This window comes from Delphinapterus leucas, chromosome 13, assembly GCF_059928025.1.
Source record: "Delphinapterus leucas isolate spDelLeu-1000000601 "Yukka" chromosome 13, BTC_Dleu_Yukka2, whole genome shotgun sequence".
NCBI lineage: Eukaryota > Metazoa > Chordata > Mammalia > Artiodactyla > Monodontidae > Delphinapterus > Delphinapterus leucas.
Genome location: NC_143141.1, coordinates 67,574,305 through 67,646,393, shown reverse-complemented (window position 1 = coordinate 67,646,393; position 72,089 = coordinate 67,574,305). Strand labels below are relative to the sequence as shown.

General features: G+C 39.0%; 1 protein-coding gene and 1 pseudogene across 3 annotated transcripts; one reads left to right on the top strand and one right to left on the bottom strand.

Annotated features, from left to right (window-relative positions):
* Positions 1 to 11,636: 11,636 nt before the first annotated feature.
* On the bottom strand, positions 11,637 to 26,736 carry TSLIG3A (tRNA splicing ligase complex subunit 3A). 3 transcript variants are annotated; one of them, XM_022574104.3, is made up of 8 exons: positions 26,617 to 26,736; positions 23,530 to 23,678; positions 21,233 to 21,367; positions 17,556 to 17,740; positions 16,445 to 16,525; positions 15,781 to 15,897; positions 13,538 to 13,705; positions 11,637 to 13,442 (listed from the first exon to the last, which is right to left on the bottom strand). In XM_022574104.3, exons 1-8 carry the CDS (start codon positions 26,667 to 26,669, stop codon positions 12,777 to 12,779), a joined length of 1,554 nt encoding a protein of 517 aa, XP_022429812.1. In that variant the 5' UTR covers positions 26,670 to 26,736; the 3' UTR covers positions 11,637 to 12,776. The 3 variants fall into 3 exon arrangements, with proteins under 3 accessions (XP_022429812.1, XP_089779420.1, XP_089779421.1); XM_089923294.1 differs by lacking the exon at positions 26,617 to 26,736 and adding an exon at positions 23,264 to 23,371 and having other exon boundaries at positions 23,530 to 23,626; XM_089923295.1 differs by lacking the exons at positions 21,233 to 21,367; positions 23,530 to 23,678; positions 26,617 to 26,736 and adding an exon at positions 17,887 to 21,215.
* Positions 26,737 to 70,574: 43,838 nt separating this feature from the next.
* Positions 70,575 to 72,089, top strand: part of LOC149747780 (large ribosomal subunit protein eL21 pseudogene) — a 12,880-nt pseudogene continuing 11,365 nt past the window's right edge.

Genomic DNA, 72,089 nt, shown 5'->3' with positions numbered 1-72,089 from the left:
GTTCATTGCAGCTCTATTTACAAAAGCCAGGATATGGAAGCAACCTAAGTGTCCATCGAGAGGTGAATGGATAAAGAAAATGTGTCACATATATACAATGGAATATTACTGAGCCATAAAAGGAAACGAAATTGAGTTGTTTGTAGTGAGGTGGATGGACCTAGAGTCTGTTATACAGAGTGAAGTAAGTCAGAAAGAGAAAAACAAATACCGTATGCTAACACATATATATGGAATCTAAAAAAAACAAAAAAGAAAAAAAATTATCATGAAGAACCTAGGGGCAAGATGGGAATAAAGACGCAGACCTACTAGAGAATGGACTTGAGGACACAGGGAGGGGGAAGGGTAAGCTGGGACAAAGTGAGAGAGTGGCATGGACATATATACACTACCAAACGTAAAATAGATAGCTAGTGGGAAGCAGCTACATGGCACAGGGAGATCAGCTCGGTGCTTTGTGACCACCTAGAAGGGTGCAATAGGGAGGGTGGAGGGAGGGAGATGCAAGAGGCAAGAGATATGGGGACATATGTATATGTATAACTCATTCACTTTGTTATAATGCAGAAACTAACACACCATTGTAAAGCAATTATACTCCAATAAAGATGTTTAAAAAAAGAAAAGAAAAAATCATGCTTTCTCACTTTTATTGAAAATAAGTATATTGGAAAAAAAATTGATATATATACATATTAACTCTGTCTTCTGAAAACAGACTACATCTCCAGTTCTATCTTCTTCAATGAAACTATCACAAAAATTGACCATATGTTAGGTCACAAGGAAAACATCAGTAAATTTCCAAAATTTGGAAATAATAGAGATAAAACTTTATCATAATACTATAAAATTAGAACTTAATGGCAAAACCAGAAAAATAAAATCTCTAAAATCCAGAAATTAAAATAAAACAAAACCCACCTCTTCCACATTTTTCAAACAACTCTTAAATCAAAGAGGAAATTGAAATTTAAGAATTTATAAGAAATGATCATGAAAACACTATACATACTTCCTATAGGTTCCACATAAGCACTACTCAGAGGAAAAGATAAAGTCTTAAATATATGAATACATTAATAGACAAGAAAGGATAAAAATAAACCACTACTTTGCTCAAATCTAGACCCAAAAAAGAAAGAAATGAAAACCTAGTTAAAATGGCTAATTTCTAGGAAAATACAATCTGCAAAAACTGACTTAAGAATAAAAAAGTGGAGTCGTTGAAAAGCTGCTTTTCAAGGTTATCATCAGACTCAAATAGTTCTACTAGAAAATTTTATCAAACTTTTAAAGTATAGATTAATTCAGTGTAACTTACATTGTTCTAGAACACAACAAAGAGTTCTAAAAACTTTAAAATAAACATAATATTGGGCTTCCCTGGTGGCGCAGTGGTTGAGAGTCCGCCTGCCGATGCAGGGGACACGGGTTCGTGCCCCGGTCCGGGAAGATCCCACATGCTGCGGAGCAGCTGGGCCCGTGAGCCATGGCCGCTGAGCCTGCGCGTCTGGAGCCTGTGCTCCGCAACGGGAGAGGCCACAACAGTGAGAGGCCCGCGTACCGCAAAAACAAAACAAAACATAATATTGACACCAAAACCCAATAAGAATTGCCCCAAATAAGAAAACTGGAATAATCTCATTTATGAATATCAGGGCAAACCTGAAATATTTTAAGCACAGTGCAAAATATGAAGGTTCATACCAGGAATTTAAGAATGGTTCAGTATTCACTTATCTATGAATATGTGATTATGTTAATAAAATATAAACAGGAAAATTATATGACCATCTTAATAAATGCTAAATAAACATTTGACAAAACTCGACACATATTTTGATTTTAAAACTTTTGAAAATAAAAATAGATTAAAAAAATAGATGAAAACTTCTAAATGTGTTTAAAATTTATCTATCTCAACCACAAACCAGCAAGATACTTAGAAAACACTGTAAGCATTGTTACTAAAGACTCATCTAAGATAAGAAGGCCTATCATCATTATTATCTAACATTTATTGCCTTTGAGAGGTGTTAGGTAATACAGAAGATAAAAAAGAAAACAGGAGTATAAATATTTTAAAGTTGGCAAAATAATCACTTTGAAGTGACCATATTGAGAAACTCAAGAGAATCAACTGAAAACTTACTACAAACAAAAAGAAAAACCAATAAGATAGTTGGGCATTAAATTAATAGACAGAAATAACTGTCATAAATACAGACAGTAATCAGAAGATAAAATAAAAGACCTCATATACAAGTGACAAAAATAGTTATGATATCAAGGAATAAACTGAATAAGAAACAAGCAAGCTAAACTTTAAAATGCTCCCAAGAAACATAAAAGAAGATTGAAATGAATGGAAAGGTACCAAGTTCTTGGAGAGGAAGAAAACATTGTGAAGATCTCAGTTTTCTTCCAAGTGAACCTTTGAATTTCTTACTTTGAACCCCAAAAAACACAGGGAATTTTTTTTGCGTTAGCAAGTTGATTTAAAGTTCATAGGAAGAGAAACAAACATGAATAGCTAGGAAATATCTGAAAAAGAGCAATGAGGGAATACTAATTAGCCCTGTCAGATATTAAAACATAAAGTAAAACAGTTTATTACAAGGGTATGAATCGATAGAAATAGAATAACAAGTCCAGAAATATCAATAGAAGTAATATGGTAATTAAGTATGTGCTAAAGTGGCCATCTCATATCATTTCAGAAAAAAATATTACTCAAAATAATTTAAGACAACTGGGTAACAACCTTAACATAAACTTGGATTTATTGCTCAAAACTGATACCACAATAATTTCCAAATGAATGAAAGATTTAAATGGAAAAAATTATACCATATTATAAACTATGGAATAACTATTTAAAATTATTATCTTGGATTGGGAATGCCTTTCTAAATAGGACACAGTACCCAGAAGCCTTAAAAGAGAAGATTGATAAAACAGCTGTGTAAAAAAATAAATAAATAAAAAGTCTGAGTGGCTTATCCCACCAAAATCTAGGTCCAAAGATAAACAAAAAATGTTTTAGAATGTATGAAGTCATATCACTAACAGAGCTAGTTAATATATAAAGAGCTACAAATGCATAAAACAAATTCAACATCCTTGTTTCAAATAAAATGGGCAAAGGAATTGAACAGATACTTCACACCAAAAGAAATCCAAAGGACTCATGAAACCACGTTACAAAATGAAATGTAACTTAAAACTACTCTGTGATAACAGTTTTCACTCATCAGATTCAAAAATTTCAAATACTTTCTTCACATGAATGTGGGGAAATAGACATTCTATTCACACATCACTGCTGGCAATGTTAATTTGTGGAATCTTGATTGAAGACCATTTTGGCAATATTCATCAAAACTAGAATTGTATTTTCTTTTTGACTTAGTAATTCCATGTCTGGGAATTTATCCTAAAGATAATAGTGATAAGAATACCAGTAAGAGTAGTAGCAGCAACTAATACTTACAGCATTTACTGTATGTCAGGCACTTTTCCAAGTAGTCTGCATAGGCTGATTCACTGAATCTTCACAATAACCTGAGTTCTTACTGGTAAGAAACCTGAGGCACAGAGAAGTTGAGTAACAGGCTCAAGGACACACAGCTGCTGGGGTTTGAAGCCTGGTGGAGCCAGGCTTCAAACCCCAGCAGTATATCTCCAGAATCCAGGCACTTGCTTGTGACTTCTCAAGATATGCTTGGACGTAAGAGAAATACAAAGTGAACTAGGCTTTTCAAAACAGTATTGTTTGGGATAGGAAACAACTGGAAATAATCCAGTATCCATTAATAAAGCCTTGGTTAAATAAATGATTACATCCACATAATGTAATACCATTCAGATGTTAAAAAAAAAAGAAACTCTATGAATTGATATGGAAAGGTCTCCAAAATAAATATTAAATAAAAATCAAGGTGAAAAACAGTATGTATTGCATGCCATCATTTGTGTACAAATGGGGAAAAGAATGAATATATTTAATCTCTTTGTATGTTTAAAATATCTCTGAAAGAAGACACATGAACACACACACACATCCCCCTAACAAATTAGATGTCTGTGACAGTAGAACTGTGTGGCTGAGGGGCAAGAGTGAGGAGATTTCTTTGAATAACTCTTTTCTACATTTTGAATTTTGATCCATGTGTTACCTATTCAAAAATTAAATAATAATAATAATAAAAATGGTATGGACCCTCCTCAGGGTCTGTGTCACAGAGGAACAAATTGTGGCAAGGTTGAACAAGGGTGACAAATGCCTCCTTGCAGCAAATTCCTAAGAACGACTACAGAAGAATGCATACAACACATTTAATAAACACTTAAAGAAATAGAAAAATCATAGAATTGGTTATTAGCAGAATGGAGATAAGAACAAATTTTTTCAGCTCCTAATATAGTCCCCTTTCCAGTACATCACCCATCAGTCTTATTTTTCCCATAGCTAAAATGACTTCAAAGGTGGTGTTCTATATACTCCAAAGATAGTAGAGATTATATTTTCAAAAAGGGGCTGGTATGGCGTATAACACACAGGGAGAGATCTCTCTGGTCCAGGATGATGCCCTAGTAATGAAGTATTCCTCAAAGCACACATGAAGACATTTATCAGTTAGTGGTCTTTAAGCCTTTCTGCTCACCTGCACATTTTAAAGTTTATATACAAAATGTTTTATCATAAATTTAAATGTTTGTTTTTGGTAAAATGAAATGAGTTTTGACTGTGATCAGAATGCACACCTCATGACATGATTTGGTAAAATCGGTTCTAACTATCTTATTTAAGACATAAGGACCCCTGAATCTGAAAGAAGTCATTTAACATTTTATCCATGAGTTTTAATCCAATGTGTCTTAATAGATTGGTTTTTGTAAAATAGTCTATATATTTAAAAGAATTCGTATAATTAACCAATACTCTTTTGGGTGTTCTGAACTCAGAGTGTCCCTAGACAGGCCAGTTTGATCCTTAAGGGAAAATAAGTAAAAAGGGATTTAAATGACTAGAATGCTTTGAATAGATTTTAAAGGAGGCCTCCTTGACCCAGTATTTTGAATGATCTCTGTGATTGGTATCCAGAAGGTTTTATACTCTGGGGCAGTTCATAAGAGGAAGATGTAGGGTGTATTTTGGGATTTTTTATTTTTATTTTTGCAAAGTGGGAAGGCTTATTTTCTCAGCTAGTTTTGAGAAAGAGTACTTGTGGAAGATGAGGATAGAAAATGTATTCCTTTGCTAAAAGCAGTCAATTCAAGCAGCATATCCCTTGCAATGACTGTGTATTCTTGCTTATACCATTTTGGAAAAACATGCCAAACCACAGACATCAACCTACCTTCTTATTTTAGCTTGACTTTGATGAAAACAAACTAAAAAAGATGCTCACCTAGAGGGAACATTCAAAAGAGATATAAGAATTCTGTAACATGAGCCCACGAGTGATGAGTCTCCTAATCTTCAACTCACTCCCTTGGTTGTCCTTGATGATGCTGCTACAAGGCTGCTCTGTTCTACAGACACTAAATACATCGGAAAAGATTCTCATGTTAGACCAAAAAAAAAAAAAAAAACCTAAAAAGCAAAAGACTGTCCATCATAGATTCTGTATGTGCGGGCAGTTGCGATATTTTAGGCTGTTTTGAAGTTGTAGAAAAGAGAACTGAATGCTATGCACTTCTTTACAACATTTGCTCCAAACTTGAACCAGGAAGGGAAAAGAGATATTCTCCCTTAGGTTCTGTTTAAGTTGTTCCTGAGTACTAATTACCTCTGTATTGATAATTGCTAAATACTGAGTGCACATTACGTATCATACAATGTGGTAGGCACTTTACACAGATCATCACACTTAATCTGCACAGCCATTCTTTGAAGGTGGGAATTGCTATCCAGATTTTCCCGATTGTAAGATTACTTATGGTTTAGCTGGTTAAGTAACTTGCTCAAGGGCACAGAGCTAGTGCACCAGAGTTCTGAATCCAGATCACCTGCCTCCATGTGCTCTAAATGAATTGTTAGGCAAGTATTTCTTGCAATCACCCACTGCTTTTGGATTTTAATACAGGTACACATTTCCTTGCCCTAATTTGTTACAGAGCAAGTGCCTCTAGGGGAGTCTTTCCATTACTTTTGTTTTTCCATAGTGAGCACTTCAATAACTGGGTAAGAAGTTAATTGATAGCAGCCCTACAAGATTTTAAACGGTTATAGGTCATCATCATTGTTAATAAGATTATAAAATAGCCCTCGCTCATCCCTTTAGGTTAGGGTTTACTTTCTACTTGTTTCATTCAAATTTTTTCATTAATTACTTTTTAAAAAAGATCTATTTATTTTTATGGCTGCATTGGGTCTTAGTTGCAGCACATGGAATCTTTGTTGAGGCATGTGGGATCTTTCATTGTGGCGTGCAGGCTCTTTTTTGTGGCACACGGGCTTCTCTAGTTGTGGCGTGTGGGTTTTCTCTTCTCTAGTTGTGGCGCACAGGCTCCAGGGTGCATGGGCTCTGTAGTTGTGGTGCAGGCTCTCTAGTTGAGGTGTGCCAGCTCAGTAGTAGTTGTGGTGTGCAGGTTTAGTTGCTCTGTGGCATGTGGGATCTTAGTTTCCTGACCAGGGATCGAACCTGCATCCTCTGCATTGTAAGGCGGATTCTTTACCACTGGAACACCAGGGAAGTCCCTTCATTAATTTCTGATAATTAGTTAGAATGAAACAAGTTTCTCTGTACTTTCACATTAGTGTAGTTGACCTGTGATTGGTCTTCTATACCACACAACTGGTCTCTATTGAGAGAGAAAGGATTCTGAAGCAGGTAAGCCTTAGGAGACATTAGAGATGGTGTTGGCTAAGGCCTAAGTAAGTGCTGGAAGCTACGTATAACGATGAGTAAACCTATCTGCTCTGAGGATCTGATGGCACTTTCAGACTTTTCCCTAAGAAAACCTGATAAATCCAAACCATCTTGTAAATGCCTCATAAAAAATAGCATTAAGTTACAGTGAAACCTAGTTTTACTTTGAATTCCTAAAGAATTCTGCAGTTGACACTTTTGGGTTTTTAAGGATATTCAATCAGTGTATTTTCTTGAAAACTTCCTTGGCTTTTTGTAACCTTTCAGAATACATTTCACCCAGCCAAGTTTTATATTGTTATTTTACCGTGTCCTTCCCGTCTCAGTGAAACTTCCAGAGCTAGTCTCAACTTACTTTCTCGCCTCTCATTCTTTCCTCAAACTCCAGGAAACTGGCTTCAGCATTTATTCTGAATGTGCTCTTGAAAAGGTCAGGAGATGTGGATATTTTAAAGACCAGGTTCGTTGAATCCCTGTAGCGTCTGGAATTGTTGGTTACTGAGCTCTGGAGCCTGATAGCCTGTGTTTGATTCCAGCTCCCCTGCTTACCAGCTACATGGATGTGGGCCATCTACTCAACCATCCTGGGCTTCACTCTCCTTATGTGTGGAATGGGGGTAACAGTAGTACCACATTGCTCTTGATGAAGAACACACCAACTGCTCTGGTTTCCTTTTACTTCTGTGACCCTTCTCCATCACCCCTTAAATGATTATTCTCCAAGATTCCTTCCTTGGTCCAATGCTCTTTTCCCCCTCTTGAGTGATCTAATACAGAATCATTATTCTATTGAATGTTCCAATGCAAAAGTCACTGGCTGCTGATCATTCCCAAATCTCCATCTCCAGGCATCTTCTTGAGTTTCAGATTGAAATCATCACCACCTCTCCCACTCTGCATATACCTTTCCCACTTATTATATTCTGATTACAATTAATGGTATTGTCATCCAGTCACACACCCACACAAAACTAGAGTCATACTAAATTTCTCATTCTCACTCTAACCAATAAAGCACTATAATTTTACCTCCTAAATATTTCCTGAATTTGTCCTTTCTCCATCCCTATTATTATACTATATTAGTTTAAGCTTTAAGCTTGTTTCCAATCTTTGCCCCCCCCACCCCTTAAATCTACTCTCTACTTTTTAGCCAGTGATTTATATAGAACCCCAAACTGACCACACTACAAGCCTCAGCATACTAAGGAACATAAATTAAGTCCAAGTTACTTAGGAAAGTATGTAGTGCCCTCTATTACCTGGCTCCTGCAACCTTTCCAACTTTTCCTGCCAACTTCCACCTCATATGAGCAATTCTGAACACCGAGCTAGGCTAGTACCCTGGTATAATGTTCAGTTTTTATTATGCCATGCTACAATGACCTATTTCTGACTCTGCCACTGGTCATTTTCCAAGGCAGGGACTTTCTCACTTATCTTTGTGCTTCAAATGCCCAACAGTGCCTGGAGTAGAGCAGGCACTCAAGTGTTTACTGAACTGCAGACTTTTCTTCTTCTTGAGGAAAGTATAACAACATAATTTAATAAGTACTGGTCATTTTCATAGATTTTCCCCACAAATTTTCCCTCAAATTCCTAGGGAACGTTAAATTTTTTTTTTTTTTTCTATTTCCACCCTAGGTTTCTTCATTTACATTTACTGGGCAGTGAATGATTTAGTATGGAAGTTCTCACGCCAACAGTTATGTTTATGCAACGTCTTTAGCAACATAATTTTGCAGGTGACTCAAAGCACCCAAGGTGAATGAATGAGTTCAAACACTGACATGCATACCTGCTTCCATCAGTGATTTGAACCCTAGGAATACACTAACATACACAAATGTGGAAATGTAGCACTGAATAACACATAGCAGCATTTCTAGTGACTATAATCATGTTAGTGACGATTGAGAAAAACAAGAAAAGCAGGGGAAAAAAGTTTTACATAACGTTAGATACCCTGTGACAAATTTATTTTTTAATTTAGGTAAACATAATAGTCCTTTCTGTTAAAAAAACAATTGAATCAAATATTATCCAAATTACCTAAGGGGGAGATGATTAAATAATACGCACACATTTAAAATTTATTTTCAAAAGGATATAACATAGGCAAATAAAGTATCCAAAAAAGGTAGGATGGCCACAACCTAAAAACATCTAAGTGTAAGAATGTAAGCAATTTGGGCAGTGGAAAAATTGATCCTTGTACAACAGAGGTTTGAACGGCAAAGGTCCTCTTAAATGTGGATTTTTTTCAATAAATATAGTACTACACAATCTGCAGTTGGTTGAATGCACGATGCAGAACTGTGGATACTGAGGGCCAACTATGGGACTTGAGCATCCTTGGATTTTGGTAACCACACAGGTCCTGGAACCAACCCTCTGCGGATACCAATGCACGACTGTAGATGAACTTCCAACTGCAAAGAGGTTCAGAAATCCTAACCCCCACATTGTTCAAAGGTCAACTGTATATAGAAATTATTTTAAATGCTTTCCCTCAGCACGAATTTATTTAACTCTATTCCAGTTGGACATGATGAGAAGGAATAAATTTCTACCTCTACCCCTCTTGAAGTTCTTGTGGCTGGACTAATAATAAAATTAACATAAGACAGATTAACAGGAGAAAAAGAAATTAAGATTTTAATTTGTACACACTGAGGTTTCACAGAAATGGAACCTAGCCAAAGTAGGCAGCTTTTATACTTTTTAGACAAAATAAAAAAAAAATTGTGAGGAATTAACAGGATAAAGAAACTTAGGATTTGGGCACTTAATTAGTGAAAACCCTAAATAGAGTTTGGGCTTGGGGTAGTAAATTAAAGAAGTTACAAGGTTTGTTTATACAGACTTCTCAACCCGAATTCCGTATCTCCAGCAATAAGGGTGTCCTTCTATCGCCAGGTGCAGGGAGTGTACCTTTCACATGAGAGACTTCTTGCTTTCAGTGAGAAGGAAAGGAGGGTCAGAGTGTCCCTCTTGCATTGGCCATTTCTTAAGTAACTTTAATTCAAAAATAGTCAGTATGCCATTGTGGTGTATTTTGGGGGTGGCCTGTCTGGAGCCCCAACAGACACTAGCTCAGCTTGGATCCAGAACAAGAAATGAAAATGATAGTGGCATACCTCTGATAATTTTCATAGAGACTGTTGACATCCTGTTCTAGTTACTGAGAGAGGAGGAAACAAAGCACTAACGAAAGGTACTGTCTCAGTCTATCTGTTTAAGAAATAATATTTTAAGAGTCCATATGTCAAAAATTCCCTCCTAAAAATTTTGTTTGTTTCTCCAAGAAATTCCCACATTCCCTATGCCAGTAAGTCATTATTTTCCACAAGTAAAGTTATGACTGTGTATAAAATCAACACTCTATGGGCTTCCCTGGTGGCGCAGTGATTGAGAGTTCGCCTGCCGATGCAGGGGACGCGGGTTCGTGCCCCGGTCCAGGAAGATCCCACATGCCGCGGAGCGGCTGGGCCCTTGAGCCATGGCCGCTGAGCCTGCGCATCCGGAGCCTGTGCTCCGCAACGGGAGAGGCCACAACAGTGAGAGGCCCGCATACCACAAAAAAAAAAAAAAAAAAATCAACACTCTATACAAACCTAAGAAGTTTATTTTAGTATAACAAAACTAACCGGTGACTTGAAATATCCTCTTTCTAGAGAACTTAATATATGTCAAAGAAAAGAAACTAAAAGACAATTCTTTTACGGGTTTATAATGTGAAAAAAAAGTTCTCATTTGAAGCAGAAAATAAAGTGCATTGTGAAGAAATGTATATTTGTTTTCTTATACATGCTCATGTATGAAAAGTAATCACATGAAAATCACATATGAAAAGTAATTCACTAACCATAAAAATAAATCAAAATTATGTGTCAAAAGAATGAAACATTAAGTATATTGTGGAGTCTGAGGCTAGAAAACAGATTAAAGCAAATGCTAAGGTATGTGTTAAAACATTCTAAGATATCATTTTAAGGTATGAAAACTTGACAATTTTATTTCTAACAGAAAACTCCTATACATACTAAACACATTTAACAGCATAAAGCAAAGAGACGAATACTTAACAACTTTCAAGACAGCACTTAAAATCTTTAATTAAGTAAAAGTATGTTAAATTGTCTTCAAGTTTGAACATTTTAGAATGGTAAATGCCAATCAAAAAATCTAATAAACAGGTAAAAGTAACAAAATGATCAAGGCTTTTTTCAGCAATCAAAAGAATGTGTTTATCTCAACAGCAAACAGAATTATTTTTAATGGTAAGCCATGAGTTGATTCTTTACTCTAAAAAGCCCAATTTAGTAGGAAAAGGAAATACTATTTCTTTTTACAAACATATATTTATATTTTCAATTCACTTCATTCAAAATGTCGCTCATTCTTAGGAAGAATGGAGAAACAAATAAATAAAAAAGCCCCCTAAAAGATCAGGGCCATTAATGGATCTTTGCCTAACACAACTGTGCAGCAACAGCTACACCTAGGGGCCAGGGATAAGTAGTGAAGTTTTCCAGCTATAAAGTTATAGTAAAAGGTAAATTTGGAAATAGCTATTTTTCAACTTACTTAAGGTTCTAGAGTAAGAGTTATCTTTCACTACAAATTATGTTTCAAGGAAACACTTGAGAATCTTTGGGGAACAAAGGCCTTAGTTCAGAAGCTTGAAGCAAGCGTCCTGAATAATTCAGTTTAAAAAAGTGGCTAAAATAAAACTCAAACCAAAGAGAGAACATACAAATACTTTATTGCTCACCTTTCACACAAAGCACACCTCCAGCCATTTTCTTTCACAGCTTGACAATATTTACGTGTACAAAAACCCAGCAAGAAGCGTCATGTAGATTTCAGTCAAGGTGAGTGTCAAACATCAACGCAGCCAGGCTTTTGTTTTCTGCAGCAATAATAAAGGGCCTCCTGCTCTAAGCAAAAATCTGTCCTCTTACTCGGTAGTGCATTTTTTCCATTACAAAAAAAGTCTCCTGCCCAAAGCAAACTAACTTGTATTTGCTGAGCCAGTGGTATTAACTCGTGCATAAAACAAATTTCAGTTTGCTGTTTCTTCTAGCAGATTTCAAGTAAAAATAAGGTTGAAGGAGGAACTTGTTTTGAATGGATGCAGGTCAGTTTGAATTGCTATACTTAACTAAATGCCTACGTGTACTATAGGTTCACAACTTAGTTTGCTTTTATAATCTTTATGGATTTTGGCCGTGTTCAAGATTTTCAGAGTTGAGCATATGGTACAGTATTCCATCGAAAGGATAAGGCTACTGAATGTGCTATCTGCAGAAGAGCTCATTTAATAGGAACTGACCTCGAAGTTCTATCATGAAGCAAATGTTGCATAACCTCTCAGAATAAAAAGCCAATCAGGGCAGAACTGTGCTTGGAAAATAGGCATTAGAATACTTTAAGGAAAATACATATAAATGGATTGTTAATATGAGGAAGGTTTCCTAGTTGTAAATCTAAAAAAATCTAGGAGAATCCTCATTTTTCAAAACTGCATACTGAAAACATGAAAACTACTTACTCAAGTAATTTTGTTCAGAAAAATATGCATGTTCTGACTGTGGAATTAGTCTACTGGTCAATTAAAGGCAATTTTAATTACCTTTTAAGAAATTCTTCATACAAAGGAGAGATACTGTATGTGTTTCTCAAATAAACAGCATTATGTAAGTCCATTAAAAAAAAAACAAAACCCAAAACGAACAGTATTGTATGAAGACCTACAAATGCTTATGCCAAGCAGGAATCTGCCTGTCACCTGTGGTCTCACATTAACTCAAAAACATTGCTGGATTCAGGATTCTGAAACTAAGTTTCTATTACTTGAGCTCTAGCAAAATGTAAGGTTCTGTAGCCTCAACTAGTATAATGTCTGCCCTGTCCAAATCCAGAATGATTATACTGATAACCTCCATGCTGGAAGTGCTGTTCAAACTGTCCCCCCTGGTGATAATTCTGGCTCCCTCTTCCTCCCCAACCTCCTCCCTGGCCTGCGCGTCCACCACCTCGGCCTCCACGACCACCTCTCCCTCCGCGACCACTGCCTCGATCACCATGATGCCCTCCATCTTGGTATCTACTGTCCTGCTGATATCCACCACCCTGGTATCCACTTCCTGTATATGTAGATGTTTGGAAGCCACCATAACCACCACCCTGGTAGCCACCACTGTGGCCACCGTGATAGCCACCCGGCTGGAAACTGGAATCTCGGTAACTACCATCTTGGTAGCCACCGCCCCCTCCACTCCCTCCGTCTGTCCAGCCTCCTTGATGCTTATTTCCTCTTCCTCCCCCTCGGCCACCGTGGTCGTAACCACCACGTCCGCCCCTCCCCCCTCCTTGTTCGTGACCTCCTCGCCCTCCGTATGAGGCATGTTCATAACCACCTCTCCCTGCTCCGCGGCCTCCTGCTGGCTGCTGGGTGCCATCCTGCCTCTTCTGCCATGGTGGCATCTCCGGGGGTGGAGGTTCAATTTCATTGGGCCTACCTCCTCTGTCAGGAACCCTGCCCATCAACACCTATGGGATAAGAAAGACATTTAAAATTTTGAATTACTTTATTTTATAAACAGAAATAAATGTATTTGAAAGAAAATTAAAGGTACTCTCATCACCTTATTGATGGCACAGGCAGTCTTTTCTCTTATAGAGCCACTGCTTGTCCTTAAAATCTTTGACAAGTCTTGTCTTGCAGCCAAAAGGTGGGCAACAGAAATAGTACTTTTAGGAGATAAGACTGAGCGTTTTGGCTGGTAAACCTTTGCTAATTTTTCTGTCTGACTCTGTGAAAGAAAGTGTTCAAAGACAAATGTCAATTTTCAAGATGACACAGAAACATTGATATTAAATAAGATTTCCAAAATGTCTGATGATAATATTTACTAGGCTCCAGATGACAGAAGTTACATACTCACCATTGCTCCTATCTAGTGAAGAACTAACTTAAGAGTACAGCTTAGATAAAGCCCCTTTACCCCCGTATCCCCAAGGAATGATGGGGGGAGGGGGATATGGGGGTAAAGGGCTTCCCTTTTAAAAGGACTGTGGGACAAAAAGGTTCCCCATGCCATTGGTCTCAGATCAAACACCTTCATTTTATCTATTTAAATATAAGAATGGAAGCCCATTTCAACAATTTTGCTTTAATTTTCTCATCTGCTTACTATGAGATAAAAAAAGTTACCCGTGACTAATTTGAACTAATTATGTTAACATCATACATATTTCTTGCAAAAGTGATCCCCCCATGTAATACTTTCCTCTATTATAAATAATAATTAAGAAAAAGAGTCTACTTTAACCACTTAGTAGAAGTACATTTAATGCATGTGTAACATAAGACCACAAAAGATGAATGAACAAAGGATATAAAGAGCAAGTTAGGGCTTTCCTGGTGGCACAGTGGTTAAGAATCTGCCTGCTAATGCAGGGTACACGGGCTCGAGCCCTGGTCTGGGAAGATCCCACATGCCACGGAGCAACTAAGCCTGTGCGCCACAACTACTGAGCCTGCGCTCTACAGCCCGCGAGCCACAACTCCTGAGCCCGCGTGCCTACAGACCACGCTCTGCAACAAGAGAAGCCACCGCAATGAGAAGCCCCTGCACTGAAACGAAGAGCAGCCCCCACTTTGCCGCAACTAGAGAAAAGCCCGTGTGCAGCAACAAAGACCCAACACAGCCAAAAACAAATAAATAAATAAATTTATTAAAAAACAAACAAATAAAACCCCAGAACTGTAGTGTTAATGCCTTGGGTCAATGCACACCCATCAATCATTACATGCTTTTCTAGCTGAGAGTTGCAGGTTTTTGTTTTTGAAGTATATGTATTATGCCGAGAGTAAAATGATTGTTTTTATCAAAGACAACTTTAAGAAAGTATTGGTATTTCCTCAACAGTCCCAGGAGAGAACAGTTTATTCCTCATGTTACTACTGACTCACTGTGAGATCTTAGGCAAAACCTTCCATGTACCTGGCTCTCCATGTTTTTAGTTGCAAAATAAGGGGAGTTAAGACTGATCTCTAAAACCCCTTTCCAACACTAAGATACTGTTAACTCAATAAATATCTACCCCATAAATTTAGCAGCTAAATAGGATTATGCTATGGTTTAAAGATTTTAGGTGAAACTAATGTATTAGGAAGATAATTGGAGAACTAAAGAAAAACATTTTCTCAGTCAATTAAAATTCAGAGAAAAATCTACTTTTAAAAACGAATGCACTATTAAGGGAACATCAAATACTAACATATTTGGACCAACCTCCACATAAATTCAATAATTAGCTCCATTTCAGGGTTCTAAGAAGGTCAAATTAATCAACTGCGCCTATTAATTAACACTTACTGATAAAATAGTAGATATTTAATAAATACCTGAATGACCAAGACAACGGATTATTTTATTGAAGCTGAAATAAAAAAAAGTCTTACCAGATTCTCCAATTCCCTATAAATGGATCATAATATTTGGTCCTCCAAAACAGTATTTCTAATTTAATTAATTTATTTAATTAGCAAGTTAAATTGCTAGCTTAAAGTACAGTAAACAAATAATTGTAAAATTTATTATTTTTAGTAATTTTCAGATATTCTCCTTTTCTCTCACAAATGGGAACTCCCAGTAGGGTTTATAACATATAGCTTTGTTGGAAAATATTAAAAAATTGAAAAATAAACGTTTTTATTATTGCTGAATGGCTGAAAGAATTGCTACTCAGTAACTCACTAAAAAAAACTCCTATGTGTGTCTCCTATGTATTTCTCTTATAGTCTCCACTGTATCTAAACTGGGCTAGGAATGTTTAAGGATCATGTCTATAAATACTTTGCTCTTTTAAGTGATATGTGTACCTTAGCTCTGTCAGACCAGCCAAAAGACTGGACAGTGACATCCAAACGTTTTATTAGCAGCTTTCTCCGAACTTCATATTCATTGGCTACGGCTTGGTTAATTGCTTCTATCTTTTCCTGAAACAAAATTAAAAAGACCAGTTAGAATTTAAATCTGCTTGACCCCCTATTCCAAAAGGGCAGAAACTGTATCTGTTTTATTCACAACTGAATCCCCAGCACTCAGCACAAAATGAATTAGGTTATTTAATAAATAGAACAAGAAGTTATAATAAGCTAATGAAATGATAGGCTGTCTCAAAACATAATAAAGAATATGTAAAGTACAAAATTCTTATTTAGTTTTCCTATAATTCACTGTGTGAAGCTCAGCCCAGTGAAGTTTTTGGCTTGAAGGCAACCCATTTGGCAATTAGAAACATGCATCATACTGAACTTCAATTTAATCAGCTGTGTGAAATATTTACAAATTATGAAAGAAGCGCTTCTAATCTTACATAAATAAAATTATTTTGGATAAATCTTAAGATTAACAAAAATGATTCTAAGGATGTCCACCTAGGAAACTACATATTAGAAAATACAACTTCAAAAACAAAAACATAAATATCGTGAGATAGGTAGATGGCTCCTTACAAAGTTTACTCAGATGATTACTACTCACCCAGTGGGCCGGTCCCATTGGCTTCTTCAATAAAGGCTTTCCCACATGATTAGGTGGAACTTTTGCTAATGTTTCCTTTAACTGACACAAAAACATAAATGAATGAATAAACAAATCTAAAAGTAAAACACATCCTCCTCATCTTCCCAATTCCCATCATATCTTGCCATCAAAAGAAGATTCCTGACAGAGGCAAAGGAGGAGGATGTTTTGAAATGTACAAGACCCACACGATAAAGACACTCACTTGACCCACTCCTCACGTGTCTATGGAAGCATGAGTCCTTCACTGCACCTAGAACAGTGCCTGACAACAGTGGGCATTCAATGTGTATTTGCTGAATGAATGAATGAACACACAGAAAAATATGGACTATGGATACACTGCTGCTCCCCTGTAGAGTTCAGCCAAATTTGTGCATCATGGCATCCATCTACCCCACAATGCAAATGTACCAATTCTTAGAGTCCAGCAGATATGCATACAGAGAATAACTCCGCTATAACAAATATCATTCTCTTCTGTTCACTAATTTTTAATTAAAATTGCTTGTTCCTAATCAATTATATAAAAACTCTTAACTGTTGATAACATGTGGTATAAAATAATTCTGACTTATTTTCACATACTAGATTGTATTAGCAGTCAACATATCTAGTTTGCCAGTTGAAACATGTAAGGCTCAAAGTGACTGGATTAAAATCCCAAAATATTTACATCCTTTTCTGTCCAGTCAATGGGGAGAATGGTGGTAACATTTAATGATAAGGACCTTAAAATTAATTGCATCAAAGTTCAATGATAAAATAACTTTTAAATGGATGCAAATCCTAATAGTTTTTACATTATTTCTAGCTTACTTCAGTTTATAAATCAAAGTGCAAAGTTTCCTTTTTGAAAAAGAAACATGCTAATATGTTAAAAAAAGAAAACAGTAAAATACCAATTTCTCTTGAAGGTATCTAGGACTTAAAACCCAAAACTTATTTAGTAACAATTACTTAATAATATGCACATTAGGTTCCCATTAAGAGAAATTAACTTGCTTCATTTCAAACAACTGTAGGACTATGCCTTTAATACACTACAATCTGGTACTAAAGGTCTTACTTTTTTTTCAATCCCGCTGAAGAATTGGAACATAGTTATATTGGCTGGAGGTTTGGACATTCCTAGAGCAATACATATGCCTTTCAACTCTTGAAAGACCTCACTACCGCCTCCTTCTTGAGCTTTTTTTGGAAGAGTATTCACACAGAGCATTCTGGCAGCTTCTAGTTCTGAGATGAGGTATGCTGAAGTAAACAAAATAAGATTTCAAAATGAGATACAGCTACAATTAATAGTCATAAGTCTGGAGTCACAACTCTATAGACCTAATGATATGTAACTTTTAAAGCTGCAAGAATGGATAAAAACAAGAAAGGAAAACCATTTTTACCTGCAAATGACGTAACATATAAACTGGTTCTGTAATTCAGTATTTAACCAATATATGTTTAAAGCCTGATTTAAAAGCAAGCAATTCTTCTTTGAAATCAAAGGATCAAGGTAGATCACATCTTAAAATGTGGATTCTTGCATTTCACTATTAAGGAACCTCCAGAACAGGGGCTGGCATCTGTTAACAAATTTGCAAAAGGTGGCAGGCGGCCAATTTTTAGCAACAGTTAAAAAGTTATTATTATTATTATTTTTTTACTTCTCACAACTGATACACACCAGTGATGCAACTATCCTGCCCTCTTACCTTCCAAAACTCAGGTAGTCTGTTTAAGACCAGAGTGAAAGAACATTTTTTAGTAGTCAAAGCTTCACTTACAAGAGAAGGGGGAAAGGACTAAATTTCCAAACATTCCTTTTTCATGGTCTCCAGTAGCCTAAGGTCACCCTCCAGCTGTTCACAGAAAACCCTCTTCCATCTATATTCTTCTCAATATTCCCTTTCCTCCTGTGTTCCTCATTCTCACCCCCGCCCCTGGGGAAAAAAAAAAACAAACCCAAAACTTTCTCATCATTTCTGGACAGAGTCCTTTTGTATCAATATCATCACCTTGTGTGTTGATTTCAGGCAGGTATTCTGAGGGCTGCAATCTGCTTCAAGTAATTCAGTTGAAGGTATAAATATTCAATGTTATTACGTTAACCTTCCCAAGGACATTTAACTTGTTATAAAAGATGTTTAATAATCATTTGGATCTCAGGAGTTCAGGTTATGTGACAAAGTGAGAACCTTCTGACAATGTTAGGAAGATAGTTTTGGAAAAAGACATTTTCTGGGCTCTTAAGCCTTATTATAAGTATAAAAGAATGATCAGCTTGAATATCTCATTTCCTACACCCCAGGTGTAATGTGAGAAGTACAGGGGTCATAATTTTGGCAGATCATTTCTGAAAAGCTGCCAAATCCTATTCTAGAATAAACACAGCTAAGTTTCTGGAAAGGTCTTCTAAATGGGTTTGATAAAATCTTAACATGTTCCATATAGCAAACTGTATGAGTTAAAAGATCGAAACAGTAAAACCCCAATGTCATGAAAATAATCATGTTTTTGCAAATAAGGTTTTATTGGAACACTGCCACACTGATTCATTTACATATCATCTATGGCCACTTACATGCTACAACAGCAGGGTTAAGTAGCTGTGACAGAGACCTTATGGCCCACGAAGCTGAAAATATTTACTATCTGGCCATTTAAGAAAAAGTTTGCCAACCGTTGCTCTAGAAAATCATATATTATATGATTTAATAAATTGGTCTCTAAATTTGGAACATAGCTCAGGCATTCACAAAATTAGTTTACCAACACAATTACCATTGAAAAACATTAACTGTAACTGATGTGTTCAAAGTACCAGGAAAGGCACTATAAGTATTATACATAACAAACAAAAAAGATCTCTACAGACAATCTAGTTAGGAATAAAGAATATATGCATCAAAGACATCTGACTAATTATACCTAAGGGAAATATCCTAACAACCGCAAAGGCCAATGAAGAGCCACAACAGTTCTTAACCTGATACATGACAGTTTTTCAGACACTACAGACTATTAGAGAATAGACTATTCTATTTTACTAACAATTCTAATGAGGTTGGTTTATTTTCCCCCTCAGAATGCAATATATTAAAAGATTCAAATCAGTAAGGTAAGGGTGCTGGAAGAAGCAAGTAAAATTATAGCATCGAGATGTGACAACTGATGCTTGGAAAGATGAGAAATATTTATACAGCACGAAAAGAGAATGAGTATATGTACATAAATGCATACTAGCATGAGAGAGAATACAAACTAGGGAATATTTTCAAAAGGGGAAAGAGCAGAAGCAAAGATAAAGAGGAGGAAGGGAGCAGTGTGTATGTATGTACAAAGAATTCGAAGAGCAGAGTAACCTTTTGTTGATTTAGTCATATAGTTGAGGAGCAAACAGTTGTATATTCTTGAAAAGCTTTTGAGGGGTGACAGCACATTAAAATACAATTATGACCCTGAGTCCAAAATAATAATGTCGAGGACACTCGCTTAAGAAACAGGAAAGAGTTAAAGGCATTTTTATAAATATTTATATTCCAAGTGGTTTTTATAAGTATCAGTACCAAAAAGACCAAACTCTGAGCTCTTTGGAAGAATTACGTATTCAGGGTCATTACTGAGGTTTCCACACAGCTGTTGTCTTCCTATGTAAGATAACATATTCTAAGTGCCAAATATCAGGTATTGGAAAGGAAAAGCAGTGCTACAAAGGAAGATTCAGTGAGTATACTGTGGCTGAGCCAGTTATTGAAATTATACAATTTGAAGGATAATGAATGCATGCATAAGAACTATATGCAGCGATATCAATATCTAAAGCAATAACTAACGTTTTGTGTCTATCCCCTGCCCCCATACCCACCCAGTAACAATCATTTGACGAAGGGGAAAATAAGAAAGTGATTTTGGAATACCTTAGTTCCTAAGTAATAGCTGTGAACACACTTTTTTTCTTTTTTTGACTGAACCTTCAAAATTGGAGTTGCATCATTTTTCAGAAGCCAAAGTTCAGTTGTATCAGTTAACCAAAGTTTACTCTAAGCGCATCTCAGAATGCGACAAAAATTCTGAGTTTAAGACTACTGGTGGTGTTTATTGGAGAGTTTATATAAGGCAATAAAATTTGTGAGTCTACTTATTGTTTCTCAGGGTGAAGAGAGAAATAGTAGTTAGTATATTTAAAAAACATGGAAGGAGAGAATTTTTCATAAAAATTTACTTCCCAGAATGATCAGTAGTACAGGAACAATCCAAATAGTATTCCAGAAATGCTTACATTGTAATTTGATATCTTTACAAACAAAACCAAAATCCCCAAACAATTACCCAGCCACAAAGAAATATCAACAAAATACTTTAAATAATTACATTTACCATTTACTGCACTAGAATGGTTACTGTCCTCAAATAAATTAATTTTAAAAAATCTTCATTATTCCCACAGTATCTTCCTAGTTTATTTTAAAATGTGTTTCTAGTCTAGAACACTGAGGTGTGGTGATCACACACTTGTATAACCCTCCAGCACTACCTTTGGTCATGTTAGGTGAAGCACAGCACGCTGAGCACCACACCAAATTTAAACCATAAAAGAGTAGCAATTACAAAACAACACTGCTACCAGCGCATGGACCCATCGTTAGCTTCTTAGTTAGAAGTTTAACAAAGTTTTCTTTACACCCATTTATTAGCCATGGAAAACATAAATAAAAAATAATGACTACATTCTAGTAGCCATGAACTTACTGAGCAAAAGGAGGCAGTTCTTCTGAATGAGAAGGCGCTTGGTCACATCCCCAGATGTCAGTGAAAGATATGGACAGTTCATCTCCCCTAGTAGCCCACTCACCTCAAGCTGGAATTCTTCAGCTTCACTTGGGCCTTTTAAGAATTAAAATAATCTTATTTAATAAAAATTATTGTTTTCCCCATTGGCATAGTAATTATATATAAATTGAAAATTTTAATAGTATTTTCCTAATACAACTTCCTGTCTCTTCTAATTCATCCTTTCTCACACCACTGCCAATTTGCCTTCTTAAACAGTTTTCATTAGGTTATTGCCTTGTTTGAGAACCTTTCATGGCTTCCTAATTTCTACCTCATCCAATCTGATTTTTTCTGTTTGCCTTTAAAGATTCTTCATAGCCTCTCTGCTTGCCCTTCCCAGTATATTGTTAGGAGTAGTTCCTACTACATGTATATAGTAGTTACCTACAACCTCCACAAACATTCCCTCTATTTGTGCCAGGCCAGTCTCCTCACTGTCCCAGGAATGGTCAGTCTCATTTCTACTTGCGTGCCTTCACTTAAGTGACTCCTGGTGATTGATATGCCCTCTACTCTCTCCTGCTCTATCAAACCTCACCTATCCATCAAAGCCCAGTGGTCTTGCTCCTTGATGAAACCTTCCCCAGGGACTGCTACACTCACTGATTTCCTTCCCCTGTGAACCACAAAGTGAAGTATTTAACTACTGTTCTAATCTCCAGTTGTTTCAGTTGTGCCTAAAATTCCCAGTTAGACTATATTTGAAGATGGCGAACATGATTCGTGTTTCTGTTTTCTCATAACGTGTCAAGTATAGCGTTTACTGGGTGAACCAAGGAAAAGCAATGCTCGTTCTTCTTTACTATTTTGATAGTTCTCTAACCAATATCACAAAGGGGTAAAATTTAACTAACAAACTTTGAGAGTCACTTGATTTGAGTCCATTTTCTCACCTATAAAATGGGAAGAATGTATAATCAATGTTTTGCAAACTGTGTTCCGTGAACTTCAGTTCCAAAGAACTCCGTTAGAGGCAGCCGGGGAGGAGAGAGCTGTGTTCAAACTAGTCCCTCTCAACTTCAACTAAAACAGCCACACTTTTTACCTGTTTTATATTGACTTCTATAAGATGTTTTCATTTGAACAACAGGGCTCCTGGTTATAAACAGTTAACACCGTATAGGTGTTTTCAAGGGCACCTACAACCTCTGAAATGTTAGGTCAAGAGGCAGCATGAAGAACACTGTCTCCCAAACTTGACTGCTGGGGACTGAAGCACTTACTGGTTGTGTGACCTCAGGCAATGTACTTAACCTCTGTGCTTGCTTGTTTAACGTATAAAAGAGTAATAAAGGCTGCCTGGTAGGGTTGCCCTGAGGTTTAAATGAGTTAACACTAGTAAAGTGCTTAGAATATGGCTAGTGCTCAGTAAGTAAAAGCTGCTGCTACTACTGTTACACTATACTCTCCTTAATAATTAGAATTGGATGCCACTGATGTATACACATTAAATATACTAAATATGCAAGAGTGAGCTCTTCGAAATGGGATTCTGTGGGGGAAAAAAATGGGATTATGTGTATAGTTCTCCATAAGGGTGGATTAGCAGGTGGGCATTTTTCCTTATCTCCTGTTATGGGTTTACCTGTGATAGGAGGGAACCAGGTTGTTGAGTATCAGATTCCAAGCTTTTGCCTCTTTCTCAGCATCAAAACTAGCGCTCAAGCAGATAACAAAATTGGCAAATGTAAAACAGCTCTCAACACCATAAATCTGATGGTGCTGGATCTAGTTTTGATGCATCTAGTGATACATTCCTATGACACGGAAAGCTTCTTAATAAAGTATTCTTTCTCCCTATGTATAACAGAATTAGAATGCATTTACTTTACATGCTATATGTACTGGAATTTGGTAGTCCTCAGAGAAAAACGCCCCAATTTCTAGTTCTAGCCACCAATTTAAGATCTCACAACTTTTTACAAAGAATGAAAAGTTCATATATACTTGTCTCCATTTTTCTGTGTCTCAGTAATAGGGTCTTTTCAACTTCCACAAATTTTTAACAGTTGTATGACTACATTCCAGTTTTTCAACTTCAGAATCACCTTATCTCTAAAAACAATGGAGGAGAAAAAAGCATTCGGTTTCTTTATAAAATTTTTTTTACATTTACAAAGAACTTGAAATTTCAGCTGTAATGCTGATAATGTTCACTTGACAATACAAACTTTATTTTTACATTTTGCACCTAAAACTGAATGTTTACTTACTGTTAGTTGCTTGCACATTTTCGTCTAGTTTACAGAGCACTCTTAATTCAGACACCAACCAAGCACAGAGTTTGGTAAACTCAGGGGAACTGGCTCCAGCAGAGACTGCCTGAGACAGAGCGCCATCTTCTAACAATGGACCCTTGTAACTGGTGAGTAAGAAATTATACTTCAGAAGAATATAAAATCACATCTAATACATTACAGATACAATGTATTTACATTTTTATTTGTATAATTAAGCAAAGGTTTAACAAAGATAAATTACAATGACCAGTCTCTAAACTTGCAAATATAAATAAACTAAACCATTAGAAAAAACAAGCTAATCCCCTCAAAATATGTGAATATTGAATAGAATCACATGTACTAAATTATGTCAACCTCTGTACATTTACTGAGAGCTCTTATGTACAAAGGTTTACTTTCTTACTTTAATTGAATTAGTATTAAAACTAGATTATAAGTGATAACTAGTTATACTATAGTTTACTATTTCAGAAATAAAACTTAGGTTATATTTTCTAGAAATTTTTCCAGAAATTAATTAGATTTGGTTTTTAATGATTTTCTTTAAAAGCAAAAGCTTTCCAATTATTCATTTATTTCCTCCTTCTATATTTAATGATAGTTAAGATTAGTAAGACTTACTAGTACCAGAGAAATGTTAAGATTAATTTAATGATTGCTGGTGAGTTGATGTTTGAGTGAACTGGTGCAACTGAATCCCAATTCTTTGTAAGTGATTCAAATGTAATTTTAAAAAATTATTAAATGTTCAAACATTCATAAAAGACAATAGTAACAATGAACCTCAATCTAGAAAGTAGCTAGAATTAAAGATTTTATCATTCTCAAGATAATTTTAAAATACATATTCTTCAGGTTATTTTATCTTCTTTTAAATGTAATATTGATAAAAGCACTTATTAAATATGATACATTATATGCTTAAGATAATTCGATATTTAGAGGTATAGCGATGTTAGAGAAATGATAACAGTCAATCCTTCTAAAATATAATTATGTTTATATATTTAATGGGACAGAAGAAATCTCACACAAAAAATGAGATTATATATAGCCTGGCATCTAGATTCAAAAGCACATATTATTAGACAGTGAAATAAAAAAACTAGGCCTAGAAACTTCTCCTTGTGTTACACATTTAAACTTTATTAATATATTCTACAAGTAATTACTGAATTCCTACTGTGTACCAGGTTAAAAATGAATGGTCATTTATTTCTAATATTTCACAGTAAATCCTTGAAAACTACACATCATTCAATTAAGGCTAAATTTTAATGACTGAATGCCACCAAACTAGGCAGTTATGGGTTAAAATGTATAGTCAAGTTTTCAGACTATCCAGGGTTTACATTACAACCCATCTCCATGATTTATTTAACTAGAGTTATTATAGTAACAATGACTTTTATAGTACCCAAAAGAAGAAAAACATAGTTAACAGAAGATAAAAGAATGGGAAGAAATGGCATCCATCACCAATTGTTAAGGGACCTCTATCCAAGCAGAATGACTACATTTAAATACAGTTTACCTCCATCCTCTCTCTACTCCTCCTTCAAGATTAATCTTAAGTGTCACTTCTTCTAGGAAGCTTAGGACTTGTTTCCTTTCTCAGTTTTCCTTCCCCATTTCCTGTCCTTTTCCTGGCCCTCCTCAGTTCTCCTCACAGCATATTTTCACAGTGTGAACTTCTCTTCTACCTCACTCTGTACCCTTAAGTGCTCAGATCAACACTGTCAACAGAAAAAGTGTTCATCAAAAATGTTTACTGAATGGTTTCATGTGTGAAATTTAGGAATTTAGTCTGAGAGGTCCACCAAAAAGACACCATTTTGCTGAATGTGACTTTTACTTAGGCTCTTTGGGCTCTCATCAAAGAAATAAGCCGCCTAAAGTCCAGAATAGTCATGACAATTCAGAGCAAGTTCCAAAGAAAAGAACAATGATAATTCATGTTGACAAAAAAAGATGATAAGCACTACCATTTCCTTTCATAAAAATCTGTTCCAGGACAAGTTACTTAAATGGGCAGATTTTGGGAACCCAAGGTATCCTTTCCTGAAGAAGAAAGGTTTCCCCCAAAGGTTTCCATGGCATGAAAGAACCTCGGGGAAGGTTTTGATAAGGGACTTGTTACTTTATAAATATGGTTACCTAAATCTGTTTTTCTTTTCTTTCTTTCTTTTTTTTTTGATACCGTACCTGTAGGCAAATATATAATCATACAGTTTCTTTCCGGAACCACATTTAGCCCAAGAAATTCTAAGTTCTCAAATTTTAACAGAGTACACTGATCTGGGTGACCCAGTGAGATAAGAATCCCTATTTCCAGCTTCTAGATACTGATAAATTATGGTTGAGTTAACTGTCACGAGGAGAGACAAAATGCACAACAAATATGCAGAGACTTGGTGGGTGAAGATGCCCCTAAGGGTAAGGGCTAACGGTGGCTCAACGAAGGAGTGTCGGAGTCAAGGGAAACTGCCAGTGGTTCCCAGGAAGGTGGTGACAGGTTAGGTGCACAAGTGAGCTAGCGGGCGGAACGTATGCAGCGCACGGACTTGTGGCTGAGGGCAGCCTGGGCACATGCATACATGACTGGGCAAACCAGATTTTTTTGAGAGTAGGGGGGTGGGGTAGGAGTAGGGGCTCAAAACAGGAGCAGGAAGTTTGGAGAACAAATAGGAAAACAGATAATCAACTTTGGCAACCTCCAGAGTGAGGGAGTAGGGCAGGAGAATGAGGCGCAAGGAGAAGACCTCGGGGAGCGTGGTGGCGAGAACCAAAACCCAGACAATGACACGCATGACTGACAAACGCTGCGGGTAACTCGGCTGCAGGAAGCACAGGGGAGGCCTAAGGTGTCGCAGCTGGAGGGCCCCGACCCGGCAGGGCAGGCAGTGGACGTGGCATTGGGGTCCCGGAGCTACAGGGAGGCGACAGTTAGGAGCCACGGGGTGCGGCGTGAAGAGGCAGGTGTCTCTGGGGCGGAGGAGGAGTTCCCGGGGCGCCGGTAGCGTGGGGTTTGGGAGACCCGTGCCCAGGCAGTCTTACCCGAGATCTTCCAACGACTCCAAGATGTCAGTCTCCATGAGGTCACACTCCATGCTACTGTGGTATTCAAATTTCCGAGTCGTCAGGCTCCCCTCTTCGCCGGTTACTCGTAAACTCGCGCATGCGCTGCCTCCCCGGAACTTCCAAATCGGCAGCGGGCGCCTCAACCGCTGCACTGCGCATGTCTGGAGCGTGCGCAAGAAATGTGGTTCCGCCTGCCGTCCCGCCCCGGCCGGCTAATGGGTGGCCCGGAAACACCGTTTGCACATGCGTATTACTGAATAGTGAAGCTAGCGGCCCCAAGAAGGGCAGGAGGACTGGCTGCGTGGCAGCTGGGCGTGGGGACTAGGCGAGTCGGGGAATGTTCTAACTTCTCCTAATTGGGTGTACGCATGTGCGAATCTTGGGGCAAGGCGGGCGGGGTAGGATCGTCGTGCGTGGGGAGGGTCGTAAGACTTGGGTGGGTGCTGGCTGTGAGTCTCAGGAGCTCAGTCACCCGAGTGGGTGTCTGCAGCCTGCTGGCATGTTCTACCTTTAGCTGTGGGTTATGGAGAAACGGGAAGCTCGTGCGCTCCGGTCTAATTCTTTAGCACAGGGGTAGACGGGCCAAATGCGGAAAATGGCCGATAACATGCCATTGTATTTCCTTGTGGCTGTAGTAGCTGTATTTCAGGGTTAGGGAAGAGTCAACTTTCCCTTGACACGAATGTACTCATGAAGTTGTTTCATTCCTTCCCTTTACATTCTTTACTTTGCACCTTAAGCCCTTCCCAGACACTAAGCATCTTATTTTAAAGGGGGAACGGAGGTAAGAGGAGGTTTTAACTCCGTATCAATCTCAAATAGAATAGATTTAAATTCACACAGTTTAAAGGGTAAATAAATTTTTGTTGTACCGTTATTGATTTGGCAATATTTGGCAGGGTGTGACACTTGGTTCACGATGGGTTGTGGTTTCTTTGCAGTTACTGGCTGGGTATGTGCTTAGAAATTATTGAAAAAATGAGAAAATTTGTTTTCAAAGTGATGGCATATTTAGAAAATTATATTTAACTATAAATTGGTATACGCTGCACTATGTAGGCATTTTTTAAAGAGTTTTCACATTGATACCAGTAGATTTAATTTTGTAGTTCTCATTTTCGTGTCTAATGGATAAATGCTCCCTATCCTTAATAGTACCTTTTAAAATTCCTTATTTTGCGCCATCTGGAGTGGGGGGAAGGAATTAATATTTATTATGTACCTAGTGTGTGCTTGACATAGTATTACTTCCTTGATCGACATTATTTTATGCAAGCACCATAAGGCTGTGTAAGTATTACTCCCATTTTGCAGATGAGGACACTAAGGGCTCAGTGGCTTAATGGTCTGTAAAAATGGTAAGGCCAATAAGGACCTGGCTCTTGACACGGAGGTATCTCTAAATCCGTATTTCTTCTTATCTGACTAGTCAAATAAGGATTTATAAGCAGGATATGAAAAGATAGGAATATCTAGCTAGTTGAATAAACAACTTATTCAACTTATGTATGCTTGTATATCTTGTGTATAATTACCTTACAATAAAAATGGAATAATTATTCTCATAGGGTTGTTGAAGGTGCTAAACAAAAAGTAATTCTTAGTGCAAAACCAATTTGGGGGGGGAGTTTTCATTCTTGACTCACTTTTCATTGTAAGTTATAACATAGTATTTGTGAGTGAACAAATGATGACTCCCCTAAATATATTATTCTTCTCTACCTAATGCAAATTGTTAGAGTAAATGGAGCGTAGCCAACACAAAGGTTTTTTTTATTATTTAAAATAATTCTATAAAGGACTACTGCAATGAAATCAATGCTTTTAAAAGTAAATATTGCCATCATTTCTATAGGATCTACTAGGAATCACTTGCATTTTGTTTTGAAATTTTTTTTTTTTTTTGTATTGTAACCTGGATATCTAAAGACCTTATTCAAGCTGAATTATATGAAAAAAACTCTGATCTGGGAGTTAGGAACCCTGGTTTTTGCCTCAGTTCAATATAAGAAAGAGTTTTCTAACACTTAGAGTTGTCTAAAGTCCATCAGATTATCTTTGAGAGATGAGTTTTCTGTTTAGAAGGTGTTCAACTAGAAATAATGAATAATCTTAGTTTACAGTCCAGCCTTTCCAAATATTCTTGTAAAGAGTAAAGAGAAAACGTTTTATACTTGTGAAAAAAATGTAATCGAGAAAATTGAAATGAAAATGACTTTAGTTTTCAGAGGAACATCTTTTTATGTCATAACCTTAAAGAGGATTATAGGCAAAGTTTTGAATTATGTAGTAGTTAAATTTTTATGCAGCTGAGATTCTTAAGAAAGTTACTTCTAAAGTTCATAGAAGGGTAATTTTTATAATGGCAAGTAAGTTGATACAAACTTGAATATAAGATTTGTCATTTGTCATAGAATGGTTTCTCAAAGTTGATTAAACAGGCACCTAAAATAAATAATTTTTTCCTCAATTAAAAGTCTGAAAAAATATATCGGGACTTCCCTGGTGGCGCAGTGGTTAAGACTCCATGCTCCCAATGCAGGGGGCCTGGGTTCGATCCCTGGTCAGGGAACTAGATCCCACATGCATGCAGCAACTAAGAGTTCGCATGCCACAACTAAGGAGCCTGCAACTAAGACCCAGTGCAACCAAAATAAATAAATAAATATTAAAAATATATATATATAGCACTTTCCAGTTTTAATGAATTTGCCCTTAGAATGACTCTCCAACAAGGAGAAAGTAAGAAAGACCCTAGATTTGCTCATGTTGCTCATGAAATTAAAGTTTGTGTATGCTACTAAAGTCCTTTTCAGCTTGCATAGTGAAAACAGTACTTTTTCCTCCCTAAATATTAGCATGTAGAATTAATCTTGTAGGGTCTCAAATACTCTTATAGGCATGCCTCGGAGACGTTGCAGGTTTGGTTCCAGACCATGGCAATAAAGTGGATATTACAATAAAGAGAGTCACATGAATCTTTTGGTTTCCCAGTGCATATAAAATGTATGTTTACACTATACTGTAGGCTATTAAGTGTGCAATAGCATTATACCTTAATTTTAAAATACTTTATTGCTAAAAAATGTTAACCATCATCTGAGCATTCAGCAAGTCATAATCTTTTTGTTGGTGGAGGGTCTTGCCTTGATGTTGATGGCTGCTGACTAATCAGAGTGGTGGTTGCTGAAGGTTGGAGACTGTGGCAATTTCTTAAAATAAGACAACAAAAAAGTTTGCCACATCAATTGAATCTTCCTTTCACAAATGATTTCTCTGTAGCATGTAATGCTGTTTGATAGCATTTTACCCACGGCAGAACTTCTTTCAAACCTGAAGTATATTGTTTCAAACCTTGTCATTGCTTTATAAACTAAGTTTATGTAATATTCTAAATCATTTGTTGTCATTTCAGCTATCTTCACAGTCTTTACCAGGAGTAGATTCCATCTCAAGAAACACTTTACTCATCCATAAGAAGCAACTCCTCATCTGTTAAAGTTTTATCATGAGATTGTAGCAATTCAGTCACATCTTTGGGCATCATTTCGAATTCTAGTTCTCTTGCTGTTTCCACCACATCTGCAATTACTTCCTCCACTGAAGTCTCGAACCCCTCGAAAGTCATCCATGAGGGTTGGAATCAACTTCTTCCAAACTCCTATTCATGTTGATATTTTGACCTCTTGCCATGAACCACAAATGTTCTTCATGGCATCTAGAAGGGTGAATCCTTTTCAGGATGTTTTCACTGTACTTTGCTCAGATCCACCAGAGGACTTACTACCTAAGGCAGCTACAGCCTTACAAAAATGTATTTCTTCAATAATAAGACTTGAAAGTTGAAATTACTCCTTGATCTATGGGCTGCAGAATGGATGTTGTGTTTGCAGGTATGAAAACAACATTCATCTTATTGTACATCTCCATCAGAGTTCTTGGGTGACCAAGTTCATGATCAATGAGCAGTAATATTTGGAAAGGAATCTTTTTTTTTTTTTTCTGAGCAGTAAGTCTCAACAGTGGGCTTAAAATATTTAGTAAACCATGTTGTAAAGAAATGTATTGACATCCAGGCTTTATAATTCCATTGATAGAGCACAGGCAAAGTAGATTTAGCAAAATACTTAAGGACCCTAGGATTTTTAGAATCGTAAAAGAGCACTGGCTTCATTTTAAGTCACCAGCTACCTTAATCACTAACCAGAGAGTCAGCCTGTCCTTTGAAGCCTTAAAGCCAGGCATTGACTTCTCCCTAGCTATAAAAGTCTTCTGGCATCTTCCAGTAGAAGGCTGTTTCCTCTACATTGAAAATCTGTTGTTTATGGTAGCTACCTTCATGAATTATCTTACCTAGATCTCTGGATAACTTGCTGCAGCTTCTACATCATCACTTGCTGCTTCACCTTGCACTTGAACATCATGGAGATGGCTTTTTTCCTTAAAACTCATGAACCAACCTCTGCTCGCTTCAAACTTTTCTTATGTCCCTTCCTCACAGAATTGAAGAGAGTTAGGGCCTTGCTCTGCATTAGGCTTTAATTTAAGGGAGTGTTGTGGCTGGTGTGATCTAACCAGATCACTAAAACTTTCTCCATATCAGCAATAAGGCTGTCTTACTTTCTTATCGTTCGTGTGTTCACTGAAGTAGCACTTTTAATTTCCTTCAAGAACTTTCCCTTTGCATTCACAACTGGGCTAACTGTTTGACAAACGCGGCCTAACTTATGGCCTCTCTCAGCTTTAGACAAGCCTTCCTCACTAAATTTAATCATTTCTAGCTTTTGATTTAAAGTGAGAGGTGTGTGACTCTTCCTTTCATTTGAACACTTAGAGGCCACTGAAGGATTATTAACTGGCCTAATTTAAATATAGTTGTGTTTCAGGGAATAGGGAGGCCTGAGGAGGGAGAGAGACAGGGAGGAGCTGGTCAGTGGGGCAGTCAGAACATACACAACATTTACTAAGTTACCCATCTCATATGAGCACAGTTTGTGGTTAACTCAAAACAATTACAATCAAAGATCACTGATCACAGATCACCTTAACAAATACAATAATAATGAAAAATTTGAAATATTGCAGCAATTACCAAAATGTGACACAGAGACACAAAGTAAGCAAATGCTGTTGGAAAAATGGTGCTGGTAGACTTGCTTGAGGCAGGGTTGCCACAAACCTTCAATTTATAAAAACGCAAAGTGCAATAAAGTGAAGCACAATAGAATGAGGTATGCCTGTTCACTAATAAAGAATGCTTTTTTTCAAATCATGCCTCTGGCTGTGATAGTATACTTTCTAAGCCCTGGCAATTTTTGAAAAATATCACAAAGTTTGAGAATAATATCTTGCCTATATTTAAATTGAGGAAGATATAGATATCTATATATACATAGATATAAATCATATAGATGTGGTTATAGATATATACAGACATAAACAGGTCTTTCCAGAATAAAAGCTCCAAACTTGATTTTTGTTCTTTCCCAAAATGTCTTCAGCCTAGCTGCCATGTTCTGCCAACCCATGAATTAGGCACATAGTGAATTACACAGACACTGGTCTAATTTGGATGCAGTAAGAGTTTATTAAACTCTAGCCCAGAAGTGATAAACTAGCATCCATATCAGGCCAGGAGTTGTGTGGGGTTTTGGCCTAAATAATAACTTGAAGAATTTGGAGTCATTATTTAAAAGTTTGGAGATATTATCTAAAAATCTGAATTTCTGGGTTTTCTTAAAAACATAAATCAGATGACTTGGCAGCACCAGGTCCTTCATGCCCAACAAGGCAGCTGTTGGCTTGGGTTGAGAAGGCTGCCCCTTTTAGATGGGACATGAATCTACTCATTCTTTGTGGTTTCTGGACCCTATCACTCGCACAATATATCATATGCACGTACACCCAGCAATTTACTTTCCCCCCTGAGGGTTTTGAGAAGTTCAGTTTTATTCTTTTACTTCTTAATCATGTTGACCACTTCTCTTACCCTATCTCTCATAGGGCTCTCCTCTTCCTCCTCTGCCCATTCTAGTATAGGGGAAGAAAATTTTTTCCTCTACCCTCTTAGGTTCATGAATGGGGCCTACAAATTAAACTGACAAAGACAGATTAACAGGAGAAAAGGCACAAAAATTTTTATTGATGTTGTTATTATTATATACACATATTTTTAAAATTTATTCATTTATTTATTTATTTTTGGCTGCATTGTCTTCGTTGCCGCACACGGGCTTTCTCTAGTTGCGGCGAGTGGGGGCTACTCTTGGTTGCGGTGCGTGGGCTTCTCATTGCGGTGGCTTCTCTTGTTGCGTAGCATGGGCTCTAGGTACGTGGGCTCAGTAGTTGTGGCTCACAGACTTAGTTGCTCCATGGCATGTGGGATCTTCCTGGACCAGGGCTTGAACCCGTGTGCCCTGCATTGGCAGGTGGATTCTTAACCACTGCACCACCAAGGAAGTCCCTGTTGTTACTATTATTAATGCTCGTGGTGCTTCAGAGAAATAAAGTGAAAACCCCAAAGAGATGGTTAGATTTCAGAGTTTATATACCACTTTAGTGAAGAGCGATACATAGTGAAGAAGTGACTAAACAAAGGGAAAGGAGGTTGAGTTTCTAGGGAGGATAAATTGTGGGAAGGTACATGTATGGGGAAAGTAATGGAAGATCAGCATTATTTTAGTAAGGTTTATTTGTGTAGATTCATTCCACAACTTTCTTTCTTCTTCATGGTCATAAAACTTCCCCAGAGTGGAGATTTATGACACTCCTAGTTTCTTAGAAGTTTCTGCTTTTAATCATTTAATGGAAGCTCTACAAAGACTTCTTTCTGCATCTGTTGATTCTCAATTGACTTCAGCTCAAAATAATCTATATGCCTGTCAACTGAAAAAATTGCACAACCTAAAAGTTGAGACCTATGTTTTATTCAGCGGACTTGCTGAGGACTTAAGCCCTGGAGACAGCCTCTTGGAAAGCTCTGAGGGACTGCTCTAAAGAAGAAAGGGAGGAGCCAGGGTATATAGGAGTTTTTGCAATAGAAACCAGGTAGTTAGCACATCAAAAGATTACTGTTAATTAAAGAAAAAACACACATCTCAACTTAATGAATTTAGTGCTTTTCCCTGTATGAGAAGATGCAAGAGTCTGGGCTTGATGAAATTACTCCTTTGATATGCACCTCAACTATCTAGAGCCAGTATCCTGTTCTTTTCTATCCTGAATCCCCTCGGGGTGTAACACTGGGGGGCAGCTGTAGGGGCTGATGGTCACTACATCCTTTGTTTGCTGATATGGCAGGTGGCATTCTTTGTCTACACGCCACACTCATTATTTTGCGGTGGCACATTCTGATCTCCTTCACTGGTCATATGCAACGTCTGCTCTTCACTTAACACATCTTGCCATGCTACATCTCTATACTGTGTATAAGTTGTTTCCTCTGCCTGAAATCCCCTTTCCCTCATTCTCTGTTTGACAGATTCTTCCTGCCAATCTTTAAGACTCAGTTTGGGGGAAGCCTCTGACTGCTTTAGGCACTCATTCTTTACCTTCCAAAGCTTCTTTAGCACTTTGTCCCAGGTAACATTCCTGCTCCAGGCAAGTGCACAGATGCTCTTTGGTCTCTCTGTTGCTTTGTTTACTTTCTACCCTGTCCTCAAGGCTGAGCTCAGCTTCACTGTGCCACAGAGGTGTTCCTTGACTGTACCAGTTAAAATTAATTTTCCTCTTCTGGATTTCTAAGGTAGTGTGCCTAGCTTGACTATCATAACCATCTGGAGGACTTAAATGGGCCCTGGGCCTCATCCTGAGCCCTGCCTCTGATAAGTCTTATGTCAGTATTTCTGGGGTTAGGTGTAGGAATCCATTTTTCTTGAAACCACATCAGATGGTTTCATAATTAGTCCTTGATAATTTAACATTTCTTAATGTTATATTTTAATGTTGCTTATTTAATATGTTCTGATCTTTTCTATCCAGTTGCTATACAGCCATGCACATCCTACATATTTCTTAGTACACCGATGCATACACAATAGGCATGAAAAATGTAGATTCGTTGATTGACAAGAAAATTCTCCCTTTCTCATGACCAGATTTCGCTTTCTTCTGAAAGAATAAAGTGATTCTTTGCAGGGAATAAATAAGTATACAACAATGAATTATGCTCTGAGCTCTTGGATCATCCTGGAACTCAGTCAATGCCTATTTAAAACTAGGCTATTCTGGTAGGACGATTTGTTCTCTACTGACTTAGATTGTTATTAGCAACTTTGTCTTTCATCCTAGTGTAGTGATCCATTATCATGTGGGGGGTTAGAATCCTCAAGGAGACTTTTCAAGCTCTCCCCTCCCTGCATAAGAGTTCCCATGAGAACAGCAGCATTGTGATGAGAAATACTAGTGATTGGGAGTGTGCTGTGAACAAAACAGGGCGAAAGCAGGAAAATGGCTATAAATCACTGTCCTAGGGAGAGCTTGTCAATATGGCATTATGATTAGATTAGTGAACTTGAGGCTGATTTTGAATGTCCTCAACAAATCTTAGTTTCCAGTTCTTTAATAACAGTTATATACTTAATTTCTTTATCACAATAGGATCATTGTTTATAAACACAGTAGAGATAAGAAGAAACTATATTTTAAGCAGAAGCATTTATATTCAAATCCCTGTGTTGGATTACTTTATGTTTTGGAGAATTTAGGTAAAGTCACATAAATTTGACTCTGAAGAGAAACTTTGGGCATCATTCTAGACCAGCCCTTCTAGACCAGCACTTCTCAACCACCTGCAAGAGAGAATTAAGCCCTAATGCTTAAGGCATCCATTGTGTGTGATAATTTGCTTCTCTCCTATCTGTCTACAATGCCAGCTATCTATGTAATCATACTGGGAGAAAAGAGAAAAGGCTCTAGGGCTCAAGTCTCTCCTTTGCTTGAGAAAGGCTAAATTATCTAGATCCCAGTGGTTGTCAAATTTGTGTGTTTATCAGAATTGACTGGAGGCTTTTTAAAACACAGATTGTCAGGCCCCACCCCTAAAGGTTCTGATTCAGTAGGTCTGGGATGAGGCTCAAGAATTTGCATTTCTAATGAATCTCCAGGTAATAGCTGATGCTACTGGTGCAGAGACCATAATTTGAGAAACACAGATCTAGAACAACTCTTACATTGTTTAAAAAGACTGATGCTAGTCAGTAGGAAACCCACACATACACAGCTGAAACCCACACATACACAGCTGAAACAGTTTAGTGAAACAAGACATAACCTTTGCTAGCACCGTTTTGTTTTTTCTTTCCTTTTTTTAAAAAAAGGAAACTCTATTCCCTTTATTTAAAAATGCTGGTTGGGAGCCAGTAAATTGATCTTTCAGGTCACTAATAAACAGTGTGAAAAGCAGTGGATGAGAAGTCTGTCTTTTCCAGCTTTAGCATTTCACTCTATGGCTTAACCACCCTCATTTTACAGCTAAGTACAAGAGGCTCCAATCACAAGAGCCTGAGATGGCTACTCACTAAGGATTCAGACACATCTGGTGAGCCTAAGGGGGAGGTGTTTGGGACTCAATTAGCAAATACCTGAAGCTGAAGTCTTGCCTTCGGCATCCTTTAGCAGTGAAAAACCAACATCCAGGCATTCAGCCAGACTGGGTAAAGAACTCACCCTAAGCAGAGGGCATGGCTCTGTAGAAACTTAGTCAGAGACACTGACCAGCATTTGTCCAGGAAGAATGGTTCTGAACATGTTATAGGGCAGTAACACCTACATGGACTTTTGACTTGGCTCAAAGGAAAACTGGGCCTAATTCATAGAGTAGGAAACGAGAGATAAAGAAGAACTATACGGAATTTTTTTTTTAAACCATTATAGGGGTATGACAGACATTTAGACTACAAGGAAGCTTTGTTAAATGACCTGAAGACATGATGGGGTTGGGGGAGAGGAATGGTATTTGTTCTTTTCTTTGCTCACTTTATTAGTCAGAACTTGGACACAGGAAAATTATGGACGACAACATCAGTAGTATGGGAACAACATCTCCATCAGAAGTGATGCCAGGAGCTATGTTAAGAGAGGAACGGATTGCTACCTGGATTTCACTAACGAGGACTCTCTTTAGACTGAGGATTTTTCTTGAGATTCAGAGCCTGTGATTGTTCCCTAGGCTAATGTGCCCTGGGCAGTATATTTATTTAGGGAAGAGAGTTCTCAGTTGTGTGAACTGACCTGCTCCAGGCCAGGAGTAACGATGAATTGATACCTGAACCCATACCCTCTGATTCTCAACTTAGTGCATTTGCATTTTTACTGCTATTATTATTTGTTTGTTTACCTTTTGAGCAGAATGGACCATGGAAGCACAGCTTGTCCCCCATAAGTCCCTGCCTGGGACCCTGACTATCCCTCCATGTTCTCGAATCCAGACCCAACCAGGAGAGCGCGGATCCTGTGAGGGAGCGGCACGCGCATGCGCAATTCCGTCAGCGCCCCGCCCACGGCATCCGGGACATTTAAGCCTGTGAGAAGAGAGGCTCTCTGAGGCCCTCTGAGCCCCTCAGGAGTGGCTTTTGGAGCAGCGCGTTATCTGCAGGGCACTCCTGATGCTAAGCTGCGAAGGTCGTTGGAGTCCGACCTTTCTTAGCCCCGCGAGGACACACAGGGCCCCTGTGGAAGTCAGGTTCCTTAGTGTCTCTTCTCAGCGGAGGGCGGAGTCCAGGCGTTCCTGTGAGATGTAACTTCAGGAAAACAGGTAACTGTTTCGAAGCGGGGTGGACCTTGGCATCGCGGCGTGTCCTTCAGAAGTACCTGCTTGTGGCCCAGTGTATTCCTACAAGGCCTGGACCCGGGAACCATCCCAGGGCAGCCTGAACGCTGAGTCCTGCAGCCCCTGACGCGCAGCTCGCGCTGGGGCACCTCCCCTCAGGCACCGGGCTCTCCTGGCCTGTTGGGCAGGGCCTGCCTTCCCCCAGCAGGCCGTCCTCCTGGGGCTGCGTGTCCCCTCAGGCCGCCGTTGATGAGGAGGTTTGAAAGAGGGTTACCCTCAGGTTACCTCAGGCCTGCTGATCTTATTGGACTAGGGGCCTGTGTGACACTCCTTTGGTTTTTAATCTAGGGTGTTTTCTGTAGTAAAAATACTTCTCTGATTGTGAGGTAGAATTTATTGTAAGACACTCTGTTAATATAATAATAGATTTTTGGGAAAGCAGAACAGTACCTGACAGAATGCAGATATCTCTGGTGATAGCTCTATTCCAGGAATAGGCCCGCTATGTAAATTCTTTTAGGTAGTTAGAGGGGAGGGAGGTCAAAATTTCTTCCTGAGTCTTTTGGGCCTTGATTGTTTTCAGCTGGAAATAATACACATGCTAAAGAGACATTTTGGGGTGGCAAATTTTGTTCCCCTACACCCCCTTTATAGTCGTTTGTTTGAATAAAGTCTACCTTACCATCATGACAAGTGTCATGAATAATTTTTTTTCTTTAACAGTACTAGGGTGTGGATGAGCTTTGGAGGCTGGGAGGATGATAATCCATGTTATTCAGTGGTTAACCAGTTGATAAAACTATTTATTCCCTGCTATAACTTTGGAGACTTATATCTAATAAAGTTTAGTTCTAGGGAATAAGATTGGAAAACAGACTATTAGAAGCTTATTTAGGTTTCTGTTGGCTGCATTTGCAAGGTATTATTCGAAAGAGATGAACTCAGTAAAGAATTGCTATGTTTGCAGTCAGCAATGAAAAGGAGCAGGGAAAGTCCTCAAATTCAGGGACTTACTCTTGGAAGAGACAGTTGCTTCTCAATCTCAACTAGAAAAAGCCAGTACTAAAAAGGCTTCTGAGCATTCAGAGCCAATTAAAATTCAGTCTTGTGTCAAGCATTAAACTCTCCATGTTAAAGCAGTGGAACAAACTAAGATGTTTCAAAGTAAGCATCCGCCTAAATTGTCTTGCCCAGTAAATCCCTCCAGTGACTCAAGGAAAAGAGATTAAATGTGAGGCGCTCCCCCTGAAGCCTTATAAACAAGGTACATGTGGTTAATTTAAGTGAGAGTGTCTTGAGGGCAAGAAAGCAAAGGAATGTAACCATTCTGAGAACTCTGCCTGGAAAAATAAAAATAAAATTTGGGATGTAGAACTGACAGGAATCGAAAACAAGAGACCTGTTGAAAGGAGTTAGTTTGGCAAAGGAACCACACACCTGGTCAAAGAAGCTGTGACTGATTTAGACTTAACTACGATCCTGGGTCCTGAACCTTCCATGGACAGGAAGCAGCCTGAGAAAGCTGCTGAATTCTCAAGGAGGGGCTTTGACCCAGTCCTACTTCAGGTGTGGCTAAGGAGGAGGATGAATAGGAAGAGCCTCCCAGAGGGTGGACCTGAAGTTCATGGAGGCAGTTTCAGGGGCTTCTTCTGTGCCTTTCCCACCACAGTGACTCTTATTCTGCACATCAGAGAGCCATGTGACTCTTTCAGCTGCTGATACATCCATCACTATTCTACACTCAGAGGCCAGGGAAATGAGTAGAGGGAAAACTGGAGGTGGATTTGAGCTATGACTCCATATGCTTCCACCATAAAGGGCAGTGGGCATGACAGCATTTTGGTTCCCTTCATACTGGTATCAGCTGGGACTCTGTATCTTACAGATCTGGGTATTCCCTTTACTCTATGTATAGTTATTCTGGAATACTATACACTGGAATACTATACAGCAGCAAGAATGTGCAAACCATAACTACACACAAAATCAGTGAGTCTCAAACATTGAAAAACAGAAGCAAGATACAGAGTACTAGTGTGTGTCTATTTATAGAAAGATCAAAAACAGGCAAAACTAATCTATCATCTTTGATATCAAGGTAGTAACCTTTGGGGGGTTAGAGACTGAGAAGGGAAAAAACATGGGCTTCTCAGGAGTTTGTAAAGATTTATCAGTCTGTACATCATAACTTATGTATTTTATGTTTGCTATGGTATAAATGTTACTTAAGTCTTTGTGGGTAGATCTACAGCTATGTATTAATTTCTTTAGGATATATACTTAAGAGTAGTATTATAGGGTCATAGAGTAGTTGTTTAACGTTATTAACTACCAAGTTTTCCAAAGAGGTTGTAGCATTTTACATTCTTACGAGGAATAAGTGAGAATTCCGTTGGCTTTACTTCCTTGTTATTGTCAACCCTTGTTATTGTTTGTCTTTTTCACTTTAGTCATTCTGGTAGCTGGTCTTGGTTTGTCTCATTGTGGTTTAATTTTTATTTCCTTCTGGGCTAATGGTATCATGCACCTGGATATTTAAAACAGGGTCTGGCACAATGTAAGTATTAAAAAAATATTTAATGAATAAAGGAATTAGATATCAGGAGGTTCAATATTATGCCTTTTATTAAATATGATTCTGTGTCCTAAGCCACAATTCATAGCACAGTGCAACATATGGCTTTTCTTCGTTATTGCATGTGAAGTTCCTAAAAGCAGGGTAGTTTTTAAAAAATTAATTAATTAATTAAATTTAGGCTGCGTCAGGTCTTCGTTGCTGCGTGTGGGCTTTCTCTAGTTGCGGAGAGCGGGGGCTGCTCTTCGTTGCGGTACGTGGGCTTCTCATTGCGGTACGTGGGCTTCTCATTGCGGTGGCTTCTCTTGTGGAGCATGGGCTCTAGGCGCGCGGGCTTCAGTAGTTGTGGCACTCAGGCTCAGTAGTTGTGGCTCTCAGGCTCTAGAGCGCAGGCTCAGTAGTTGTGGCGCACGGGCTTAGTTGCTCCACGGCATGTGGGATCTTCCCGGACCAGGGCTCGAACCCATGTCCCCTGCAGTGGCAGGCGGATACTTTTTTTTTTTTTTTTTTGCGGTACACGGGCCTCTAACTGCCGTGGCCTCTCCCGCTGCGGAGCACAGGCTCCGGACGCGCAGGCCCAGCGGCCATGGCCCACGGGCCCAGCCGCTCCACGGCACGTGGGATCCTCCCAGACCGGGGCACGAACCCGCATCCCCTGCATCGGCAGGCGGACCCCCAACCACTGCGCCACCACGGAAGCCCATTATTATTATTTTTTTTTGCGGCATGCGGGCCTCTCACTGTTGTGGCCTCTCCTGTTGCAGAGCACAGGCTCCGGACGCGCAGGCTCAGCGGCCATGGCTCACGGGCCTAGCCGCTCCGCGGCATGTGGGATCTTCTCGGACCAGAGCACGAACCCGTGTCCCCTGCATCGGCAGGCGGACTCTCAACCACTGTGCCACCAGGGAAGCCCTGGTATGGTAGTCTTAACTGTTCTCTTTATATCTATGACAGAGTAGTTAAAAGCCTAGGTTCTAGTAACAGACTCACTGGCTCTATCACTTATTATCTGTATGATTTTAGGAAAGTTACATGACTGTTTTGGGCCTCGGCCTCCTCATCTGTACAATGGGTATTGCAATAGGATCTACCTCATGGTGCTGTTTTGAGGCTTGACTGACACAGTTTATGCAGTGTGTTTAGAACACATAGCCTGGCATATAGTAAGCTATCAGTAAACGTTCTTTTTTTTTTTTTTTTTGCGGTACGCGGGCCTCTCACTGTTGTGGCCTCTCCCCTTGCGGAGCACAGGCTCCGGATGCACAGGCTCAGTGGCCATGGCTCACGGGCCCAGCCGCTCCGCGGCATGTGGGATCTTCCCGGACTGGGGCACGAACCTGTGTCCCCTGCATCGGCAGGTGGACTCTCAACCACTGCGCCACCAGGGAAGCCCCTGCATCACTTTTTAAAAAAAATTTATTTATTTATTTATTTTATTTTCGTATTCTTGGCTGTGCTGGGTCTTCATTGCTGTGTGCAGGCTTTCTCTAGTTGCAGTGAGCAGGGGCTACTCTTCGTTGCGGTGCGCGGGCTTCTCATTGTCGTGGCTTCTCTTGTTGCGGAGCACAGGCTCTAGGTGCACAAGCTTCAGTAGTTGTGGCACGTGGGCTCAGTAGTTGTGGCTTGCGGGCTCTAGAGCTCAGGCTCAGTAGTTGTGGCACACGGGCTTAGTTGCTCTGCAGCATGTGGGATCTTCCTGGGCCAGGGCTCGAACCCCTGTCCCTTGCATTGGCAGGTGGATTCTTAACCAGTGTGCTGCCAGGGAAGCCCCACTTTTTTTTTGGCCACATCGCATGGCTTGTGGGATCTTAGTTCCCCCGACCAGAGATGGAACCCGGGCCCCCAGTAGAAGCACGGAGTCCTAACCACTGGACCACCAGGGAATTCCCATCATTGGATCATATAAAATGCTATGAGAAGAGAAGTCAGAAAAAAATAGTAGCAGTGGAGACGGAGGTGGTTGAATATACATGCTTTCAAGATGGCAGCTTGTGTTATGGATGGTACAGCCTCCTATTCTCAGTGCTGCTAAGTTCAAACTTGCCTTCCAGTCTTTCAGTATCCACTAAGTGAACTGTCTGAAATGGTAAAACTGCTGATATATTGAGTTTGGGCTTTTGACCTGTGAGGCCCCTTGAAGTTGGGTCGAGTTTGAGAGGCCAAGAAAAAGATGAACATGTGATGCTCAAACACCTTTTCCAGTCTGTACAACCAACGTTAGCCTCTATTCCAAATGTCAGAATACCAATAGCTAATGCGTTGAAGACTCGCAATGTTCCAGGTGCTGTTTTTAGAGCCTCACAAATACTGTCTCACTTATGCCTACAACAACAGTAAGAGATTTGTACAATTATTATCCCATTTTACTAATGAGAACATCGAGACATAAGGAGGGTAGGTATCTCTCAATAGCCAGTGAGTGTCAGAGTAAGAACCGTGGCCAAATGACTCCAGAAGTACACTTCACTGTCTTGCTCTCCATTGGCAGAGAGGTCCTAGAGGAGCGAGTTGGGAGAAAGCTGGGAGGAAGGGGTCGCTAAGGTGAAAGGAACAGAGAAAGATGGGAGCATGGAGATGCTGCACCTGCTTTAGACCCTCAGATCCTGTCCTTGAGAGTAGACAGCTCCCCAGAAGGCCTGGTTGTCTCTGCTGGTTATTCAGAGGTGCCCTGAGAGTGGGAACTGGGTTCCTGGAAACTACTAAGGAACTGAGGCTTACGCTTTCTCCTTGAAAGTGACATTCTTTGGTAAATTCATTCACACTAAGAAAAACCCAAGTAAGACCACACCTCCTATCTTTGCTTAATGTGTGCCTGTCCTCACCTTGGCCTGTCCTTGCCTAGTTAAAGCCACCTCTTTTGTTTGCATTATAACCTATCCTTTAAAAAATACTTTGCATTAGCATTTATCTTAGTAAAAACTGCCTAATTGTTTTCACTTTGCTAAAGTAATAGAAAACCAGAGCATTGATTCATTAATGCATCTGTTAAGCATTTACTTAGCATCCACTATGTGGCATCCGAAGATCCAGGGCCTGAGCTACTCTGGTGCTCCCCTCCCTGTCTGTCTGCTAGAGGAGACCAATAGTTATTCACAAATTACTGGGTGGCATTTGGTACTTGAGACTAAAAGCAGAATCTGTCCCAGTAAATGTCTTGGTAGTTTGTCTCATTATCATATTATCTATCAGATCTAAAACTATCATATTCTAAAGTGATGAAAATTCTCAAAATTTGTTTGAATTGCCTTGACTTTTCCTTCTGCATTTGAATTTTATGGAACTTCATTTTTTAATTTCACTGATACAAAAAGAGATACTTCAGAATTGGTTTAGTGTTGAAAAGTGATAAAGAAACCTAAGAAACATATATTCTAAATGCAGTTCTAAGATAGATATTTTAATCAAAGCTTTAAAATATTTTGTTAGCCCAGAACTATTGATCATTGACTGCCCCTTCCACCTTCCCTTCTATTGAAATTTTCTCTGCTGTTGCTAAACCAGCAACAGGATCTTGTGTCCTCCCACATCAGTTGTAGTTGACTGTGTGAGGGGAGAATACATGACTTAGGAATAATGCCCCCAAGATCTGTAGCCTCATGTGAAAAGATGAGCTGGGCCAAGCATTTTTCTCCTTTGTGAATTTGGGATTGGAAAACTGCAGAACTAAGACTGAGCGATTTGGCCATAGAGACAGTGGTGAAAGGATGTGTAGAGGGCTTCTGTGGTGTAGCATGGCCAGGGGGCCTGAAGTTAGGAGAGTGAAGTGAGGAAGCCACTCACTCAGAAGACCTGAAGAGAATAGCTGTTTTCTCATCTTTGTGGATGAAGCTGCAGCTCAGAGAGCTTGAGGTAAATTATCCAAACATGCAGAGCTAATAAAGGAAAATTGTTTTCACAACTTTCTCTTCTTATATCCTTTCTCTTCCTATAAAAGTAAAACAAAACAAAACAGATTAAAAACCCCCAAACCCCCAAACCTGGGTAGTACTGATGAAATAAAATTCTAGGAGAGGAGTCTCTGTCTTTTTTTGCCTATGATCTCTCTCTGTCTCTTAAAATGCTTAGAGGCCGTGTACGCATATTTTTCTGGTTTATCTAATTTGTATGTCATCCAAAGTAATCTTAGAATCACCAACCTAGTAAAATGAAAGATTAATGCTTTATTTTCCTTATTTCACTTAGTACTTGCTCTATCCATTTTTATCCGTATCTAAGACTCTATTCATTTCCCACCCCGTTTCTACCGGTAAAGTTGATATCTACAGCCTGATTTTTGCTTACAGTTCTAGTGAGTGCAAGCGTTTCTGTTTAATGAAGGAGGCTAAAAAAGAGGAGAACGAGAGGTTCTTTCTATGCTGCAGCTTCTGGGGGAGAGAGAACTTTCTGTACCATTGAAAGCAGTCAAATCTAATTTGATAAAGCACTAGAAACATTCACTAGACTCACAGTCTTGCTTTTTTGTGTGTAGTAAAGAGATTTCTGTGAATATTAATAATTGTTGCTAACTTGTTTCCTACTAATATAAATCTGCCCTTGGAAGCAAAATTGAAACAAAGGGAACTTGTAAGATTCCAAAGACCTTAGAAAATGGTGCCATATCCTGTGAAAATAACCTTGAAAGAGAAAAATGTAATTCAGATAGTTTTCGTATTCATTTTTAAATTTTTTACCCTGGTTATAATGTTGAAATTGACATCTCTCTATTTCCAAAAAGGAAAAATAATTAGAAGATGTTTTTCTCAAATTGGTGGCACTTTCTTTTCCCACATGTTGGGGGGTGGGTGGGTATGACTGCTAGTTTTCATCATTTAAAAGTGATGAACAGTTTTATTTAACAGTTATTAGATATGCATAATTTATTAACTCATCTTTCTGAAATGAATCTGACCTGTTTCACCTGCTTCAGGAAAAACATCACTTCATACTCTTCATCGTCACATACCTTATTTGTCAAGAAATCAAGTATCTCCCATTGTGGCTTTTTAATGCCCTTCCCAGTTGTCCAGGAACCCTTAGACCAAAGCTTCTGTCTTTCCTCATGCCAGACAGAGAGCAAGGTAGGAAGTCCAGTCAGCCTGTTAGCTGCATGTTCAGATGCTGTTGCTGAGTTCTGTTGCTCAGTATCTTGCACAGCCTGATGGACTTTTGTCTATTCCTTCAGTGATGCCTTTTTTGGCATAGATCCTTGCAAAGGCTGAAGTTAGTGCCCTGGCGTGGTCTCCAAGCTTATGTTGACATAATCAACTGTTTTCCCCACAGCCTAACACTGTGCCTCAGTGGATCCAGATGGGTTCCACAGTCAGCCCCACTCTGTGCTAGGGTCAGTTCCCACTGTTGGCTGAAAAAAACCAAAAATGCAAAACCTAAAAGTCGAGAGTTATGTTTTATTTGGGGACCTTACTGAGGACTGTAGCCCGGGATATAGACTGCCAAATAGCTCTGAGGAACTATTCCAATGAGGTAAGGGAAGAACCAAGATATATAGGAGTTTTTGCTGAAAACAAACAAACCCAAAACCCATGTAGTCAAACAAAAAGATTACTGCTAATCGTAAAAACCAGACATCTCAAGTTAATGTTTTTGTGCTTTTCTGTGTATGGGAAGATGCAAGAGTCTGGGCTCATTGAAATTATTCCCATGATATGCATCTTGACTATCTAGGGTTGGTATCCTGTTTTTCTCCATCCTGAATTCCCCTCAGGGTGTACCATCACGGTGGCTGCCTTGGTGGTGGGCAACATTTGTTGTTTACTGGAATGGCCGGAAACAGTCTTTCTCCACACCACACTTTGCCTTTTACTCAAACCTGCTCTGCTGACTACCAGCTCAGACTCCTCATCCCCCCATAGTGATTCCACTTTGGGGCTCTTGATATCTTTTCCCACCAGTGGACTACACGCTAAGCCACTCTGATCTACCTGGGTCATATGGGGCTTACGTATCTTCCAGGGGTCTTGGGATACTTGAATAAAATTGTCAACTTCTCCTGAGTGCTACATACCAAGGGGTCTTGGGTGGGAGGGCCTTTATCAAGCCTCACAGGTTTCTCCCAGGACTTGGCTGCATGCCTGCCTTTTACTTGCATCACAAAAAGAGCTACCATTCAAATGATAGCCCGCTTAACAAGACTGTCTACTCCTAGATAAGTTATTCCTCAACTTTGGATCCGGAGGCAGCTGCCATAATTTAAATGTTTTCCTCATCTGAGGCACCAAACACCTTGGCCATGTGCTACCAATAATAGGGGATTTGAGGGCATGCAAAAGGAGGCATGAACTTTTGAATTTGTGTGTATTCATGTTGAGTAGAATTTTCCTCAAATTCACACCAAAACAAATTGGACCTCTGTCCTCTACCCTCTCATGTTTAGTTCTGGAGGCTTGCAAATTAAACTGACAAAAGACATGAGCAAGAGGAAAAAAAACATGCATACTCATGGGAGTGCTCAGAATGAGCAACTCAAAGGGGTAGTTAGAATTTGGGGCTTATAGACCATGTTAATATAGGAAGGGGAAAAAAGCATTGGGAAAACAAATGACTTCTTAGAAGGCAGGCAGGAAAAAGGGAATTTATGGAAGTCAAATGACTTTTTGGAAAGATAAATGGGCTCTTAGGACAATAGATGGGAGATATAACAGTTTTGTGACAAGATCTTGTTGGGTGTAGTACCTACTCTTGAGATCTAGTCTGAAGATTGGAATTGCCCCCAGGGAGGGGATTGATGACAATCGAGTTCTTTTGGAAGTCTCTGCTTTTAGGCAGATGAGGAATTTCAGGAACTTACATGCCTTCAACTCAAAATAATTTTTATGCCACAGTGGCATATTTTGGTATGGCATGTCCTGATCCCTTTCAAAAAGGATCAGATCATTTGGGCATTATAAAATATAACTAACTTAAAAAATATAGAGAGAATAATTTCCTGTTCCTTCGAAGAAAAATATAATTCACTTTAAGTTCAATTAAAACCCCCTAGAAAGTCAACCATAATTAATTTTAATCCTAAATATATGTTCATCATGTCGACTGAAAAAAATGCACAACTGAAAAGTTGAGAATTATGTTTTATTCAGCGGACTTGCTGAGGACTGTAGCCCAGGAGGCAGCCTCTCATATAGCTCCGATGGACTGTTCTGAAGAGGTGAGGGAGGAGCCAGGATATATGAGTTTTTGCAACAAACACCAGGTAGTGGGAACATCAAAAGGTTACTGTTAATTAAACAAAAAACATCTCAAGTTAATGAATTTAGTGCTCTTCTAGGTATGGGAAGGTGCAAGAGTCTGAGCTCATTGAAATTATTCCTTTGATGTGCACCTTAACTACTGAGGGTCAGTATTTCTCCATTCTGAATCCCCTCCGGGTGCACCGTTGGGGGCAGCTGCGGTGGCTGATGGCTTGTTGGCCACATCTTTTGTTTACTGATATGGCAGACAACATTTTTAGTCCACAGTCACAATGGGTCTTGGACAAAGGAGCTTTACGACTTAGAATTTCCTTTACTGTGAAACCTCAGCCAGTAGCAGGAATAAATTCTTATGTCAGTGGACCTTGACTGATATCTCTCACTGGTCAATTCCATGGTGCCTCACAGTATAGGAGAGAAGAGGGGGCTGGGCTGGTGGTCCACGTGGCACATTGGAAGTGAAAATGCAGTTGCCTCACAGGATAAAAGCTTGGTTTCTTGCTTTTAATTTTTGTACTCTTTGATTTTTAGTTTTTAGTCATTAACATCTAATAATATTTTTTACTGCTTGATAATTTTTGTCTACTTGACATCTTACCAGGTTGGTTTATTTTAGTCTACCAAGAACTGGATGTATAATATATTTTTTAACCTAAAAGGTAAAATTTAGAGAAAGTATCGTTTTCAAGTTAATTGTGTGCCTGTGGATCCAGAGAAAACAAAAGATTAGTTGACTGAACCCTAATGAAGTGGAAAATATGTGTGTTTTGTATTAATAACTATGAGCCCCAGAGCCTGTGTGGACACTTGGTTTTTATTCTTTGCTGCAGCAGGTACTCAACAATGGCTTTGGAATAGTTTCTTTGTTCTGTGGCCAATGAAGTTTTCCTGCCAGTGGCAGATGGCAATTTATTTTTAAATTGACCTGGACAGGGATACCTTTTTTTTCTTGGTTCTGGTGATGATTTTGGGAAGACAGACCTCTATGGAATGTTAGTTCTGGCAGGTTGGATTTTTCATGTAATCCTAATTGGAAAAATTGGAAATAATGACTGAAAGTAGACCAATAAATACTTCCCACAGGGGAAAGATCTACTCAGAGTTGTTGTTAATGATGTCAAGGTCTCCAGCATCTTCTATAGCTGATGATGGTTATAAATTCAGACTTCTCTCTTGTGCCTTATCCTGATAGATATGCTTTGAAGCCCCTACTCCCGTTGCTTCCACAAGACCCTAAACATTCTTGCATAACTGGTATTTCATATTTATGTTTCCTTGATGACTCTCCTGAGCCAATAACAGCATCTGCTCCCACAGTTTGCAGGGCATTAAAACAAGAGCTCCTCTCAGCACTCTGTGATCTATGACGGACACTTCTTATCGACTGCATTTTAATAAGGTTCTCTCTGTGCTTCTAGGTAGCAATGTTTTCTACATTGTGGCATTGACAGATAGAGGCTCTCCTCAGCTCTGTTCAAAAATTCATAAGACAATTAGTTTACAGCTTGAAATAATACATTACATTTTCTTTAGTCAGATTTGTTTTTATCAAGAGAGGAAGATTTGCTGTTTGCCTAGGAAGGACTGAATTGGTTCTGTTCTTTGTTAAAACACTGAATGACACTTTGGCAGTACCTCTGTGTGTGTGTTTTATTCATTTTTAGATAAGAAGAAATTTACTATGTAACTTATGCTACATAAAAACTTTTATATAGAACAATTCTGTTGATCCAAGCTGTGCTTTGAAATGATCATTCATTTTATGGGAATTTTATTTCTGGAAATGACATTCATAACCTCATATTAATTTACTTCGTATAAAGTTATTTCACAGCACTGAAGAAGTAAGTCAGAGAAAGAAATGATTTAAGTATGTACATTTTCCCAAATGTATCCAAGAGCCATTGTTTGAGTATTGCTGTGGAATCTTATATAAAAAAGGAATCTTAAACTATTCATCTTAGAAATTATCTTAGGGTAGTGTTATAGACTGAATGTGTCCACCTCAAATTCATGTGTTGAAATTCTAACCCCCAATATGATGGTATTATTAGATGGAGCCTTTGGGAGATAATTAGGTCATGAGAGTAGGGACCTCATGAATGGGATTAGTGCCCTCATGAAAGGGACTCCAGAGAGCTCTCTTGCCCTCTTTCTTCCATGTGAGGACATAATAAAAGGCTAGCAGTCTACAACCTGGAAGAGGGATCTCACCAGGACCCGACCAAACTGGCATCCTAATCTCATGCTTCCAGTCTCCAGATTATGAGGAATAAACTTCTGTTGTCTATAAGCCACCCAGTTTATGGTATTTTGCCATAGCAGCCTGAATTGACTAGGAGAAGTAGCGTTTCCCTATGTTTTTCACAGAACAGTAGTTTAGAGACCTGTCAGGTTCAAAGAGAAAACATGGTGAGGAAAGCACATGGTCCAAGAGATTTATAAAGGTTAAAAAAAAAATAGAAAGCTTTCTTTATTGTAAGATTTCACACCCCCTTTAAAATGTTAATGTGGATTGGTGTCTCCAAGAGACAGTTCAGTTATAGTGCTTCCAAAAGTTATTTGACCACAAATTATTTTTTTCCGATGTATCCTTTTGTGAGGTTCATGATTAATCAAACACACATGGGTCTAGTGTGGCTTTAGTACCTCAGTGGAAGAATATGAACCCAGAAGAGGAAACTGATCTACCCAAGATGTACCCAGATGATGAAGTGCTGACTCAAGGCTGGAGCCAAACTCTCTAGTCTCTGTTTCCATGACTCCGCATTGGCTCCACCTGGTTATGCTCTCTGACATGAAGACCACAATTAGAGTAGTTCCTGTATAATTTTTTTCATGACACGCTTTTTGCAATATACATTAAAAAAAAAAATCACTTCAGGCCAGAAGGGAGTACCAGGATAATTTTAAAGTGATGAAAGGGAAAAACCTGCAACCAAGAATACTTTACCCAGCAAGGCTCTCATTCAGGTTCGATGGAGAAATCAAAAGCTTTACAGACAAGTAAAAGCTAAGAGAATTCAGCACCACCATACCAGCTTTACAACAAATGCTAAAGGAACTTCTCTTGGCAAGAAACACAAGGGAAGAGAACAAAAGAGGAAGGAAAGAATAAAAAAATCACTTCATTTTTTAGAGCAGTTTTAAGTTCGCAGCAGAGTTGAACAGAAGGTACAGTACAGAGGTTTCCTATACATCCCCTGCCCCTACACATGCATAACCTCTTTCACTATCAACATCCCCCACCAGAGTGGTGCATTTGTTACAATAGGTGAACCTACTTTAACACCTCATTATCACCCAAGTCCATTGTTTACATTAGAGTTCACTCTTGGTGTTGTACGTGCTATGGGTTTGGACAAATGTATAATGACATATATCTAAAATTATAGTATCGTATAGAGCAGTTTCACTGCCCTAAAAATATTCTGTGCTCCTTCTGTTCATCTTTTCTCCCCCCTAACCCCTAGCAACCAATGATCTTTTTACTGTCTCCACAGTTTTGTCATTTCCAGAATGTCATTTGGTTGGAATCATACAGTAAGTAGCTGTAGGAGAGGAAAAACTGAACTTTTTTCCCTCTACCCTTCTAGGTTCTCCAGCTGGGGCTTGTAAATTAAACTGACAAAAGATAAATTAGGAAGAGAAAAACAAGTTTATTAACATATGCATTGTGCATACACATGGGAGCCCTCAGAAATGAGAAACTCTAAGGTGTGGTTAGAATTTGGGCTTATATATCATCTTAAACAGAAGAGCAGTAAGTTTTTAGAGAAGTGACAAGACAAAGGAAAAGGACTTTGTGCTTCTAGGGTGGCAAATTGTGGGAAGGCAAATGTGTGGGGAAATTAATGGACGATAAAGACTAGTTTTAGCAAGGTTTGTTATGTAGATTCCTCTGGTGCTGTCTACAGTTTTCTTTGGTGATTAACTTCTGTCATTCCTGGTAGAGAGGGGAGGAAATTTTGGATTTTGCCCATTCTTATATGTGTATGGTCCTTATATAATTTTAAAATTGTATTTTAAATTTTCTAACAGGGGTTTAACATTTAAATAAAGCTAAAAGACTTAAAAAAAAAATCAACCTATTGGACTCACCCCTTCCTAATCCCCAGTAAATCCCAGAGGTAAACACTTTTAACTCTTTTGCCTGTTTCTTTTGGTATCTACCTCCATAGTTTAAAACAATACTGTAGTGTCTTAATATATTAATTCTGTACGTTATCTTTTCATTGCTTATTATGAGAGATGAAGATTTAACACTTTGAAGTAATGTTTTTCCTCAGCCTAACTTCGTTGCTCTCTTTCACTATTTGTTTTTATTTTCTGTACAGTTTTTTTCGTTTATCGTGAAGTTAATAACTGTTGATTTTTCATTTGCTTCGTTTTTATGTACATGCAAATATATAAAAATATTTATATAGATATATTTTCACACACCTGCATACCATATATACACAAAAACATACATAGGAAAAAGTGGAGAGAGTGGAAGAGAGAAGGAGGGAGGTGTTACTGAATTGAATTTTTGTCCGTTTGCCTGCCTTTCAGCAAAGCAAATTTACTGACACCAGGTTGTGCAGCGTTTATTGCAGGGCCCACCAAGGGGAACAGGCAGCTCATGCTGAAAAGACATGAACTCCCCGGTGGCTTTCAGGCAAGGGTTTTTAAAGGCAAAATTTGGTGTGAGGGCTGCAGGGTGCAGGACTTTCTTCTGATTGGTTGGTGGTGAGATAGCAGGATGGTCTTTAGGGATCTTAATCATCAGTCTTCTGGTTCCAACCAGTCTGGGGTCTATGTGCTTGTGCTCAGCATGTCCTCAACATATTCCACCGGGGTGGGGTCTTAGTGCCTGAAGAACAACTCAAAGATTTGTGTCATATTGTTATGTATATCCCTTGAGGAGGAATTAGGATGCTGAACTATTGTTTCTTGACTGTTTTTCCTTTGTTTCTGCATTCTCTCAGTTCCCTAATTAATAACTGCTTGAGTCTGCTCTTTGGAACTCAGGAAAAGCCTAGGAGACTAAAGCCACTTTCTACAAACAAGAAATGGGGGACATGGAAGGACTTTTGTACCCAGTGGGCTCTGTAAGGTCCTGCTTGGTTTCAGAGGGAGGAGTAAGAGAGATCTTTTCAACCACTCAGGCAGATATATGTAACTTCTCTTAATACAATTTTGCATATGGACAAGCTCATCAGATAATTCACCAGATTCTCTTTTTCTCTGGAGACATTCCTTAAGCCCACACACTTCCTGTCTCTAGGCCTGGTGCACAGCCATCCTCTAAGAGTATTCTCTGTCACCCTTTTAGATCCCTGTTTCATGGATACTAAGTCTGTTTCTCGTTTTACTTATTTTGGTGAAGAACATTCTTTAGCCTGTCTAACAAATATCTTAAATTTACTCTTGTACTTGATTAATATTTTGGCTAAGTATAAAAATCTAGGTTGAAGACAATTTTCCTCAAAATTTTAAAAACATTGCTTCCAGATTCCATCATTGTTTTTGAGAAGTCTAACTTAGTCATTCTAATTTCCAAACCTTTATAACTGACCTTTTATATATATATTTTTTCCTGAAAGCTTTTATAATTTTTGCTTTAACCTTGATGCTCTGGAATTTCACAATGGCATACCTTGATTGTGGCTCTTGGTAGCCTTTTTTTTTTTTAATTGTGGTAAAATACACATAACATAAAATTTACCATCTTTACCATCTTTAAGTGTGGTGTTCAGTATCATTAAGTTCAATCACATTGTTGTGTAATCATCACTTCCTTCCATCCACAGAACTCTTTTCACCTTGCAAACTGGAACTCAGTGCCCATTAAGCAGTACCTCGCCATCCGTCACTCCCCTCAGCTCCTGACAACTACCATTCTATTTTCTGTGTCCATGAATTTGACAGTTCTAGGCACCTCATTGTATTAGCCAAGGTTCTCTAGGGAAACATAACCAATAGGGTGTGTGTGTGTGTGTGTGTGTGTGTGTGTGTGTAGAGAGTAAGATTGAGAGAGATTATTTTAAGTAATTCACTCACATGATTGTGGGGGCTGGCAAAGCCAGCTGGTGGGAGATGTGGGGAAGAATTGATGTTGCAGTTTGATTCTGAAGGCAGTCTGGAAGCAGAATTCCTCCTTCCTCGGAAGAAGTCAGTCCTTATCCTCCTAAGGCCTTCATTGGATTGAATGAGGCCTACTCACATTATAGTGCATTTAATCTCGTCTAAAAAATACCTTCACAGCAACATCCAGACTATTTGACCAAATATCTGGGTACTATGGCCTAGGCAAGTTGACGTATAAAATTAACCATTAATATCGTATAAGTAGAATCATACAATATTTATCTTTTTGTGTTTGGCTTATTTTACTTATCATAGTATCATCAAGGTTCTTCCATGTTGTAGCGTGTGTCAAAATTTCCTTCCTTTCTAAGGCTCAGTAATATTCCTTTGCATGTATATACCACATTTTGTTTATCCATTCCTCTGTTGATGGACACTTGGGTTGCTTCTGTCTTTTGGCTATTGTGAATAATGCTGCTAGGAACTTCGATGTATTAATATCTCTTCAAGTCCGTGCTTTTAATTCTTTTGGGATATATACCCGGAAGTGGAATTGCTGAATCATATATGGCTGTCATTCGTTTTTAATTTTGAAATCCTGTTAGTTGGATGTTAGAATGCTTACATTGATTCTCTAGTTTTCTTATCTTTTTTCTCCTCCCATTTGACTTTGCTTTTTCTACTTTTGGGAAGTTTTCCTTTACTGTGGTTTAAAACTACTCTTCTCTCCTTCTAGTTTCCTTTTCCTTCTTCTTCCTTCCTTCCCTCCCTCTCTTCCTCCCTTTCTTTCTTGCACTTCATCTAAATATCTTATGTTGAACACGTACTGCTTTGGAGTTGAATCATGAAGCAATTTTATTTTTGTCTACTACTTTTCTTTTATTATTCTGTGGGGCTAGTTTTTTCTTTGCCCTTGAATGAAATTTAAGGCCTCCTATAACTTTTCTCATTATTTTCAGATAACCAATGATGCTTTCTGGTCCCAAGTCATAGTAAAATGTTTAATCTTGATTTAAAGTTAAATCTTTCTTTCTTCAGCTTAGGCTGCTGTAGATGGGAAATTTGAAGTCAGGAAAGGAAGGCTATATATAGTCACTTCTTTCCTCCTTTAAACCTGGCACTTTTATTCCTTCTCCCCCCATCGTTCTAATCACATTTTCTGATCTCCATCCCTATCCAGGGTAGGAATCCTGTGAAAGGATAGATGGAGAAGGAATTAGAGACCTGTCTATGGTGACATTAGGGTCAAGGTGTGTGGTTTCTTATAGGTAATACTTTCCTATGTGCTTTTATGAGAAAACATAATCATTATTATTCTTAAAATTAAGTAGTCTATATTTTTGCAACCTCATTAACAGATATAAAATGTTAGTATTTAATACAACATAATACGTCACTTCAATGATGTTGAATCATCTTCTGGGACCCCTTCCACAGAATCTCCACAACGCTACCTGTCTCCAGGAGGGTTGACCTCATCCACATCCTCCACTACAGCTGTGCCCACTTCTGTTTCACTCCTAACAGACTGTACTGTGGTCATCTGTTTCCCTCCCAGACAATAAGCTCCTTGAGAGGCCTGATTATCTCTCCAGGGCCTGGACTGTAGCGTTATTAAGGAATTTTCTGTCAAATTGAAAGAATTCAAAGGGTCAAAGATTCAGGAAAAGAATCCCCCAAAGCGAGTGCTGATTCCACAAGAGAGGCTGTCTGTCTTTTTGGGAAGTGACATTTCCTACCCTGGATTATGATCCCAGGTCCAATCCTTTGCTCCTGCTTCAGTGAGTAGGGGAGGGGCTGACAGTTTTTTCTCCTGTAAGCTCTGGGCTGCCTCCAGATAGATAGGCAACATCGCCACGTTTTCCTCCTAATAAGGAAGTTCTGATTACAATGATCATGCTCAGATACCTAAAGCATTGCTGGATTCTGACCTACAGAAACACAGGGAATTACCGTATTGTGAAAAAAATCAGTCTGAAAAAAAAGATAATGAGCTAGGCTTGTTTGTAAATATTTGGTTCACCTTTCTGAGAGACAAATCTTTAAGCCATAAAAGTGTACAGTATGTTTTATGGGTTTTATCTTCCTTTATAGGTCTATAAAATCAGAGCTTTATTGGTGTGAGCCCTCTGTGTGAAATAAATGATAGAGAAGCAGATGATCATTTTATTTCATGGTTGAGACAAGATGTGTCCGGCTTTATTGCACCTAATTCCCCAATGAAAGGAGGGTTTTAAAGTGCATAGTTGTTAATTCTGTTTGGCAGATACGAGCTGTAAACGTGTTTTAATCTGCCTTCTCTCCTTATTAAATTAGAAGTTTTCAGTGATTATAGGTTTTTACTTCTCTTGTGGGGAACTTGAAAATAATATTTTATATCTATCTTTCCTATTTTTCTGATACATTTGCAGTGTCACCTGGAGTGACCGGGGATACAGTATTAATTAGTTTCAGCATATCACGACTATTGGTATAAATGGCTTTTTTGGCTTGAATACAAAGATTAGCCGTCCTCAACATTGTCAAAACAGTGATTCCTGATAACTCCAACCAGAGAAGAGCTCTTCCACCTTGGTCCTGTTCTCTTTCACTTTTTGTCTGCACTTAAATAAAGTAAATAAATAAAGTTCCTTTACTTGAGAGGCTTATATAATAACATAACTAATTCCTGCCCTCTTTATCCCTTCTGTTCCTGCAGATGGGACTGCCTAACTGTGACTAATATAGGACAGAAAATTGATTTTACTTTTCATACCAAGTCTGACAAATAGTTTTTGGCTTTGTAGAGCATTGAGCCTGGAAGATGGTGAGGCCACACCTAGACTGAATATGAAACAGTGCTACAGTTGGTTAGAGATGCCTTCCCAGATTCAGGAGTGGGATCCTAGTCACAGCTCACATTATTAGATTACAAAAGAGTGGGGGGGGGAAGGGAGTTGGATTTTGTTGAATTTTGAGGCAGGTTAACATTTCATAGGAGCACCATGAGGCCAAAGTTACCCATTAGGAATGGGCTTCAGTTTTACTGACAGATAGCCTCATTTCTCCCTTCTGAATTTCTCTAAGCCATCTCCACTTTCCAAGTCAAAAGCACTCAGTCAAAGTAGAACATATAGCCATGCTAGGAAACCTTACATCAGAAATGCTTTAGAGGAAAAGGAGCTCACATAACAATGGGATATCTTATGGCAAGAGCCTTCACTTCATCCCAAACCACACCATGAAGTGGGCAGTCCAGTGAACACAGGCTACTGAAAGGTCTGGCCCAAGCTTGCATGCCTTTTCTTTTTTAAAGAAAGATGGGGTGGTGGTTGGCATGAGAGAGAGAGAAAGAGAGAGAGGGAAGGAGGGAGGGAGGCAAGGAGGGACGGAGGGAGGGAAGGAGGGAGGGAGATATGCTTTGGAAAAATAGGAGTATTGGTTTAAAGCTACTATCTACATTTGTGAGTTTTTTCTTTTTTCATTTTTTATTTTGATTTCTTAGGGAAGCTTTGGTCATTTACTGAACAGAGAAATCCAAGGCAAGTATGATCCGTTTCTTCTAGTTTCATAAACTTTTTCTCATAGATGGACAAACTTAGTTGGCTTGCTGGCTCGTGACCCCATCTTTCATTATTTTATACTTCAGTGAATACCTCATATTTTTTCCTTCTCTTCCTTGTCCTTATGCTTTTGCTCATTCTGCCTCCTTTTCCTAGAATGCCCTCTCTCCCTGCCTGCTCTTCAAGCTACTCCTTCCTGGGTCCATCCAATCTACCACATCTCTGCTAGCATGTTAAAATTTAGCTCAGGGATTGCCTTATCTGGATCTCTTCCTTGTTTCCCACTGTGGCAGATGTTGATTGCTTCCACACATCCTCCCTTCTTTCCACCAAATGACACTCTGATTTTTTAGCATCAGGGGTGGCTGGGCCTCTTCCTGGATCCAGGGGTTGAATTTTGACTGCATTATGCCAATAGTACTAATTCTTTTCCCCTTACAAGTTACTGTTTTGGGAATGATCAAGTGATGCAATTCTAATTACCAACATGTGAGGGAAAGGTCTGCTGGGAGCTTCTGGGAAAGTATATCTCACTCTTCAAAAAGGATCCAAAAGTGATATTCTCCCTTCTAGTCTGTGGATGTTGCTGGTGAGGAAGTGACATGTGGAGCTGTGGCAAACACTTTGTGATCATAAGGGGTCAGGCCTGAGGGCAAAGGCCAATAGAATGGCGGAACAGAAAGATGAAAACAATTGGAATGCTAAGGATGCCACTGAGTGGCTGACTTAACCACCTGGAACTGTCCTTCCAGACTCCTTGATGTGTAAGATAATAAATCCCTTTGTTGTTGAATTCAGCTTAAATTGGGTTTTCTCTCATTTGCAGCTGAAATCATCCTTACTGATACCCACTACACCCCTCATCTATGCTTCTTTTAGGATCTTGTGCAGTTTTCTGTCATCCACTTTGTAGCATGTATTAGTTTGTTAGTTACCACATTTTGTTTATCCATTCATCAATTGATGGACATTTGAGTTGTTTCCACTTTTTGGCTTTTTTTTTTTTTTTTTTCCACACTGTTCGGCTTGCAGGATCTCAGTTCCCTGACCAGGGACTGAACCCGGCCACGGCAGTGAAAGCCCAGAATCCTAACCACTAGGCCACCAGGGAACTCCCTTGGCTATTATAAAAAATGCTGTTAAAGCACATTTGTGAACAAATTTTTGTGTGGACATGTGTTTTCATTTCTCTTGGATATATTATATCTATATATATTATAGGAGATTGTAGAATTATAGCAATTGTAGAATTGCTGGGTCATATGTAATTTTATGTTTAACATTTTGAGGAACTGCCAATCTGTTTTCCAAAGTGGGGGATTTTAGAATTTCTCTGGCAGTGTAGGAGGATTCTAATTTCTCCACATCCTACCAACACTTGTTATTGTCTGTTTTCGTTTTTTTTTTTTAAATTTTAGCTATGTTAGTGGGTGTGAAGTGGTATCTCATATGGTTTTGAGTTGCATTTATTTCCCTGATGGCTAATGATATTGAGTATTCTATCATGCTGTTTTGATTACCTGTTTCTGTGCCAGTCATCAGTGCTTACTGTGTGCCAGGTACCTAAGTACAGGTACACGAATGGACCTGAATCAAACTTAATTGTAAGTTGGGGATATAATACTCATACAGTTATTATTAGGACCAAACAATGGTTCACGGCTTGGTCATTAGAGTAAATCAACTTAGATTCTAATCCAGATTCTGTCACTTACTAGCTGTAACTTCATATATTATTTAATGTTTCTTAGCTTTAGTTTCTTCATATGCAAAAGGAGGAAACGGTTATCTATCTCTCCATACTGTTATAAGGATTAAATGAGAAACTATAAGAACTTTTTTTTTGCAAGAATATTTTTGAGCACAGTGCCTGACACATAATCATATAATCACTGAAAGAGGCAGCTCTTCCTTAATAAATAGATGTCAGTTCTTGTAGTAGACTGTGCAGTGCCACACCTAGACCCCCTTTACTGCACCCACCCATCCTCTTGCTCTATGAAGTTTGGCTGCTTAGAACTCACTGCTGCCCCTTTTCTCTGGAGAATTGCCCTGGCAGAGTATTGCCCAGGAACTTAGCCCTACATAGCCCACCCACCCCCAAAGCACACAGCCAATGATTGATCCTTCACACAAAAGGTTCTTGGGTGTGATTTCTACTCCAGAGCTCTCTCCCCATGCATCAAGTGAGAGTCAGTCTTTGCCTGAGACCACATACTTGCTTGCTCTTTTCTTTCCAGCTTCACTCTTAGCCCTGCATACTTTCCCTGAGTGCATTCCTTTGACAAATCATGTATACCCCAAACCCGATCTTCCATTCTGCCCCTTGGGAGCCTGTCCAAGACAGCGCCTTTGCCCATCACCCTAGTGCCCCTTATCCAGCACCCTTCCCTTCACCGTCACCCCCTTTTCCCTTACCAGCCCTCCATGATGCTCTCACCCACATTCCACTGCCAAGAGAAGGGGAGAAGTAAGCTATGAAAGTGTGAAAAAGATAGAAATAATAAAAGAAAAAGAAGCAGAAATTACGGAGAAGAAAACAAGGTTTGAAGAGTTGAGGAATGCAGGAGAGAGGAGGAATGTTGCCATACACATAGGGAAGATGAGTAAAATAAATTCAACAACAATATCAAAATCTATGGCCCTGGTATGGCAGGACAAAATTCTTATTTACAGTCCTCTCACAAGCTCCTTTCTAAGAAGGATTATCCTAAAAATGGATTTTTGTTTTAGGAGATTAGCTGATGCATGTGAAGATGAGAAACAGACAGGAAATAAATTACTCTGCATAAAATAGGAAAGCTGGGACTTCCCTGGTGGCACAGTGGTTAAGAATCTGCCTGCCAATGCAGGGGACACAGGTTCGAGCCCTGGTCTGGGAAGATCCCACATGCCGCAGAGTAGCTAAGCCTGTGCACCACAACTACTGAGCCTGCGCTCTAGAGCCCGCGAGCCACAGCTACTGAGCCCATGTGCAGCAACTATTGAAGCCCACGCACCTAGAGCCCATGCTCTGCAGCAAGAGAAGCCACCACAATGAGAAGCTCGCGTACCACAATGAAGAGTAGACCCTGCCCGTCGCAACTAGAGAAAGCCTGCACGCAGCCGCGAAGACCCAATGCAGCCAAAAGAAAAAAAATCGGAAAGCTGGGCTGCCAGGGAGGCTGGAGGATGGGAGAAAGAGTGTAGAGGGGAAAAATGATGTGATTGGTGACTGATGGGATTAAAACAGAGGTCATTGAAGGTGATTTTTATTTTAATGTTTTTTTTTTTTTTTAACCATAGGTGTTCAGTGTAAAACAACCTTCTAGTGTTCTCCAAGAAATAATTAACAAACATCTGTTTCTCAGTGTGCTAGGTAGAGGTTGATCTATTTTTGGAACAGTGAGTCCTGATGCAGGAAGAGGGACTGCCCCTAGGGAGCCAGTCTCAGGGGTCACAGCGGTACACCTTTCCTCCTTCTAAAGGAAAATTTGGAGAAAGAGAAGAGACTAACTGGGAGATTGTGCATATGTATTTCTTCCTTTAATGGAAATTATTCACTAAAATAGCACCAGGAGAGAGGAGGATGAACACAAAGAGGCAAGGGGCAATACAGTAAAAATCCCCCAAGCAAATGCTTGCATGTTTAATTGGGTTGCTCTAGGCAACCTGAAAATTTCCGTGAATGAAGATTCTGGTGTTGTTCCATGACTTGTATCTATCTTGTATCTAAAATTTTTGTTTTCACCATGATTTCTTAAGTCCTGTTATACACTAGCATGAGGCATCTGTCCACAAAGTTTTGGATGAGTCCTGCAGCTCCAGGAAGAAAAGAGAGTGGCATGAGGACTAAGTCTGTCTCTCTTAGAAAGCTCTCCTGCAGCCCATTTAGTGTCTTTTGCTTCTAATTTGTAGGTGAGAACAGGGTCAGCTAGCCCTAGCTTATGGGGATATGAGAAGGTAAGTATTTTTAACTGTCCAGCCTCTTTGGTAGAGGATACATACAGTAGAGAAGCAAGATGCTAATGGCCTTTGGGTAGCAAGTTTATTCCATCTGCCAGAAAATGGTACAGAAGTCATCAGGAAAGTGAATAAATGTGTGATAACTGACTTAACCTAGCAAAGAACCTGCAGCCTAGGTGCCCTCAGGGAGGATCACCCCTGTCAAAGAATATGGAGAATTCCCACACACAGAAGGTTGAAATCTCAGAATTTAGAGAACTTATGCACTATAAAGGTGGGGACGTGGGGAAAAGCTGAAGATGGGCGGCATTGCTGGAAAAACATATAGTAAGCAAACTGCCGAGATTGCTCCAAACACCCCCCTACACACACACGGAAGAGTTTAGTTTCTGGAGACATTCTTTGAGACAGCATGGAGACCACGTGAAGCCTGCATTCTGAAACATGGGACCCTCATCCACCTCCTCCCTCCATGACCCCAGAATACTGGAACCAGGGGGATATACCCCAGAAAGAAAATGGAAGGATTCTTCTCTGAGGAAATTAAGAGCCCTGGAGAAAGGACTTTTAGACACTGACATTTGGCTTTTAATCTCTCTGTGGTCTCTACCTCTGGGCAAAAGCTCTGAGTCACTGCTCCAAAGCTGGGAGTAAAGATAGTTGTCCAGTTCATTCACAGTGAAGCCCCCACTTTATGAGCTGTGCTCTGGGTGAGTCAGTAACCTTGGCTTTTTGGTTTGTTTCTCCTGACATGGAACTGCAGCCCTATGAGTGGATGAGGAGTGTTGGAACCTCAGTATTCCTGGCCTACTGTGCTTGGGGTGGACCCTTCACCTTGCTTGTTGGAGGAAGGGCACCCTCAGCTCTCAGGTGCACTCACCTAGAATTGAGCCTTGGCTACAGGGAGCGAGCAATGCTGGCAGCATCCCCCTTCTGCAGAGATACCATGGCCTCTGACAGAGAACTGGGGGCACAGGGACCCCTGTGGGCCTGGCACACCTACCCAGAGTAGAACTGTCCTCATGCTGTTTGGGGATGAAGGAGGGAGTGGGTCATGGATCGAGCGCCACAGACTCTCACTGTTCTTATCAAGATTTAGTAGATTTTTGAATAAATGTTTCTTCATTTGCTATATGTCCTTAGGGCAATTTCAAGAGATTTTCAGATGGTTGTATTTTTATACTTTTCACCACTTAGGTTTGTTTTGCTGGGGAGTAGGTCTACCAAGCTCCTCGCGTCCCAGTTCTGGAAATTGTCCTCCATTTTGGTGGTTGGTAGACATGCTGGAGGGACTTGTTTAGAGCATCCACAGCTCTGCACATGTGGAGGAGACATGATAGAAGCAGTTTATTTTTTTTAACTTTTTATTTTATATTGGAGTATAGCTGTTAATGTTGTGTTAGTTTCCGGTGTACAGCAAGTGATTCAGTTATACATATACATGAATCTATTCTTTTTCAAATTATTTTCTCATTTAGGTTGTTATATAATATTGAGCAGAGTTCCCTGTGCTATACAGTAGGTCCTTGTTGGTTATCCATTTTTTTTTTTTTTTTTTGCTGTATGCGGGCCTCTCACCGTTGTGGCCTCTCCCGTTGCGGAGCACAGGCTCCGGACGCGCAAGCTCAGCGGCCATGGCTCATGGGCCCAGCCGCTCCGCGGCATGTGGGATCCTCCCGGACTGGGGCACGAACCCGTGTCCCCTGTATCGGCAGGCGGACTCTCAACCACTGCGCCACCAGGGAAGCCCCTCCATTTTAAATATAGCAGTATGTACATGTCAATCCCAAACTCCCTAACTATCCCTTCCCTCCCACCCTTCCCCCCTGGTAACCATAAGTTTGTCCTCTAAGTTTGAGAGTCTGTTTCTGTTTTGTAAATACATTCATTTGTATTATTTCTTTTTAGATTCCGCAAATAAGTGATATCATAGGATATTTCTCTTTCTCTGTCGAGGCAGTTTTTTTTATGGTGGAGGCATAGAACTCTGAACCTGAGTTCCTTTGCCTCTTTCCAGACTTAGAAGTCATTGGGCAGATGGTATGGATGTTACAGTTCAGCTACATACTATAAATGAATGTGTGGGAACAAGATTTATTAATAACGAATGTTCTCAGTCTTCTCCCACTCTTTTACTAGCTAAAGGTGATTTTGTCTTTCCTCACACAGATTCTTCCCTCCCTTTAGAGAGGAGATTTCTGTGTTTGTCAGCCTGATTCCAGGCTTTTAAAATTATCTAGAATTGGGAAAACTGGTAAAGAAGGATAAGACCAGAAAGATTAGAGGAAAAGGAAAAAAAGGAAGAGGTTAAGAAGAGCTGGATGAGAGTAGGAGAATGAAAGTGTGTGTGTGCTGGGCATACCTAGCTAGTTGGGTGGAGAGAGAATTTGTTGGGGTGGGGAGATGAAAGAATTGGCAAGAAGAGGAAAAGAAAAAGAGACTGACAAAGTTTTGCTTTCAGTTATGGATGGATTTTCTTTCATGGTCCTTGACAGATGCGAGGAAGGTTTGTAATACTATTCTAATTTTGTTTGGCTGGTGATCCATAGTCCTCTATATGCAGAGACTGGTCTATGTATAGCCCTTGTTCTTACTATATTTTAATAAGTAAACACTAAATATACCTCTCCCCTGCTTCCTTATTAGATTTCTGCCAGTGGTACTGATTATAAAGAATGCTGATCTTTATATCAGACTCAGGAGAAATGGAAAGAATCATGTTCTGTCTTAAAAAAAGCATCTGATTTTTCTGCAGTTCTAATAAAGATATAAAACTTAAGACATATGTATTTTTATTTCATTTATGTATTCAATTCCATAGTTATATAATGTGTGTTTCATTAATAGCTCTTAAAACCGAGGTTCTAAGATGCCATCCCAGCTAAAAGAATTCCAACGAAAAGGATATGAAATGACATGCTGCCCATATTACTCAAGAGAATAAATGGCATTTAAGGAGTAAATCAAGAGCTTTTTCTGGATTATTTCACTGGCTGATATGGGGGTTGGTGGGGAAGGGGTAACAGCCATGAAGGACTCCTTCTATTTTACAACTTAGATAACTGAGGACGGTGTTGTTTCAGTAAGATATGAGTGTGGGAGAAACACAGTTTAGGGAGGTAGAAGAGATGATGTTTGGAGTTGTTGGGCTCCTTGTGCTTGTGGGACATCGAGGTGGACATTTAGTGGGCACGTAAATATATAGATTTGGGCTTAGGGGATGCTTGAGTGGAAAATACTGATTTTGAAGTCAGTAACATAATGGTAGTAGTAATATACAAAGGAATAAATACGATGATCGAGGGAGGAAGTGAATTTGTGGTACAGGAGTCATCTGGGCAGAAGTCAGAAGGGACAGAATGCTAGAGTGTGGAGAGAGGAAGAGCATCAAGCATCAGGGACTGAAAAAGCATTAAACAGAGCAGAGTATTTCAGGAACTCTGGGAGGACAGTAGTTTGAATGATCTAGTCTGTTCTCCCTCTTTTTTCATTTCTCTGGACTGAAACCATGGCTTAGTTCTACTATACTTAACAGACACCAGCTGGTTGATAGCTCTTCTGATTGTGGCCCACCTGGTGTCTTTGCTCACAAGTGATGGTTTAGAAATCTTGCCAAGGTGCATGTTCAGAGTACCATGCGCTTACCCTCCCGATATGCAAATGGTTCACTCTGAAGCTTGAGAGAAATGCTCAATGAAATGGTTACTTTCTGATAACTCCCCCCTTTGCCTGACCCTCACCACAAAATAATCTCTCTGTAGCCCCATTAAATCCCTCAGTGACTTCAACCATTAGTTCCACTGATTCTCCACACTTACGGTTTCCTCTTAAAATTATGTTCAATTTGTCTTATCTTCAGTGAGAGGTTCTTAGCCCTGCCTGCACCTGGGGAGACTTTAAAATACTGATACCCAGGTCATATCTAGGACCAATTTAATCAGAATCTGTTAGAATAGTGCCTGGATACTGGTATTACTTAAAGGTCCCTCAGAGATTCTAAGGCGTAGTTACGATTGAGAACCAGTTTCTTAAACCTTTGCGTGGACGTAGTTCCAAGTTATATGTCCAAATAGTGACCCTATCCTTGACTAGATAAAACTGGCTATTGACCATCTTGCCCTTCAGGAATGAAAATACAGCATCACATATTCTGAATGTGAGGAAGTACCCTTTCCATATATCAATAAAACTGGGGGAAAAAAAAAAAGAACAGAGGAAACACCCTCTGAATGTAGTTGTTATATTGATCTCAAGTTGGTACACTGCTTAGAAGAAGCTGAGCTCACGGGACAAGATGTTCTTGCCTGAATAAATCTTTGGCTCCCTGAATTCCTGCTGTCTTGGGGACATCCTTGTACTATTTCACCTCTGTTCTAGGGTGATGCCATTCAAGCTTTAAAAATCATTTTTTCCACCAAACAATCTTTTCAAATGAAATTTTGTGCAGAAGCTGAATGTAAAGTGTACTTGCTCTAGTTGAGGCAAGGATGTGGGAAGTTTTCACTCGGCTATTGGCTCCTCCTGAGCTGCCCTGAGGCACTTCTGCTAACCCTAGGGTTACCAGAAACACAGATAGAAAATCACTATTTTAAGGTGATAACAGCAATATAGAGGACCAAAGAGCAAAAGATAACATTAGACATAATGACCTGGCCTGTAGCCAAACAAGGCCACTTTCACTGAGTAGTTGTGAAAGGATCCCAATCTAAAATGGAATTGGAGGATGTGAGATGCGTAATCTCATGCATGTACCCACAGAAGAATGGAATTTAAGAACTGAGAGACTGATTTCCCATAAATACGTGATTTCCAGAAGACCCAAGACTTATCTTCTGACCAATCAACATCTGCTAAGAATCTCTTCCCATCCACAAACCAATGAATTTACTCCTTGGACTCCGGACTTTTCCCTCTTTACACTCCATGCTCATAAATACAGCCCACCCCAAATCCTTAATGGACTTGACTGTAGCTTGCTATAGCATGCGTTTCCCGAATAGCATTTCCTCTGCTATCCCTGAATAAACTCAATTTCTGGTAATTAGACTTTGCCTCAGTTTACCTGTTTATTTATGTTGACATAGTCAAGGCTATAGTACCCAACATGCTCAGTGGGAATGCTAGGTGTAGGAGAGGCATCAAAGAAAGGAAACAAATGCAAGAAAAGTAGAGGAGGATAGCAGGGTAGTGTGAAGATTGAAAAATCACATTGTGAGAGATACAATTGAAAGAACTGGAAATGTTTAGTTTGAAGAGAAAAAATGTGGTAACTCTTCAGATATTTTTAGGACTGTCACATGTAAGCAGGAAAGAAGCAATTCTATGTGGCTGCAGAAAGTAGAACATGCACCATTGGGTGGTAAGAAGCTTCAAGGGAAAATTAAATTTGGTTCAATTCAAGAAGTAAGTTTCTCACAGACAGACTCACAAACATAGGAAACAAATTTATGGTTACCAAAGGTGAGAGAAAGGGAGGGAGGGACAAATTAGGTATATGGGATTAACAGATACAAACTACTGTACATAAAATAGATAAGCAACAAGGATTTACTGTACAGCACAGGGAGTTGTATTCAGTATCTTATAATAACCTATAATGGAATATAATCTGAAAAAAATGAACCTGAATCATTTTGTTGTACACCTGAGGCTAACAATATTGTAAGTAAAATACAAAAAAAGTTTCTAATATTATGATGGGCCCTGCCTCAGAAGTTAGCAACTTCCCAGTGTCTGGAGATGTTGAACCATTTGACTAGATGACAAAGTCATTTGTTTACTCCTTCCATCCCTCTTTCCCTCTCTCACACACTCGAAGATTCACATTAAGTAAAATTATAATTTTCATCAAATAAAGTTAAAATGTGAGTACCTGGAACTTCCCTGGTGGTGCAGTGGTTAAGAATCCCCTTGCCAATGCAGGGGACATGGGTTTGAGCCCTGGTCCGGGAAGATCCCACATGCCGCAGAGCAACTAAGCCTGTGCACCACAACTCCTGAGCCTGCACTCTAGAGCCTGTGGACCACAACTACTGAAGTCCACGTGCCTAGATCCTGCGCTCTGCAACAAGAGAAGCCACTGCAGTGAGAAGCCCGTGCACTGCAACGAAGAGTAGCCCTTGCTCGCCACAACTAGAGAAAGCCCGCACGCAGCAACGAAGACCCAATGCAGTCAAAAATAAATTAATTAATTTAAAAAAAATTGAGTACCTATGTATGCCACACTGAGACAGGAAGGGGGCAGGGCACAACCTTTAAAAGAATGACAGCCATTGAGGACATGACAAAAACTAGTTAGAACCAACTAGCTCCAAGATGGCAGACGATTGACTTCCACTAGACCTTGAGCCTCAGTATACACTCACTGTAATACATCAGCAGGCTAAATGACACACTCCCAGGCACTAAGACAGTTCTGAGGCCATTCCATAAAAGGCCAAAAAGTGGGTGGTGGTCCATTCCTGGAAATCTCTGCCTCCTTCCCCAAAATAGTTGGAATAAGCCTCCTACTCCTTAGCCTGTGAAATTACGCACCCCTATAAAAAACCGACACCCCCGTACCCTGGCACCTCTCTCGCCTTCGGAGATGGCCCACACTCTCTTTGTAGTGTGTTTCTCCCATAGCCTCTCGCCTTCCGAGATGGCCCGCACTCTGTCTATGGAGTGTGTATCTCCCTGAATAAACCTTCTATCACTTTGCTATGGCTCGCTCTTGAATTCTTTCCTGCTCAAAGCTAAGAACTGACACTTGGTGGCGTCCCAGGGACTCATCTGGGACCTGGGATGTGACCATCCTCTCCGGCCCCACTTTCTTTCCTGCAACAACACAAGTGGTTCCTAACTGCAGTGTTGACAGAGAGATACATCACAATTAGCTGTGAAGTGTCTCACAAGAAATCAGTTTCTATTAATGTAGTACTAAAGCTTGTAAATGATTTGCTTTAAAATGAATGACACATTAGAATGGATTCAGTGTAGTACCTATACTACGGTCATTTTTATTCCACATTCTGTGGTAAATATTTGAGTTAAAGAAAGAGATGTGGGTTGTTTGCTAAAGTGTCTAAAGTTAATTATAACCTTTGTCATAACAAATAATTATAACTTACAGTAAGTGTAAGCTATCCTAGCTATCCCAGGTCTAATAAATAGAACTTTTATTATTAATGTCTGCTTAGATTCTTTTGTTGAGGTTGTAAGAAGTCTACTAAATATACATACAACAATATCTTTTTAGAAAGAAACTTAAACTTTCCCTGAATCAGAGCATAGAGTTTGTTAGTTTCCTGTGTTGTGGAAGAGAATCCACTAGATGGTACTGTTACATAAATGATCATACTTGGAACAATACACTGAAATTTTCTTCTCCATTAAACAACTGCTCACTGAAATATTTTGTTTTTCAACTCAAACTATGCCAACTTGATTAATAGTGTAGCTTGGTCTAAAGTGAGGAAGTAAATTTTCACTATTAGGATTTATGGTAAGCTCCTTGCAAAATAAATAAGGTAATCAATTAGTAGTCTTCTAGCAGTTTGTATGCATGGAAAATTATGCATCACAACATGCTATATTTTGTATTTGAAAATGAGCTCCTTTCAGAAACACATTTTGGTGCTTATAAGAAGGAAATTGCATTTGGTATGCATTTAAAATTTCCTGATTTATAGATGGCAATTTATTGATTATTTGGTGTTTACAAAGTTTTGCCAGGAAATCAACCACTAATCTGGGAAAGTCTAAACATTACACACTATGCAATTAGAAGCAGATTTGATTTAATGGAGCAGCTACATGGAAGCCTCCTTGTACTATTTCCATGGAGTTCATGCTCTGGAGTCTACCTTGGAGTTGGGCCATTTGAAAGCAAGCCATTTTGATACCTAAGTATCCTTGGAAGTAATCCAAGATGAACCTGCTTCATATAGAGTTCACTTTATAGTATCGTTATAACAGAATGAATCTCCAGATCACCAAAGTATGAATTACATATGGAGAGTTCAAAGGCTTGAATGGAAAAGATAATTCTGTATTTGTATTAAAATCAGCAATTAAATATATCATCAGTAAAGTCACTACAGTTATTTAAATACTGGGAAATGTACTTACAGTGAGTTATAATACAGTAAGTAAGATAATATTACATTTTTTCTTTAAGCTAAGTCCCTCTAATTTAGGGGTTCTTAACCTGGTCCATGGACCCTTGAGTGTTCATGGATAGAAAATAGGGGTCTAGGAACTTTGAGTGGAAAAACTACAGTTAACTAAAATTCAGCATTTTCTCTAATTACAAATGTAGACAACAAATTATGGAAGTATCAGAGCCCGTGCTTTCGACATCAACAGAAATAACAGTTATCTTCATATCACATTACAGTTGTAGCATCTTGAAATATTTTTCTTATTCATCACTACTTTAAAGTTATGGTGATTATTAGACTGTTAGATCTTAAGATGTTAATAAATGAGTTACTCTATAATAGTTTAGAAATATTTTAATTACCATATTTTAGTATAATTATTGTCCTTTATAATCCTATATATTTTACTTTATGCATTTAGAAATATTATTCTGACAAGCAGTTCATAAGTTTTACACCAGACCACCAAAGGGGTCTGTAATACAAAAATGTTCAGAAACCTTTCTCTAAATTGTGCTTTGAGATAGGACATTCTGGAAAAGCTGCACATCGTTTCTCTTCCTTAAAAAAAAAAATAGCATCCTTTGGACTGTTCCATTTAAGGGTACTGAATAACCTAAAGGGTGGGTGACCTTGAATAGTATCAGAATCAATGATTACCCTTCCATTTAGCTATAGGAATTTAGAAGGTAACTATTTCAAATAAGAGAATACTCAGGATTTCAAAATTTGTCAGAAAGTAAAACTTTTAAAATGCAGAGCAGCAGATTCTCTACTTTCTGTGGCAAATGGAATTGAGAATTGAAATAAATAGTGAGGAACCTGGTTTCTTAGTACTCACTTCCCCTGAAACAATTCAGAGGTTGAGAGACTAGACTGATGATTAAGTTCTCAGTTAACACATAGGTCCTGGTAACCTCAATAAATTAAGGAGCATTTAAGAAACAGGAAGAAAATTTCTTCCAGGAAAAGAATTAAAAGTTTCTGTGGTAAAAAATATAATACAATATCCTAAAACTATAAAATTGAGAAGAAAATCAAACTATAATGAATAACAGTAATTTCAAATTATTTGAATTTGGTAGACTCATCAGTAAATGTTATATATGTAGACACACTTCTTACAGACATAGTAACTACCAGTTGTGACTAATACCTTAAATGTGTCTCCTTACACATTGCCCACTTTTAATTCCCATTTAACTGTGAACCTTGGCAAAGGTTTATGTGACTAATATGTCCAGTGTATTCTCCCAATTCTCCCCATTTCTTGCTAAAAAATGTCAGTTTAGATTAAACAATATATTTAAAGAGAATTTTAAGAACTCAGAGGAATCGAGGGAAGAAGTGAGAGATTTATTATTTGTCTACTTGGTAGAAAACACTACAGCACTTTTCCTCAGTCTTGTAAAGGCTTTTACATTTTATTTGTTAGATGTGAATGATAGTCTCTGTGTTTAAAGAATGACTGATGGTGCTAAGTGCTCCTCATTCTGCACCATTTACCAGTGGGAAAGTTAGAGCTTCTGGGTGTGGGGTCAGTGCCCTTCATCTGGAAGGATTTTTTGCTGGAGGAATCCAGGTATGAATGCGTGAATAAATGAATGCAGGCTCATGCCTGTTATTTTGTTTTAGGAGGCCTCCCGTTCATCTGCATGTGGAAAATCAACAGGTCTGCTGCTAGGGCCCTGAACTCTCTCCTGCTCAGGTAAAGGTTCACTCACTGGGAAGAACTGTTTCTGCTCCCTCAAGCTTTTCCTTCATCTCTCTTAGAAGCTTGTCTCCTCAATGCCTCAGTGGCCACTGTTCCTCTGACATTGCACCTCAGAATCAGTGTTAACTTTTTATTTATGCCACTCTGTGCACTCAGTGCTTAGATCTTGATCAGATAGGGGTTTTCCACTTCTTAATCTATATTGCCATGTTAATTCTCCAGTCCCTGGTCATTTCTGACCTCACATGATATATAAAATGTGGCTATAGACCAATGGAACTGATTTTCCTTTGTGGCTTCTAGAATTCAATCTTATCACATTAGCTTAGAGTCATACCCTGCATCATTTTCACTTCGTTAATCTCTTTTCATACAGTACTAAATGGATTGCCAGCCATCTTGTCACTGAGATTATGTGACAGTTATGATTATTTTAATCCCTTAAATCCTTCAGTGGTTCTCTATTTTCCTCTTCTTTATTAATGTGTTAGTTGCAGTCAACATTTGTCAATATTATTTTCTTCATATCCCAAGATATACTTTCCTGTTCTTTCTGTAGCCCTCAGAAGTCTTTCATCTGTAAGCCATTTGTTTAAGCTTTCTCCAATATCTTATTTCCATAGTACTCTAGAAACATGACCTCATATTCCAGATTTTAATCTGTACCTTTTATAAAATCTTTCTCAATTATTTAGAAGAAAATGCAGGCTAAAAAGCCTCAACCAGTTAGGGTATTTATCCTCAGTGCTAACACTTCTGTTACATACAAATGAGGATTCATAATTGCAACCATTTCAAGAAAGGATTAAGTCACCTATAAGTGTTTGAGTGGTGGCCTCTTCATGTGCAACTGGCCCTACCCCATGAAATATTTTATCAAAAACTGCAAAGGTGGTTTCTGAAGCTAAAGTTAAATCTTGTGATGTTGAGCTACAGAACACATCCACTGGGTTGGCTAACAAGGAATCATTCTTTTCATACACTCTTAATCTTTAATAGCTTCTCTACATCCAGTTAGACAAATAATTCAACAGTGAAAAGATGTGGAATTTTGGAAAAATTTTGAAAACATTTTGGTTAAAGTGTATTTTCAGGGCTGGTGTCTTAGCTCAGACTGCTCTAACAAAATGTTATAGACCAGGCAGCTTAAACAAAAGGCATTTATTTCTCAGTTCTGGAAGTTGGGAAGTTCAAGATCAGGGTGCCGGCAAATTTGGTTCCCAGGGAGAGCTGCTTCCCGTCTTACAGAAAATCACAGCCTTGTTGTGTGTTCACATGGCCTTTCTCTCAGTCTTCCTATTCTTATAAGGACATTAATCTCATCGTGAGGGTGGGACCTAATTTAAACCTAATCACCCCAAAGGCCTCATCTCCAAATACCATCACAGAGGATGTTAGGGCTTCAACATATGAATTTTGTGGGGACACAAGCAAAACTTACTATGGGCACATAATCAGCAGGACCCAGTGCAAGGTGAAAATGTGAAGGAGCCCTTGTTTAAAAGCAA

Bases quoted from the DNA above. Each gene is read 5' to 3' on its own strand.
- TSLIG3A (XM_022574104.3), bottom strand. From the start codon at position 26,669: ATGGAGTGTGACCTCATGGAGACTGACATCTTGGAGTCGTTGGAAGAT. The intron at 13,706-15,780 runs GTACACATATCA...TTTCTTTCACAG, and splicing joins GCTGGTCTGACAGAGCTAAG to AGTCAGACAGAAAAATTAGC. The intron at 13,443-13,537 runs GTGATGAGAGTA...CTTATCCCATAG, and splicing joins CTGCCTGTGCCATCAATAAG to GTGTTGATGGGCAGGGTTCC.